This window comes from Prunus persica, chromosome G1, assembly GCF_000346465.2.
Source record: "Prunus persica cultivar Lovell chromosome G1, Prunus_persica_NCBIv2, whole genome shotgun sequence".
In the NCBI taxonomy this organism is placed as follows: Eukaryota; Viridiplantae; Streptophyta; class Magnoliopsida; order Rosales; family Rosaceae; genus Prunus; species Prunus persica.
The window spans coordinates 47,066,423-47,136,163 of NC_034009.1; the positions used below are offsets into that span (position 1 = coordinate 47,066,423).

Genomic DNA, 69,741 nt, shown 5'->3' on the forward strand with positions numbered 1-69,741 from the left:
ATTTATTTTGTTGAGGATTTAGATTTTGGATTTTAGATTTATAAAATTTGTTACCGCAAATGCCTAAACTACATAGCATACATTATCTAGAGATGAGTTATTATAATGTTTAGGCATATATATATATATATTATCTAGAGATCACATGCCAAGGACGATGCCCTCGGATTCCACAGGCTCGCAGCTGTCCTCCAACTTGCTGTCAAGTCAAACCAACGGCAAAGATACCCCATTTATCTTCATCTTCCAGAGGCTCAAGGACATGGAGCTCGTCATTAGAGAGCCCCACAGCAAACTGGGTTGCTTTATGTAAAGCGTATAGCCGCGCGGCTATAATATTTTCATTATTAAAAAATCCGAGTATAGCCGCACGGCTATACTATTTTTTAAAAAGCGGACCCGCCTTGCGCTAGCACCCATGTCACCAGGTGTGGCTATACTGTTTTTAAATAATAAAAATCGTGGTATAGCTGCCCAGCTATACTCTTTTTATTTTTTTTAAAAACGCTAAGTATAGCCGCACGACGATACTATTTATAATTTAAAAAAAGACCACTGCTGGCGCCCAGCGCCCGCTTTGTCACGTGTCCAAAATAGTATAGCCGCGCGGCTATACTTGTTTAAAAATTAATATAATAGGAGTATAGCCGCATGGCGATACTATTTATTAAATAAAAAAGAAAAGAAAATTACCCTTCAAGTTGCATTAGTTTATACTTTATAGATATTAATTTGCTAGTTTCGACATCTCCAAATCAAATATTGAAGAGAGAAATTTCACAATAAATCAATTTGAGAGTTCAATTTTTCCTTCTTTTTTTGTGGGAATGTTTGCCTTTAGCTTACCTTGTTCTCTCGAGTGCTACCTAGTATTCTGTGTTCTATTTTATCTGCTGCCATGCTCATAGGGTTTCTGTGTTCTGCCTTACCTATTGCCGTGCTCACAGGGTTTCTGTGTTCTGCCTTACCTACTGCCGTGCTCACAGGGTTTTTGTATTCTGCCTTATCTACTGTCGTGCTCACAAGGCTTTTGTGTTCTGCCTTATCTACTACCATGCTCACAGGGTTTCTGTGTTCTGCCTTATCTACTGCCGTGCTCACAGGGCTTCTGTGTTCTGCCTTATCTATTGCCGTACTCACAGAGTTTCTGTGTTCTGCCTTACCTATTGCCGTGCTCACAAGGTTTCTGTGTTCTGTTGTATGCCCTTTTTTTAGGGTTTGATCCTTTTTTAAGGGTTTGCTCTTGTGTTTCCGTTGCGAACTTTGTTTTAGTTTGTTAATTGTTTTCACTCATGGTTGACTAAAAGACCTTTTCTACAATTGGTACTTTTCAAGTATGGTGTTCTGTGACTCGCTTGTCAAGTTGGGCCTGTGAAATATTTTTGCCCAACTTGAGGGGGAATGTTGGCGAGTCCTTACTTAGTTAGGATTTTGGTTCCTTATTTCATTAGAATTTTGGTTACTTACCAATTATTATTTAGTCCTATTGTAATAGAGATTTACTTCTTATTGTAATTTAGATATATTTCCTATTTTATTTAGGATTAAGACATCTTTGTACTTGTATAAATACCTCCATATTGGAGAAGAATAATAATATGAGCGTATCTTAGCATAACTGAATATTTACCCTACTTTGTTTGACAAGGTCTGGCACTAGCAAGACAAGGCAGGGCAAACAATTGTGGCAGCAGCAACAACAGAAATAAATACTTCCATTATTGCATAGACAACTTCTCTTCACTCCTCCTCTCCTCCTCTCCCCCTAAAGAGAAGGGATAGTCGGAACCATAAGAAAAGTGGCACTTAAGAAACAGAACGCTCAGATGTAGAAGAATCAGCCATGGCAGATAGGTAGCTGAATTGCAGCGGAATAGATGAGCAATGGTGTCATCATATTCCTCATCAGAAGTGATGAGATGTGTACACATTGGGCTTCTTTGTGTACAAGACAATGCTGCAGATAGGCCAACCATGCTAGATGTAGTTTTCATGCTAAGTAGCAACACAGATCGTTGACAACCTAATCAGCCAATATTTACCTTCCAAAACCCAGTCTCTGATTCCCAACCAGAGTCTGAAATTATTTTCTCAGCAAATGAAGCTACCATAACAATGATCAAAGGACGATAAGAAATATCAAATTTTTGCATTACAAATGTAATGACCTTTGTCCAAAAATAAAATGTAATTACCTTTGGTTATTCTGAAGTGTTCCTTCTCTGTCAAGAAACTGATTTTCAATTCAATATTTAAGTTGGGTTGGGTTCTAATTGAAGGTCAATCTAATTGGATTTGAAATTTTGAAAAACCAATTCATATTGATATGGAATCAGATTGAGTTATAATATTCAATGGTTACAAACAACCAGGTGTTTAAATTAGTGCATTTCGTATTTCACAAGTCAATTTGCAAATCTTGGAACTTCAAAAATTCACAAACTAAAGCATCTTAAACACCAAGAAACACTAAAATTCACAACACAATTAGAGAAAGCAAGAGAGCAAGCTTTTCTCAATTATAAAATAGAATTAGTTAATTCAATATGAAGATCAACTACAAACATTAATAACTCAACAACCCAAGAATGTTATCGCATCTCCAAAGGACTGAAGCCTTGATCTATAGCGAGGAAGCACGTTGAAAAAAACAAAAACAAAAACAACAAAAAACCTCAAGCAGGTTAACTTTAAGGTTAACATTCTGGAAAATAAAACATAAAACATAAAATTGATGATGTGTTATATATTAAGTGGTTAGACTATTTGAGTGGCTGAGATTTCCTAAATGTAGAGGCTCGGGATCCACTGGTGGAGTAGATCTTTTTATTCGCCTAGCACACACGGAATTAGGTAAGTGATAAACTCTATTGCTTACACAACTCCAATCAGCAGTATTTTTCCTTTTCTGTCTCATACTTCTTGTAATAAAAATTCATTGTTTCGGCTGCCATAGTGTTCAGCTTGCAGAGACCGCGATCTAACCAAAAGAGTAAGAGAATGAGGTCATCAAAGGATAGAAGAGTTCAAGAATGAGATGCTGTCATTGTTAGTTTCAAGATAGAAGAGTTCAAGAAGAGTTCAAGATAATGGTCATCAAAGGACCGATACATTGTTACCTAGTGATGGCCAATTTTTTCAGTGTGAAGTGCAAGGGATTGGGTTGTATTAATGACATTACTGTTATATTTTGAATTCCAAATTCCAAGGCCAGGAGGAGCAGTGCTTGATTTGGGTCGACTCTTCAAGATTATTCAGGGTGTTGCTAGAGGGCTTCTTTATCTCCACCATGATTCCTGTTTGAAGGTAATACGTAGAGATTTGAAGGTCAGTAACATTCTCTTGGATGAGAACATGAACCCAAAACTTCCAGATTTTGGATTGGCACGTATCGTTTAAGGCACACAGAGTCTAGCAAATACTCACAAAGTTGTAGGAACAATGTAAGCATCATCTCTTTCTTTTCCAATTCTCGGAAATCTTCTTTAAAAGTGAAATCCTTGAACACAGTGTCACTCATATCTAAATAAATGGCCTAGGCGGGGTTGGAGGGGGATAGCGCCTAGAAGAAAGAAAAGGACATTTTGGAACTCCAAGGTCTGGGATGAGATGACGATGGTGCTATGAGGCGAGACAGAGAGAGACGACGATTGAAGAGGAAGAGAGGTTGCGTGTCATGTTTAGGGTTTAGAAAAGGGCCTGGGCGAGAGAGAAGGGCCTGGGCTTAAGAAAATACAACATTAAATGGATTTTGCATAATGAAATCACTAAAGTAACCACTAATAAGTAACAAATAACAAATAAATATAAATAATTTATCACTAAATATTTTTCTTGCACTCACATAGGCTCCGATTACTCCTCTAGGCGCTAGGCCCTTGCGTGCCGCCCCCTTATTGCATAGTGATTTTTCGAACATTGGGATTAACATGTTGGTAAATCAAGGTGTACCAGCACTTCAATTTACAACCCTGCAATTTTAACTAATTCCAATTCCCTTATGTTTATGTTCATAATTAACTAAAAATTAGTTACATTGTATGGCATTTAGATTTAACTTTTTTGGTATAATTTTTCTTAAGACTATAAACAAAGAAGCAATTTCGTCAATTCTCAATTGATTGTGCAGTGGCTATATGTCTCCAGAATATGCCATAGGCGGGATATTTTCTGAAAAATCCGATGGCTACAGCTTCGAGGTCTTGCAATTGGAGATTATTAGTGCCAAAAAGAATACCAGCTTCTATTGCAATGACCAACATATAGGCTTCCTAACTTATGTAAGCTCACACTCTGGGAAAGTGAAAACTCAAAAAGGTACAATAGAGACTCAGATATTGGCCTAATAGTAATAAATAATGTTCTAAACTATCGATAAACAAAAATCGAGGCAAGACCATTTAAAAAATTTATGAAACAAGTACAGCCGAGCGGCTATACTATTTATTTTTTATAAAAAAAAAAGAGGAAAAAAAAAAGTGACCCCATTAAAGCCGGTCGGCAATACTGTTTTTTTAAATCCCGAGTATTGCGGCACGGCTGTACTATTTGTTAGGAAAAAAAAAAAAAGAACGCCTAGCCCCAAAAAGGGTATAGTCGCCGGGCTATTCTAGTTTTTTATAATAAAAAAACCATAGCATTTATTTCAAAAAAAATTATATATAAATATAAATAAAAAAAGACACTTCTATTTGCATTAGTTTATACTTTATAGATAATTTGCTATTTTCGATATATATACTTTATAGGTTTAAATTTTTTTAATATATATTATCTTTATTCAATAGTATGTGAAAATTGTGTATATAATACGTGAATTTTATGTGTATTATTGAAAATTTTGTAAAAAATCAAGTGTTTTAAACATGAAAATGCTAAATTGTTTATACGGTTAATAATTCTGGAAAAGTAAAAACTGAAAAGGGTACAATAGAGACTCATGTAAAGGCCTAATAGTAATGGATAATACTCTAAACTATCAATAAAAAAAATAGGGGAAATTTTTTAATAGTATCCATGTAAAGAGTATAGCCGCGCAACTATACTATTTATAAAAAAATAATTAAAATTAAAAAGGACCCCAGTATAGCCGGTCGGCTATACTCGTTTTAATAATAAACAAATCCCGAGTACAGCCGCGCGGCTATACTATTTTTAGTAGAAGACTTAAAATCCGGCTCAAAACTAAGCACCACAAGATGCTAGAAGAAAAGACCATGAGATTTTAGAGGGGGATAACATATTAATGATAAAATAGGATGCTTATTTATATTTGAAGTATCAGTGTGACCTCAAACGACATTGTTTTAGACTATTAGTTAACAATATCTTCACATAAAAAATAAAACAAAGAATCTAAACTTCATAAGTATGCCAGGAAACTTGGAAAAGGCTTTTACTGTCACTTAACATCAACTGTAGGAGACTTAATGGAGCCAAAAGGATACATATCTCCAAGGACACCCAGACTGCTGCTGCCCATTTGTATTCATACTCACAGCAGATATTGCCGGGTTAGGGAAAACTTTGAAAGGGTGCCAAAGTTGCCACTTAACCTCAACTGTAGGAGTCTCCTTGGAGTCAGAAGGATCTACATATCTCCAAAAGAATGCCAGACTGCTTCCCATTATATTCATAATCACAGTAGACAATGTTGCGTGTAATGCAACCATCGGCGAGGTGAAATGAGAAGTGGCCAAAACCACACCCAAAGAAGAATTTTGCATACCAACCTGCGAGTGTCAAACATGTAAATGAAGGATTAGTGTTGCATGCCCACCAAAATTTATGAAAGTTTTGACATTTTCAATCTGAGTGTAAAACAATGAAGATCTTCTATGGACTTACAATAAAGTTTAAGAAGAGAATTTTTATATCTTTATTACCAATTTGACCAAAACCGAAACAAAACTGGAACACAAGGATTCACAGAAAGCACAGAAAGCCAGATCATGTCTTAAGGTTTACATTCTATTTGATTAATACCTCAATTGATATTGCTCGTCTTTGTGCTTCTCTAAACCCGCAAACAGCTGCTGATATATACCTGCAAATTAAGACTCTCCTTGATATAAAAAAATTAAATTTAAAATAAAAAATAAAAAATAACTCCTCAAGTTGCACATTTGCACCGCAAAAACTCCAAAACAAACTAAACAAACAGGCACAGCAGCACAACCTTAAAGAATATTTGTATGAGTGCAAACTCTGCCAACAATCCTCGTATACAAAACTAGCTTCTATCTTCATTGTGGTTCAAACAACACTAGTACTAGATCCACAACTAATTTCAAGTCTATATTAAAAAGAAATACAAAATTTCTTTTGGTAAGATTGCATTTCCAGTTTAGAATCACTTTTGTATTAAAAATAAAAACTAGAGAAGTTTGTTCAGAACATAAAGGTATTGTTCAAAGATTAACGTCTTTTTCTACTAATGGTGATTAACCAGTAAGGGAGTGACCACAAAGAAGCACAGAACTTTGAAAAGTTTTCATTCAGCAAAACAGGAAGGGGGAAGGCAAGGACTGATAAATATAATAAATAAGAAAACCCTAATGATGCAGAATGCACGTGATACGTTTGTTAAATCCTTTAAATCCTAACGAATGCAGAAAACCCCAATTCTAGGAAATCTTCTTTAAACGTTAAATCTTTGAACACACTGTCACTCATATTGTTAATATTACTGAATAAATGGCCTAGGCGGGCGCCAGGCGGGTCTAGGCGGTCTAGGCGGGCACTGGCGCCTAGAAGAAAAAAAGGGCCATTTTGGAACTCCAAGGACTGGGACGAGATGAGGATGGTGCTATGAGGCCAGAGAGAGAGAGAGAGAGAGAGAGAGAGAGAGAGGAGGATTGAAGAGGAAGAGATATTGCGAGTTATGTTTAGGGTTTAGAAAAGGGCATGGGTGAAAGAGAAGGGCCTGGGCTTCAGAAAATACAACATTAAATGAATTTTGCATTATGAAATTACTAAAGTAACCACTAATAAGTAACAAATAACAAATAAATATTTTAATATTTTAAATCAAAAATATATTATACTATTTGTTTAATATATAATCTATATATATATCTATATATATAAAGCAAAAGGCAGAGAATGGTGAAACATTCAAAATACCAGAAAATGCCCTTGGTTAATGCAAACATTAAGAATTAAAATTATTAATTAAATAAGGATAATATGGTAAATTCATAATTTTTCATATTAAAAAAATTAAAACTAAAAGAAAATTCAGATAATGGATCCTATTTTTATGGAACACAACTATCCATTATCTTTTTTAATTCTAAAATAAATTTAAATTTTTTTAAAAAAAACCTCTCGCAGGCACAGAAGCGCGTGCAGAGAGGCTAGTATATATAAAGCAAAAGGCAGAGAATGGTGAAACATTCAAAATACCAGAAAATGCCCTTGGTTAATGCAAACATTAAGAATTGAAATTATTAATTAAATGAGGATAATATGGTAAATTCACAATTTTTCGTATTAAAAAAATTAATATTAAAAGAAAATTCAGATAATGGGTCCTATTTTTATGGAATACAAATATCCATTATCTTTTTTAATTCTAAAATAAATTTAAATTTTTTTTAAAAAAAACCTCTCGCATGCGCAGAAGCGCGTGCAGAAAGGCTAGTTTATATAAAGCAAAAGGCAGAGAATGGTGAAACATTCAAAATACCAGAAAATGCCCTTGGTTAATGCAAATATTAAGAATTCAAATTATTAATTAAATGAGGATAATATGGTAAATTCACACTTTTTCATATTTAAAAAAATTAAAAGAAAAAGACAAAGCAGATAATGGATCCTATTTTTATGGAACACAACTACCCATTATCTTTTTTAATTCTAAAATAAATTTACTTATTTTTTTAAAAAAACCTCTCGCAAGTGCGAAAGCGCATGCAGAGAGGCTAGTATATAATTTATATCCTTGTATTCTTCATGATTTTGGTAAATTTATCATTTATATTAAAAAAAGCATAGGCACTCGCATAGGCCCTGATTACTCCTCTAGGCGCTAGGCCCTTGCGTGCCACACCCTTACTACATATATAGTGATTTTTTGAACATTGGGATTAACATGTTGATAATTTGAGGTGTACCAGCACTTCAATTTACAACCCTACAATGTTAACTAACTCCAATCCCCTTATGTTTGTGTTGATAATTAACTAAAAATTAGTTGCATTGCATGGCGTTTAGATTTACCTTTTCTGGTATAATTTTTCTCAAGACTATAAACAAAGAAGCAATTTTGTCAGTTCTCAATTGATTGTGCAGTGGCTATATGTCTTTGGAGTATGCCATGGGTGGGATGTTTTCTGAAAAATTTGATGGCTACAACTTCAAGGTCTTGCAATTGGAGATTATTAGTGCCAAAAAGAATACCAGCTTCTATTGCAGTGACCAACATATAGGCTTCCTAGCTTATGTAAGCTCACACTCTAAATCTTAATGCAAAATTGTATTTTCATACAACTTAAGCAACCTATATGAAGCTAAATGCAGCAGAGTTTAACAATTCTGGCCAACATACATGAAATTTTGTCAGGCATGGCACTCACATGGAATGAAGGCAGGGGTTTGGAGTTGGTTGATGAAGTATTGGCAGATTCATATTCACCTTAAGAATCTAATGGATTTCTATTTTTGAAACCCAAAGGCATTGTATATGCATGGGTCAAGTTTCAGATTGGCAAGCACATGGAATTGCATACAATTATACTGTATTTTGCCTCAGTTTAGGTGCACATTGATGTGCCCATTTTTTTCACAAACATGATCCAATTGGTATTTGGTATAACAAACACAAGCAACGTATACGAGTTTTGGCATGCAGCTAGCATACCAAATTCACAAAACGTAAGTGGGGATAAAGGGAACCAAGGTCCCAAAAAGGAGTTGTCCAAAAGATGTAACTCCCCACACAAAACTCTCATCTGGGGATTTGGGGGATTTCTATTTGTGAGGTAATAAAATACCTCTTGGTTAAGCCGGGCTACAAATGACCGAGCTGAGCTCGGGTCCAGGTGGTTGGGTTTAGCTCGATATCAATGGACAAGCTAGGCTTGAGCCTTGGGCAGGATGTCTCCAGAGTATGAGTGCATGATAACTTTTTTAGAGTTCCAATTGTTCACACATTTTTTTTAATAAAAAATTTCAGAGAAATATTTATCACAATGAGTCTAGCAGGCCAGGAGATTATATAAATTTCAGTTTGTGTTTAGGTTTAAAGTATTAATAGAACAACATGTCGAGGCAATATGGAGAATTGGAGAAAATTTCAAACCACACCATTTATAATATGATTCATATTCCTCCTCAAATAAAAATATAATCTATCATAAAACATATAATTTTTTCTTTTATTAAAAAAACATAAACTACATCTGACTGTGTATATAGCCAGTCAATGAATTGGTAATTGCGTAGGCAAGAACCTAAGGTATATAAACCCTAATATCCCCTCAACAAGAGCCTTGATTAACTAACCTAGGATAAAAGTATCCTAAACGTGAAGGGAATGGTAAAAGTGAAAGTTTATCGCTTTCATTCGACTCGTTGTTTACAGTTGCCTCATAATTGTCTTCCTGTTTTTTAGAATGAAGGGCATAAGGAGAATTGTTGATGTTCCTGCAAAAACATAAGTCAGGTGTAAAGCGCTATGTAAATTGATCAATTATAATTAAATATCTGATGTGTTTTGAAAAAAAAAAATCAAATATTTTGTGCCTTAAGAATAAAGAAATAGAAACCATGTTAATCTTAATTTTTTTTTAGGGCTACAATTTGTTGACCATCAATTATTTGTGCAGGTATAGTGAGCAAATTTATGGGTACCAACATCGTTTTCTCTATGAAAATAGATATGATCTTCTTGGCATGTATGGATTTTGTTTATAAAGTATGATTTTGGCACTGTAGTTTGGATGAAGTTCCAATTTGGTAAAGGTTTCTGTTCTCGCGATATAACACTGTAGTTTATGACAGTCTACGTACAAACATAGACGTCTTTACCTGTCACGGCGTTTTTCAAGAAAACACTGCAAGGAATATCTTCTTGCCATTGGAAGTCCTGAAATAGGTAAAGAAAAAATTAGTTAGGGAAGATCTGTTAAAGAAAAACTAGAGCAAATGTGATTAACATTCCTTTTGTGAATACTAAAGATCAACTAGTAGTCGTTTCGAAAAAACAAAAAAATCAACTAGTAGATTTTTTTAGGGAGATTCACTATTATACCCAATATGGGGGCCCAAATTATAAAAATATCCTATATAAAATGGACTTTAGAAACACACCCAAAGCCCATTTACAACATAACAAAAAAGCTTTTAACTTCTTATAAATTACAAAACTGCCATCAATTTCTTAAAACAAGCCCAACCCCAAAATCTCATAAAAATACCCAAAACACTCAATAGGGCATCAAAGTAATTTAATAATCAATATTAAATTCAATAAGGCCAGCTATCATTTTTTGGGTTTTTTTTGGGTTTGTTTATAGGAATTCAATTGTGTAGGGTTTATTTATAATATTAGTGCTAGAAATGGGTATATCACTAAATATCTCATTTTTTTATTTATACAAAACATATTGAGAGAGTTGGGAATCGAAGTTAGGACGATGGATGCAGGGGTAAATGCTCTTAACAACTTGAGTTACAAAGCCCTTACAACTGGTAGATATTCTAAATAAAGCAGTGTAGGGTGTTTTACAACTCACTCTTCACGTTGGGCATTGGAGATATTTACACACCAACTTGAGGAGGAGTGTTGGTATGTGATTAAGGGATTTGTTACTTTTTTGTATAATTGACCTATATTTTAGTGTAATTAGGTTTTAAGTAGCTTTTGTTAGGGCCGCCAATGCAATCCTATATATTTGCCTCTACAAGAAAGAGAATACGTATCATAGTTTTAACCTAACTTGAATATCTTATTGGTTTCCAAATTATAACCCTTAAGGACAAGGATGATTTTGCAGGGGCGGGTAAAGTTAGGAAACTGGGCTATTCATTGTAAATTGTTCTCTTTTAACCTTTTTTTTATGGCAAACCAAAAATCACCTGATATATGAGCAATGCTGAGTATTCAATACACAAAATTTCGGGTATATGGTGAATGCTCTTAAATAATTGAGTTACATGTCGAAATGAACTACTCATACCTGCTCTTATTTTGGAAACTGATAGTGATTTGGGTTTGAGAGGGGGTTTTTGCCTGTCTGTTTTAAAACTTTCTGCAACAAGAGGTTTGACCGATGAGTTTTCACTGGCAAGACGCATAATCGCTTGAGCCTACAATGACAATATCTATGGGAATCAATATAGCAGATAATTTTATATAATTATTCACAATTTGGTAAGATATAACATTATAATAAATTGTTTGAGAAAATTATTTTCAGGAAAAAGAAGTTGAACAGTCAAATATGGCATTCACAACATAGACTTCATGGATTTCAAGCTTTGGGCACATTATTATTTGCTGAAAATTAAAAATTTGTGTGCATGTCTTTAAACTATTCACCTTATCAGCAGGAATATTGTCATAGACATTGATAATCCCATCATAAAATATTGTAAGCTGTTCTGAAGTCCTGTTGGATTGATCATCACATCTGTGTATGTACACACAATAAAAATTGAAGAGGACTATTTCAAAAGGGAAAACTAATGTTATAACACAAGAAATAATTAGGGTAATGATTTTGGCACTCCTAGTTTAGCTTATAGAAATTCAATTTAATTCCTTTTAAATACTCTCAGTGGATGTTCCAGAAGCTTAAATAGAGAGTGCCAACATCGCTACCTGAACATAATAAGCATATATAACGACGAAAATAAGGAAAACATACCGCAATCCAGGAAGCAACTGTTGCTCTAGCAAAGATAGCCGGTGTCCTGGAAAATTATTACTACCAAGAAATTTAGGTGGTAAGGGGCGAGGTGATGAATGCCCCTTGATAATTTCTGATTCAAATTCAGCTTCCATGCTGGTTTTAGCCACGTTATTTTGACTTCTTGTAAGAAGATACTTTCTGAAGAACCAAACACTTTGAGACATATGATTCTCTTCATCCATTGATCTTAAGCTGATGTCTCTTTGCTGGTCATCTGGGGTTCTTGCGACTTTTTCAAAACCAGAACTACTTTTGTTTTTATCTTCTCCATACAGTTCTTGGTCTGTTTTCATGAAGAAGTCCTTTATTATAATTGGAGTGCTACAAGCCATGATATATGTTGCTCTCTCCCAACTTATTCCCAAGAAGTGAAGAGAAGTCTTCAAACCTATGTATATACACACATGAGAAAGAAAAACAAAATTGCTGAACATCAAGCCCATATAAAGGAAATGAAAATTTTATATATATAGCCAAATTCCCGTCATCTCATGACTAACACAAAACTGAAATGGTATATCAAACGGCCCTAAGATATGAAGAAAACAGTTCAAAAATGCATACCAAGAACATGCATATATGTTAAAAGAGAGCAGATGTGTACCTGAAGTGGTTAGGGCTGGTTTATGAGTATGTGCATATAAAGCAAGCTCAGTTGATGGAGATATATATATATATATGTATGTATACAGAGAGAGAGAGAGAGAGAGAGAGAGAGAGAGAGAGAGAGAGAGAGAGAGAGAGAGAGAGAGAGGCGTCTAACAATTGGGGGTTGATTGTGAATAACGCCTTGGTAGACTTTGTTAGTAATTTACAAATCAAGCAGGCTAGGCTTTCGATGTACACGAAATCAAATTTAACCCCCACACGTTTGGACACAAGTACTGGATATCCAAAATTTGAAGTTGCTGGCAAAAATGAGTGCATGCTTTTTCCATGCAACTCAGAAAGCTGCTGCCGACACAAAAGTTACCTATTTCATGTTCTTACATATTTATCTATATTTACCTATATGCTTCTTCTCTCCAAGAAAATTTACTGAAATTTTCCTATATCTAATGATGCCAATATGCAACGGAATTAGCTTCACCCAAAACATATAAAAAGTGGATTGTAACTAAAGTTATAAAAAGCATTTACTCTCTTGTTCGCTTGATATGTCTTGTGTTCGATTCTTCCATTCGCTTGATATCTTGTGTTTGATTCTCTCATTTGCTCCATATCGTGTTTGATTCTATTTCCTGTAATAGTGTTTTTATCAAGGAAAATACATGATACTAATATAGCTCTATTTTATGAAAACAGTGAGAAAATACATTTTCAAATTACATAAATTCATCTTATCTTAACGTTTTGCTCCAAAAGACACAACCTTCATGCATTTGCTGGTCATTGTAGCAATGTTCTTGTCATTTGGGCTACAACCCTTGCAAATGGAATCAAATGAGGTTGGAATTTCTTGTCAATTGTCACCATCCATAAAAAATAAAAAAGATAAAAACAAACATTCTAGCAATTTTTTTATAAAGCATACACGCACGTGTATTGTGATGTATACTCATGTGCTTTTCATGGCCCATAAAAAAATAGACCAACGAGAAAGACACCTTGAAATAGACCAATAGACAATTACAAGTATTAATATTATATAGTTATAAAATATCAGTTAAAAAGGAAACAACAAAATCTCTCTCTATGACCAAGATAAAAGCACAAGAAAATAATGCCGGGCATTGCAAGGCATGTCATTAATTTTATACCAATTTTTTTGACGACTGTTATTCACACTCTAAGAAAAACTCGGCATGCATGCTCTTCTGCAACTGCAATTTCTATATCTTGTCTTTTTATTGAAGTGGTCTTACTTTCTTTTTTTTTCCGAAATTTTACATTAATCTTTACCGCAAATCAGTCTAGTTTAGCATATCATAAATATCCCAGAAGATTGTATTTTAAGACTGGCATTGCTTTATTTTAGTCGTGTTTAGGTTTAAAGTACTTAGTTTATTAAGTTTAATCACTGAAGTCTCAAGTTATTATCTTTTTTTCTTTTTGCCACAGTTAGGAAGGAAGAGGGGTATATCGAACCGCATATCGCTAGCCTGCATGCCAACATCTCTACCATTGAGCTAAGACCCCACTGGCAAAGTCTCAAGTTCTTATCACAAGGCATAAAAAGAGAAATATGCTTTTGCCTGGCCACTGGAGAGAAACAACCAAAACGACAAGAATGGAAATCCAAATGGTGGTTGAATGTCGGCAAAAGCCATAGCCTGGCTATATTGATAAGATTGAGTTCCTAAAAGGGTTCAAGAGCCCTGGTTTCACACTATTTTCAGTAGAAAGTTCAAATATGGCTCAAAACTAAGCACCACAAGATGCTAGAGGAAAGACCATGAGATTCTAGAGGTACATAACATGTTAATGATAAAATAGGATGCTTAGTTATATTTGAAGCATCAGTGTGACATCAAACGACATTGTTTTACTTTATAGTTATTAATTTGCTAGTTTCGACATCTCCAAAGAAGATATTGAAGAGAGAAACATTTCATAGTAAATCAATTTGAGAGTTCAATTTTTTCATCATCTTTTTTTTTTGGAGAATGTTTACCTTTGGTCTACCTCGTTCTCTCTAGTGATACTAAAAAACTATTATTAAATTAATATCTAATTGCATTAGTTTATACTTTATAGATATTAATTTAAGTGTATTAAACGTGAAAAATATGTATGTACATGTCCAACATGAGTATTAAAGGTGAAAGTGCTAAATTCTTTATACGTGTAATAACTCTGGAAAACTAAAAACAGGACAATAAAGACTCGGGTAATAGCCTAATAATAATGGATAATACTCTAAACTATCGATAAACGAAAATCGGGGAAAAACAATTTTAAAAAAAAGATAACATAATCTATATAAAGCGTATAGCCGCACGGCTATACTCTTTATAAAAATATAAAAAGGATTCCAGTAAAGCCGCGAGTCTACTCTTTTTTGGGGGGAAAAAAAATCCATAGTATAGCCGCACGGCTGTACTATTCGTTTAAATACAAAAAGGACTCGCGTAGCTCCTAGCGCTCAAATAGCGATTCAATGCCACGTGTCAAGGCTATACTACGGTTTTTTGTACAGCCGGTCGGCTATACTGTTTGAGTATGTTATATTTAAAAAGCGTATAGCCGCACGGCTATACGATTTATAAAAAAAAATTTAAAAAAAGGCCCAGAATAGCCGCTCTTAAAAAATCCCGGGTATAGCCGCGCGGCTATACTGTTTTCAGTAGAAAAGTTCAAATCTCGCTCAAAACTAAGCACCACAAGATGCTAGAAGAAAAGACCATGAGATTCTGGAGGTACATAACATATTAATGATAAAATAGGATGCTTATTTATATTTGAAATATCAGTGTGACCTAAAACGACATTGTTTTAGACTATTAGTTAACAATATCTTCATATAAAAAATAAAACAAAGAATCTGAACTCCATAAGTGTGCCAGGAAACTTAGAAAAGGCTTTTACTGTCACCTAACATCAACTGTTGGAGACTTAATGGAGCCAAAAGGATACATTTCTCCAAGGACACCCAGGCTGCTGCTGCCCATTGTATTCATACTCACAGCAGATATTGCCGGGTTAGGGAAAACTTCGAAAGGGTGCTATAGTTGTCACTTAACCTTAACTGTAGGAGTCTCCTTGGAGTCAGAAGGATCTACATATCTCCAAAAGAATGCCAGACTGCTTCCCATTATATTCATAATCACAGCAGACAATGCGGCGGGTAATGCAACCATTGGCGAGGTGAAATGAGAAGTGGCCAAAACCACACCCAAAGAAGAATTTTGCATACCAACCTGCGAATGTCAAACATGTAAATGAAGGATTAGTATTGCATGCCCACCAAAATTTATGAAAGTTTCGACATTTTCAGTCTGAGTATAAAACAATGAAGATCTTCTATGGACTTACAATAAAGTTTAAGAAGAGAATTTTTATATCTTCATTACCAATTTGACCAAAGCCGAAACAAAACTGGAACACAAGGATTCACAGAAAGCCAGATCATGTCTTAAGGTTTACATTCTATTTGATTAATACCTCAATTGATATTGCTCGTCTTTGTGCTTCTCTAAACCCGCAAACAGCTGCTGATATATACCTGCAAATTAAGACTCTCCTTGATCAAAAAAGACTCCTCAAGTTGCACATTTGCACCGCAAAAACTCCAAAACAAACTAAACAAACAGGCCCAGCACCACAACCTCAAAGAATATTTGTATGAGTGCAAACTCTGCCAACAATGCTTGTATACAAAACTAGATTCTATCTTCATATGTCAAATTAAAATCCACATAGACAAAGAAGATTGAATATATACTTTCTTACTGCAATAGCTTTTATGGCTATGAAGTCATAATGACAGCAAACTATAGTTTCACAACTGTTGCTTACAAATTATGAGTACTTTGTTTTTTCAAAGTATAGTTAACTTCACTCTATAATTTATATATCAAACTTGACAGAAGCTAAATCAAACAGCAATAATACATTAATACAAGGCTACAACGTAATTTTTTTAGAATTTTTGAGCTAAAATTAGAGTGAATCTTTACATATACATACTGAAAAAATGTATACATTACCTTGAGCTTTTTCCACAACACACTTAACAATTAAAGTCACCAACAGTTAAAGGCAACTTACCCCACAAAGAAACCAGCAATATGTACTAACAGCACAGAAAGAATAACCACACCAACTTCTCCAGATAACATTGTCTGAGCACGAGCAATTAGAGACAGATCAGCCGGCAATGTTACAGCAACCATTGAAGCTTTGAGACGGACAACATTCTCAGAGAATACACTGGCCCACAAAATAAAATCTAGTAGTGTGAGAAAGAGAGCATATTTGGAAGAACCCACAGGCAAGACAATCATATTTTACATATAAGTAATTAAAAAGATATTTATATGCATAACAAATGTACCTGCATGCAAGCAGTGATGCAGCTAGAACAGCAAAAAGTGGTGCAAAAGGTATCACAATTTTAACCACTGCAGGAAATGCACTCTGCATATAAGAACCTAACAAAATTGGAGCAACAACGACCTACAGATGACAGAATAGAGACCATAAGCCCCAGCTGATGGATAATATAATATTACTGAAGTTTATTATATTTAACTTAACCTGCATGGTGCTGATTGACAGTTTGGCAGCATCCACAGGGACGTAAGTCCCTGCCAATATCTTTGTTAGTAGAGGAGTCAGGGCTACTGCCCCAAGAGTTGTGCATACCGTCATTACAATAGAGAGAGGAACATCCCCTTGAGCAATTAAGGTCACCTGAAAAGCTATCATAAAAAGCATTGAATGGAGTATCTCACAATTTGAAAATATTAAGGCATTGCATTCAAACAACACGAGATCCATAACTAATTTCAAGTCTATATTAAAAGGAAATACAAAGTTTCTTTTAGTAAGATTGCATTTCCAGTTAGAATCACTTTTGTATTAAAAATAATAACTAGAGAAGTTTGTTCAGAACATAAAGGTATTGTTCAAAGATTAATGTCTTTTTCTACTAATGGTCATTAACCAGTAAGGGAGCGACCACAAAGAAGCACAGAACTTTGAAAAGTTTTCATTCAGCAAAACAGGAAGGGGGAAAGCAAGGACTGAAAAATATAATAAATATGAAAACCCTAATGATGCAGAATGCATATGATTAGTTTTCCTAAATCTATTTGGATGAATTATTATTAGCTTTCTTTATTCCATTCAGATTAGTTATTACTTCAGTTAAGGATTCCTTGTTGTTGAAGGATCTCCTATTAGTTAATTTGCTTTCCTATTTCTTAAAGTTTACTTTTCCTTTTCCTAGAGTACAAAGGGTTGTGCCTCTCTAAATAGAGCAGTTTGTAATCTTTTAAGGCAGACTTGATTAATGATAAATTTCCTTACTTTAAACTCACTGATTCCTTCCCTTTCCCTTCGTCCCTCCGATCTCTGATTCTTCTCCTCGATCTCCCTTATCCTAGATGTTCTACATTACCTAAATTAGGAAAGAATTTGGGAAAACATAAAAACCTAACCTAATTGGCCACCTGGCATGCAGTCTGTCATACCACCAAACACATGATTTTAGGTAATAAATTTTTTTTTGCATAAACCAAGCACAGCCGAGACTATGATTTGTGACAATTGGTCGGTAATGGTGAATTAGAACGGAAGTTAATAAGTTAGAAACAGAAAGAGTGGAGGAAGAGATGGCAAAATCGAAAACGGTCAGCCTGATAATTTGACTATACAAAATGGTACTTCTAGGAGTACATCAGAAAAAAATGATGTCACCAGTTTGTCATCATTAGCAAAAATGGTGAGAATAAAGACCATCATCCATTGTGAGCAAAAAGATGGTACCTTAAGCATTAAAGCATGCCCAAGGTAGAGCAAAACAGGAAACAGGAATTAAGAATTGAATTGTACAGATTTCTGTGTCATTGAAAATGCTTCTTCTTCTTTTTTGGGTCCCTCTACACCATTTGGGGTAAGAATTCATTCATTATATCCAGAAAATGTCATGTACGTCTAATAATTATAGCATACGTACTCATATCATTTGACAGATTCAAATAATTAAGCCTACGTTGGTATAAGCGGTAGCAACTATCTCTAAATGTTACCAACCAACTGATCATTCTTTTGGCTTTAAGAATCCTTAACCTTGCTTCAGTAAATTGTAAGCATTCAAGTTCAGGAACAAATTAAGAGGAAAATAAACAGGTTCATTGCCCTCTAAAAAGAGAAGTGAAAATGCTAGAAAAGTTTATCCTGCTGGATATGCTCCTTAAAGACAGAAAATCATAATGAAAATAAATCTATTAAATGCAACCAAATACTTTTACATTCTGCACAAAAATAAGTGGCATCGTCACTAACTACATCAAATTAGAAAATTACTAATAGAGCTATATAATTGTCAATCAGAACATCAAGAACTCTGGAAAATGTGCTTTATATGAGTTAGGAATGGATGTAAGCTGAAGAAGAAACAAAACTAAACAAAACTTACCACATTGGAGGCAGTACCTCCAGGGCAGCAGCCAAGCAATATTAAACCAACTGAAAGAGACGGTGGAAGCCCAAATATTTTAGCAACAAGTGTTGCAAACACGGGCATAATAGTGTACTGAGCAACACATCCAAACAATATCTGAACAAAAGTGACAGATAAGAAATTATTAACAGGAGTACACATTTATATTAGCAGCTCTTTGTGGAGCAAAGATAGAGTTACACTTTCTTCATGGGCAACACTATTTATTTGACAAAAACCAATATTGGCAGACCCATCTTAACTAAAAAGTAATTAGTCACTTGAATACATAACTCACAATAAATATGTTAAAGCATCAATTGCAAACTGGGAAAAGTCAATTTGTTAACAAAGTTTCTAAACATAAAATTGAACTGTATCTGATTAAAAAGAGAAAACAAGGTACACATAAAATGCCAAAAGGTAAATGAAATGCAAACAAACTCTAATAGATCTTGCCACAAACACGTGTAACTTCCCCAGGTAAAGCATTCCCATTATCAAATCAATCTACCAAGAAACCCCAAATTAAAATGCAGTTCTGTTCAAGACAAGACTTACTGAAAGGGGCCTTTGGCGGAACAAGCCAAGCAAGTCCTTATACTCCAAAGTGAGACCCATTGACAACATTATCAACCCAAGAGACAAGGTATATGAAGCTGGGCTTCTCTCAACAAACCATGAAAAAGCAGAGGGTTTGAGGCAAGCAACAACACCCCCAGCAGTCACATAGAAAGGGTACAAGCTTGCTGCAGTGGACAGTATGTTTTCCCGTCTGGGTTTACCTGGAGACACAGCAAAGTGTTCAGAATTTTCTTGAACAGCTCTGATTGTTGGTAAAGTTGTGAGCTTTGGTGGTGGAAAATGTGAAGGCGTTTTGGGTCTAACAGAGATTCTTTGGTGGGTTAAGTTTGGAGGTGAAGTGAAGCAACTGAGTCTGAAAGCGAGGGACATGGTTAACTTAAGGTTATGGTTTATCTATCACTCAGTCTATAGACTAATTTTGGAAGAAAAGAAAGAACAATGCGGTTCTAGTCTTCTTCTAGATTTTGCATTCGGTGATTTTTGGTTGTAGTTCTTCAGAGTAATGATTTGTGGCACTCACAGAGTCAGCGGGACACGCAAAAAGGCTGCTTCCTGCTTCTGTCTTCCTGGTTATGGCCGTTAGTGGCTTTGTGGGCTCTCCTCTGTTTCTTATGCGTGTGATTTGGGTTCATTTGGGCTTTGTACATTAATTTCGGCTCGTCCGATAATTACTTCAATTTTAATTTTTAAGTTTTTTTATTTTATTTAAATAATGATATTCTTATCATATTTATATACTATATTTTCATACCATTTATGGCAGATGAGGTGGATAACCATATCAATTAAATTAATTTAACATTTTCTTTTCTTTTATGATTTATTTTTATTGATACTTTTTAATTAATGTGGTTGTCCACTTTATCTGCCACATAAGGTTGTATGAAAATGTAGTATACAAATATAATAAGAGTTGCATTACTCTTTTTTCTTCTTTTTTTCTTTTTTACTAGAGTATAGAGAAAAATGAAAGTGAAAATTGGAGTGACGATGAGAGGGGAGGATGGGAGGAACAAAAATGAAAATGATTTCAAATAGATTTCAGTTTTTAATTTTGGTTTTCACTTTGGTTACTACTTACTCCATCATTTCCTCTCATCTTCTCTCTCAATCTCATCTCCACTCTCATTTTTCTTCCTCTTTTTCATTTTAAAAAAAAATTTTAACTAAAAAATAAAATTGAAATGATAATCAAACGGACCCTATAATTTTTTGAAAGTCACACGTGTGTCATTCGTTCTTTATTTTTCTTTCTCAAAATTTTCTTCTATTTATTATTATTATTTACCATGGAGAAGAACTAGAGATCTTTTTTTTCTTTTTTCCTTTCGTAAAGGTCCGTCTTTTCCTACAATTAATTAAATTTTGTGCCCTTGAGGGTTGAAGTATAAGCCATTTTTACCAAGTATATAGGTCATTCTTTTACTTTGGTATATGTCTTTTCATCTCTAATTAATTACATTGTGTGCCATTAAGGCTTAAAAGTAGGGCTGGGCATTTGGACACGAAACCCGGCCAAACTGCCCAAACTAAATTAATGGGTTGGGTTGGGTTGGTTTTTTTTCAATTTTTTTTTTATTATTGGTTTGAACTCAAATCAAATCGAAATATATGGTTCGGTATATGGTTTGCAATATTCAAAACTACGGTTTAACCAAATCAAACCGAATATATTTAAAAATATTATATATAATATTATTATAAGAAATATATATATAATACATAGTTTCAATCTTTTCCTTTTCTTTTCTTTCAATCTCTTCGTTTGTCTTGTCTTCATCAGCCCCTCTCTTTTTTTTTTTCTCATTCTTCTTATATTTGTCTTGACTCCCTCTCCCCATCTCCCTCTTCTTTTTTCATTCTTCTTCTTCTTCTTCTTCTCTCTCTTTTCTTTTTCTCCTCTTCTTCTTCTCCATCTCTCCCTCTCTTTTTTTTTCTTCTTCTCCTCTCCATCGCTTTTATTTCTTCTTTCTCTATCTCTCTCTTTCTCTCTCTCTCTCTCTCTCTCTCTCTCTCTCTCTCTCTCTCTCTCTCTAAGAGCTAAAAAACCGAAATCGAACCAAACCAAACCACCAAGTCCGGTTAACCGAAGTGGTCGGTTTTCATCAATTATGGTTTGGTTTCGGTTTTCAAAATAGTCAAACTGAAACCTACGATTCGGTGTCGAGTTGAGTCCAAAACCGAACCAACCCAAACCGAGCTCAGGCCTACTTAAAAGTATACTTTATTTTGCACCCTTATTTTTAACTTTGGTACAAAGTCATTTCATATAATTAGTTATGTTTTCCACCCTTGAACCTGAGAATATTTCATTGTTCAACCCAACACTTGTGGGATATTGGAATGTTTCCCATCCTCAGTTTTTCGTTATATAATTTCGCTTGCAGGCAGATTGCAAATTTTATGCTGATGCAGGCAATAAATTTGCACCAAATGAAAAAAAAAAAAAAAAAAATTTAAATCATAATGAAAGGCCAACCATTCTTATCCATAAACTAACAAATATATATTCAGGAAGAAAAAAAAACACACACACACGATTTTGAAGAAGTTCTGAAAGTTACATTTGATAGATTCTTACCCAAAATAGAAAAAAAATTCAGTATTTGGTTTCTTCATTGTGGCAAGCATCCCTTTACTCACAGCATTTGTATGAATGTAATCATCATAATGTAACTTGTTCAAATGGCTAATTACATAGTCAATACCGACTTTGTCTGGAATGGTAGATAGCAATTATAATTTACCAAAAGTCATGCAACTTCTGAGAAGCCTTTAAAAGTTGACCCTTTTTTTTTCTTTGACCAACAACATACAGATGGCAAAAGGAAGCAGTTGCAATGGTCTTGAAGGAATCAAATCAAACTACACATGTCATTGGTTTATTCATGATCTGCCAAAAAGGACAATTGTACATGTTCCTTGCACTTTCAGCTAAACTTAATTAATAATTCAATTAAGAGAGATGTCAACAAAGATTAAACAACCCTTCCACGCAAAACAGAGGGGTAGACGTGATTAAAAAGATTAATTAATTTTAAGTTAAAACAACAAAACGAATGATAATTTATTTGCCAGATGTAAGAGGGTATCCAATGCCGTGTCTTTTGGTGGGGAAGACCACAAACAGCAAGCTGCAAATAAGCCCAATACCAACTGGAACAATGTCTAAAACCTCCTGAGTCTCACGCCCAGGCGTAGGGTAGAAGCACCCCACAACATTCTTGTCCCTCAAAGCCACAGCTCCAAACACAAACACGGACAAAACTGCATGAACCAAATCCATGAACCTTATCTTGTACTTGCTCAAATCAGGCAGACCTGAACCTGAGGCATCCGGGTAGTCAAACAAAAATAACCCCTTGGTCGTTGCCAGGCCGTAGTAAACTTGTCCATCAGAGGCCTTGACGCTGTCGGTGAGGGACGCGATGAAACATGAGAGGGCAAAGAGGAGGAGCAGGATGAGGGTCATGGGGCGCGTGGCGGAGTCACAAGAGCCGTTGCTGGTGAAGATTGGGGTGAGGAGTTGGAAGGCGAGGAGGGTGCCTGTTGGGAGGAGGTTGGCTAGGTTTGCTGTGCTTGTTAGGGTTTGGGAGATGGCACGTTGGGAGAGGGTGGGTTGTGGTAGTTGAGGGCTTTTCGGGGTGTCAGGTTCCGATTCGGAGCTGGTGGTGGAGGTTGGTGGGTTGGTAGTAATGGAAACTGCATCTGATATCGATGGTTGCTTGGTAGGTGTTGGTCTTGGTCTAAGAGACATGTTGGACTGTGGCGGCGGAGGTGGCGGAGGTGGCGGAGGTGGTGGTGTTGGCGGCGACGATTGTGGTGGCTTTGAGAATTGTTAGTATTTAGAGGAGAGAGACACTTTGGCGTATGGGGGGAGATTAATGGTTTTGGTGATGGTTAGGGAGAGATATATTATATATAGAGAGAGAACTCTGGTTAGGTGGATGGAAAATGATAAGAACGTTACGTTAGTTGTTGTTGCTTGTCTTGGAAGGTAGTTGCTTCCATGGAGTTTCCTGTTAGGTCAAGCTTTTGACATCTTCAATGTTCACGGGCTATATATTCTCACATGTTCATATGCGTGACGTTATGTATCTGAATGCATATGTGCAATACTAATTAACAATGTCATTTTAGTCATGTTCACCGATTTTGACAATTTATTTATACAATCTTGACATGTCATTTCCCATCTTTTAATTAAGCTAGCAAGGAATCTTCTGCTGTATATTATCTTAATATAAACTTCGTGGCCATTAATTTTTGTTTTATTTTTAAGGAAGAGGATACCACTTTATTACAACTCAGAAAAAGAAAATTCATATCATGGATTTGAGCTTGTTTCTTGCAGGATCTACTTCCATGTATAATTGTGCTTTCACTAATCTTAACTTAAGGAAGTATAATTAAAGGGAAAATTTTCAAAATGTCACCTAAACTTTTACACCAATTTTAATTTGTCACTTCAAAGAAAAATTTAAGACAAACATCACCTTAATTTTTCAAAATCCATGAAACATCATCTGACACTAACACACCATCCAATTTTTCATCCAAAATTTTGCTTGTGCGATGGGCCGGCATATTAAAATTTTCAAGATCCAAACCTTACTTCAAGCTCCTTATTCAAAAAAGAGGGTTGAAATTGGGGATTTAGGTTTAGCGATGCAATAGTGAACACATTTACCCTAGGGTGAAATGAGTAGACAGAAAGAAAGTAGTGACTAGTCTCACCTCGAATACCATTTTACGTGGATAGAAATGTCCAATCGCTTTGCATTTTGGATATTTTGAAGATGTAGACCTTAGGAACAAGTTTTACGAAGACATTTCAATAAAAGAGGAGTTGAAACTGCCATGCAAGGACAAATCCGTGCATAACACAGAACACAAGGTTGTGATGAACAACTTACACTTAAACTGCGTTTGAGGTAGCTATACTTCTTCGATTGGTATAATTTTTGGATATGTTCTATTAGTCCTGATGAACAAGTTTGAAGAAGGAAGGATTTTGTTTTGAATTGAGGAGAGTGGGGTTTTGAAGCAATCAAAAAGAATGACGTGAAGAAAGAGAGCTGGAGCTCTCAACTTGGAAGAGAATGAGAAAAGTGTTGTGTTGTGTTAGAGTTATCAATGGTAAAACTTAGGAATCATAAGGAACATATGATTTATTGACACTTTTTAATTGATGTGGTTGTCCACTCTATCTGCTACATTAGGTGGTATAAGAATATGATATACAAATGTGGTAATAGTAGCATTACTCTTTAAAAAGATGTATTATTAGAAGAGTCAACAACTTTCAATTCCTAATACAACACAAAAGAAAGTGACATTTCTTAATACTCATTTCCCAATATTCCAAACATAAGAATGAATATTTCCCATTTATATCTCGTGGGATTAGACATGTGTATTTTATTCTCAAGAAGTTTATTTTACGAACCAAACAGGCCTTTAAAGATGGGAGGATCAAATATAGGACATTAATCCATTAATAAACACTTAGTGCTTGTTTGACATTGCTTATTTTGGGTGATAAGTGAAAGTGAAAGTACTTTCTCTTTTATTAAACATTTTAACAGAAAAACAATTTCAACATAATGCCTTTCTTAGTCATTATACACAGCTCACCGCACTTTCATAAAAAAATTTACTAAACACTTAGAAACTGATTATTGTAACAACAACACTTTTAACAAACAGTTTACCAAATATCAAACTGCTTTCTCTTACAGCAAATATGACAACGGCTATTTTCACAGCACAACAATGTCAAACTAGGCCTTAAACACTACGATAAGCACTTCAATCTTTAATGACAATAATGTGGTTAGTTGGTTACAAAAAGTAACCATGGTTATTTGCCTTTGGTGGCCACTATGGTCGGGGCATTACAGTGGTCAAGGAAAATGCAAACTAGCATTTAGCAGCGGCATGTTCCTTTAGCACACACTTGGAGCCACGAGTCTGTGTTCTAGTCCCTGCAAACCAAAATCCCAGTGAAAAACAAAGTAATCAAAACCCTAATCCCCAAATGCCCAACTATTCCCAAGCCTGATCTCTACGATCCATTTGATTCAAGCAAAGGTAACTTTCTCTTGTCTCTCTCTCACTCTCACTCTCACTCTCACTCTACACACATGTGTCTTCGATCTTTTTGCTTCAGATAAAGGAAAATCGTTATATATCTATTTGTTTGTATATTTGTATGGGTGTGAAGTGAAACGGCTGCGGTTAAGCTTATATGCTGCTCCATTGTGACTAAGATAATAACTTTTTTGGTGACAAGAAGAGTTTTTTCTTTAATTATTTTTTCTGACTGATTTTCGTTCTCTTATTTGAACGAATTTAACAAACTTTGAAGCTTGTAAGCATATAATTACTGCTTATATTAAATATTGTAGTCTGTCTTACTTAGAGAGCTTTTCGAGTAACCCAGTTTGCTCTGACTGATTGGTTTTCTTTTTTAATTTGTGAAGTTTGTTAGTAGATCATGAGGCGCAAACAAGCATGCAGGGGAAGGGGAAGGCCACGGAAAAAACCCAATGTGGTCAGTGAGAGAGTGGTGAGTGAGAGAGTGGTGAGTGAGAAGGTGGTCAATGAGAAAGAAGGAGCATTCTTGAATTTTGTGAGTCAAAATATTGAAAGAAATGATATTGGGTGGAATCAATCTGATGACGAAGACCATAACGATGAGGAATTTAACCCAGAAATGGAGATTGATTCAGGCAATTCTTCTGCTTCTTCAATGGGGAGTGGCTGGTCGTACAGGGATCAAAATGTGAGCTCCGTGGATAGGACAGTGCAGAGGTTGATTAAGAAGTATGGTGAAGTGAATCTCCAGATGGAAAACTCATCCAAGAAGATTGATGTTGCACAAACTAAGCCATTGCAAGTCTTTGGTTCTTGGAGTAGATTCCAGCATGAGCTAGAGGCTCCTTCTCATGATCCTCGCTGTAACAAGACAGAATTGAGTGCTTCTTTGTCGGTATGATGGAAATTCTGTAATCGGTTTCTGTTGTGACATTTTAGTTATAGATTTAGGTTGTGTAGTCTTTTGTATATTCATAGGAAGGAACAAAATGTTTTCGGTTTTCGTAAACAATTGAAGTGCTTTTCTAACCAGACATTTTGTTGCGATAGCATTTCTGACCATATTATCCGTAATGTGATTGAACTTACCGCTGTTCTCGAATTATTTCACCTTTCAGGTTATTAAGAGGGTTATGAAAATGGATGCAGCTGTACCTTTCAACATTCCTGTGGATCCAATTGCTCTGAGATTACATGTGAGTGTGAAATATGCATATTTTCTAAATATTTTTCCTGAGTGATAACATGATATGGTAATCGTTATGATGCACCATGCTCCAGAATCTGTCTTATTGTTCTTTGTAAAAAGAGTAATAATCCCTTATTTCTTTTGCGGGCTTCTAAGAGGGGATTGTGGGTTCTAGCTTCAAGTTTATTGAGTTACAATGTCAAACTATTTCCTTTGGGGTACAAGCTTGACTAGTCACTAAGCTTGTAAATTTAGTGGAAAAATGACTTGGTTGAATTTAAACATCATTTTTTTGTTGTAATAATGCGAGTCTTCTGCAATGACCTGTTATATATATGTACATATTTTATTAACTTTTTAATAACATACTATAGTAGTAATTCCAAAATTTTAAGGTGCCTTCCATGTCCAGCAACTCCTACCATATATTTGGTATAGCTGTTTTATTTTGATGATCTTATTTTAAAATTCAATTCTCTTTAAATCCATAGCTTTCAAGCTATATCTATATGTTTGTTGGGTTTGCTATATATCTATATGTTTGTTGGGTTTGCTATATCTGTTTGCACTACGATGAGTATGCTATTTTGCAATTTGCAGTACACCTTGGATTTTAGAGAGAACAAAACCTTTTATTTTCATTCACACACACACACACATGACTTCATTTGAAAAGCTGGTCAAAAACCTGTTTTGTTTTCATTTAAGTATATATACACATCACTTTTGATTATATATGTAATTGTATATACATATATTATTCTACCTTGTCTATGTTGCAAAATATAAATAATACCTACTGCATAGGACAAAGGTTACAAAGTCAGGATCAAAAGTACCAAAAATGACCCTGCATTAAATGCCTGAAACGCACTTAATTCTTGGCGCAGATGCAATAGTGTGTTCATGGAAGATTTGGATATTCTATAAGGATTGTACGTCTCTGTTTTTCATGTACATATATATCTGCAAGTTAATGCACATTTGGGTTCATATCATGTTCTGGACATATCATGTATTTGAAAAGGAGAAATATGTTAACTGCAAGGTTTTATTATGTTTCCTGAAACAATAAGTTGGAAATATTGAATTTCTTAGGGATGGTTTTAATTCTTCAGCTGATCTAATTAGACAGTTCCACAATGCAGCATTGCTGTCATAGATGTCTTATCTATTCTGAAATGCATTGCTATGTTCCTTTCATAATTCTTCTCTCCCTTACTATCTTCTACTTTCTTTGTATTTTTTCCTTTCTGGGGTGTGTTGATGGTTGGAACCAGGATTACTTTGATGTCATAGATACACCAATGGATTTTGGAACAATTTGCAACCATCTTGAAAATGGTACTAAGTATACGAACTCGGAGGATGTATTCAAGGATGTCCAATACATTTGGAAGAACTGCTGCAACTATTACAATGAGGGTAACTTTGTTTTGGACCTTATGAAAAGGGTGAAGGAGAAGTTCATGACATATTGGACAGCTGCTGGTTTGTGCAGTAAAGAACCAGGGACAAGTAGTGGTAAGGGTTTAACATTACTTTTGTTTTGTTACTTCAATTTGATAGTTGTTGTGCTAAACTTGTTGGTGATAAATTTTCACTTGGGAGGCAGTTAGCATAGATAAACTTGATGGATGTCATTTATGCATCCAATACATGCCTACTTGCCAACATATCAAGATTTTGGCCACCAATATAGATAGAGGGGGTGAAACCATTTCTTTCCTGTTCCCAGATATCTCGCCACTGATATTTGGACAGAATCAGTGACAATTTGCTGAAACTGAAAGAAGAACAGATAAAATTCCACTCTAATCCGTGTAAAAAATGCTAATTAAGTCAAATCATTTCCGTCATATACAAGAGTAACCCTCGATAACGGTATATGTAGTTCAAGTTTTATTTTCATATACATATCATTTACTTATCATAGGAATGGTATACTATGATAAAGGAGCCAATAGGGAAACCATATCGTGTTGGATTAATTCTTCTTTACACTGCCCTTAAGATTGCAGTATCTTCATAAATCCTTTGAACTTTTGTATGTATCATGATTCAACTCTTTCATAATGTTGTTCTGTTAAGATGATAGTGTCTATGATGAAAAAAATTTATATTTGAGTTTATTTTATTTGTTAATAATAATTATTATTATTTAATCATTTTTTTCTGAATCAGTATCTTCAATGCATTTGAATATTTTTAGGGAACTAGAGGTTTTTTTGTGTGTATTTTCTTGTAATGATTTATTAATAATTCATATATGCTTATATGTGTCTCACTCATTTTCAAGACAAAGTAGAGGAGTTTCCATATACTGGTGTATGAATGGTGAGTATGTATACCTCGAAACTCAAATTGACAACAAATTTTTAATTTTCCATTATGATAGTTCCTTAGGATGAGGCCTGCATATTATATTTTTCATCATTAGTGTAGGTTACTTCTGGTTTCAATTTCCTTGAGTTTTGGTTTTTTTCTTTTTTAGTTTTAACAAGCTCTAACATGGGGAAAAGGAGAACACGAGGGCCCACCCGTAACCTTAAACTAGCCCAAATTCCAATTGGGGAAAGATTTGAAATCAGCTGGAGGAACCGGAGAGCTGTAGGTGAAAGCTCCACGTTTTTCAAAGCAGAGTGTACAGCCCTTGTTAGGCAAACCCAGGACCTACCCCTTCAGGTCAAGTCATGGAAGGAAATCCCATTTGATATTAAAAAGAAGGCATTTGAACATATGTTGGTTAGTACAACAAAAGATTGTGAAGGAAGTAGTTCCCTTAAATCCTCATTTTCGCATGTTTATTTTGTAATATTTCTTCATACATGTTCTCAGAAGCGTTTCAAAGTCGAAGATCACATGACATGGGTATTGGATCAGATTCATAGATCCTACCACAATTATCGGCATCACCTCAAGAAGATGTGGTATGAAACGTGTGAGACAACTGAGGAAGCACGGAAAAAAGTACCACCAAATGTTGCGGACGATGATTGGCAGTATCTTATAAACCTGTGGAGCTCACCTGAATGGCAGGTACCACAAAATGTTGCATATGAAAGAAAATATTGAGGACGAAAGAAACTTTACATTTTTTCCAATTTTCCAATTTTCCTTTCAGTTATCTCTACTCTGTTTTCTCCTTAGATTTTTATATATTCATGGTCTTCCTTGAATGCAGTCAATGAGTATGAAAAACAAGGAGAATGGTTCCAAAAATAACATAATCCACACATCTGGCTCCAAGAGTTTCTCGCAAATCCGCGAGGAAGAGGTATGACTATTCACTTCTTGAGTAATTTTTTATTGTGTTTCTCATCATTCTTAGTTTTTTTATGTTTGTCCCATGGTAGAGAAAGAAAACTGGAAATGACCCTGGACGTACCCTCCTATGGGAACTCACCCATGTGCGGCCTGATGGACTAGCTGCAAATCCAGCTTCACAGGAGGCATTGGTATATATTGATCCCGAAATTAAATTGAATATGCAAGCACACCTAATTTTCAGTTAATTTAATAGTATGCTTCTCTTAAAAATATATATAGTTTTGGTTCTCTCTCTCTCTCTCTCTCTCTTAAGTTTTTTTTTTTTTGCCTCCATTGTACCTATTGGTTCCATTTTCTGAATGCAGTCAAAGCTCAAGAAACTTTATACTCAAATATCTGCGGAGAACTCACAGATGACTGAAGATGAGATTTTTGTAAAGGTTTTTGGACCTGAGCGTTCGAGTCGGGTGCGTGGTTACGGGGATGGTGTAACCCCCAAAGAGTTATGGGGCCCATCATCGTCATCATCATCTACTGTTAATGAACTCAGAAGGCAACTTGAGGAATCAAAGCAGCGACAAGAGGAGTCTGAACAAAGAAGTGCTGCTGAGGTACAGGGCTTGAAAGAGCAACTTGGTCGGGTTGAGGGTTTGCTATCAGCTCAAATGAATCGCTTTGAAGGTTTACTATTACAGTTGACGAGTCATATGCACTCCCCGCCCCAGATTGAGAGGCGTACTGAAATTTCACCCTCCCGAAATGGTATGCATCTTTGATTACTTACTTTATAAAGAATTCTCATATAGGGTTTTTGGAAAAATGGAATTACAATCTTTGAACAATTTATATTGAAGTGTGACTCATTTGAATTGAGAATTCTGCGTTTGTCTTGTTTGGTAAAAGTAGGGAAGAAGAATATGAGTCAGGCACCACAATATTTCGACTGTTTCATAATTCTTCATTGAGAAAGAAGTATACCCAATGCTGGGGCCTCAATGAAGGTTGAGTTTATGTGTGTTGTTTTGTTCAATGATCTCTTTATGCGGAGAAAAAAGCCTTTCGAGTTGCAACATATTGTGTTTTTTGTCCGTCATAACTTTTGGCATATATGTACTAATAGCTATTGGTCCATGAATAACTCACCCTCCTAGAATCAGTGAGAGCAGTGATAGGAGGTGTAATTGTCATCATTTTCCATTGTTTGCTTCCTCTTGTGTAATGAAAAATGGAAAATTTTCAGTTTCTGATTTGGTTTAACACCATGTGATGTTACTGCACATGGTTTGCAAGATCCCAAATACATTGTGCTACATCTCCCTATAGAAAATTTGGCGTTTTGTATACTGTCGTTATCACTGTGCTGTGTCGAAACTGCTTGAAGATTTGCCCCTTACTGTCTCCATATATTGTGAAATCAAATGGAAGCAAGTATGCCACTAGCTTCTTCTTGATTCACCCTCAAATTAGTTTCATGTTATTTCACTTGGATCAGGATTGAAGATATGGTAATTCTAATAATGTCCTATTCGTTGTTTGGAGGTGTCTGAATTGGTATTACTAATCTTTTAATACAAAATAGGTATTATTTGATCATGTGGGTATTTCAAATTCCTGCTGATTTCCCTCAAAAGGCATTTGATTATGTGGAAAATTGAACTATAAATATCAATGTTATTGCTTCTTTTGGTCCAATTCCTTTAGTGTTGGATGTGGTAACTATTATTCTTTTTGTTCGTTTTTCAGGCCGCCCACGAACGACCCGACCTAGAAGATGAAGTACATATCAGCTATGTTTATGTTTTGTTTTTCGGCAAGAAGTTGATATTTGGCTGGTAGTATCATATTACATTTGATGCATCAAATGTGTTGTGTGAATGAATTACATGGACATATGTTCCACTAGTAACTTATAAACTCAAGGGATAAAAGAGCATCGGAGCTTCTCCATTACGGAGTCCATCAATGCGAATTGGTTACAGAATTCTATTTTTGACCGTGGGATGATTTTAATACTTCGGATTGGATATCTATTCTTCTTCTTTCTTCTTTCTTCCTCTCCCTGAGTTCACTCCTCTTTTTCCTTTTTCTTTTTTATTTCCTTTCCTTCTCTCTTTTTTTTTCTTCTTCTTTCTCCCCGCCAGTTTTCTTCTTCCTCTTGTCATGGGGTGATTTTTTTCTTCTGAAAACTGGGCGTTCCACACCACCACAAACCCACCACCCCCCCCACCCCCCCCCCCCCCTCTCTCTGTGTGAGAACGATTTGGCTACAGGGGGTTGGGGAAAATTTTCATGGCATCGGCTTCTATTGGCCTCTTCTTCTACCTTCGTTCACTTTTTATTTTTATTTTGGAAAAAATTGAAGAAAAAGAGAACGAAAAAACCCAGATACAGACCCATTCGCTCCCCCCATCCCCTCTGTTATTTTCCCCCATGGCCTGAAGAAAAAAGAGAACAAAAAACCCCACTGTAATAATGTATTTGTCCTCCTTTGTAACAGTCTGGGGTCTCGGGTGTTTTTTGGGGGTCAGAGAGATTGTTGTGTTGCAGAGCAAGGAAGGTAAGAGAATGCGAGTGAAACTATCCGGGACAGAACCAGAAAATGAATTGTAGCTCAGATTGAGCCTGTAAAGCGTTATAGAGTTTGTAAGACTATCTCGGATTTTGTCAGTGAGAGAGTTGTTGCTAAGATCAAGGGTCTGAACTAAAACCCAATGAGGGATAGAACCAGAGAGCCTGTTGTTGAATAGTTGAACTCCTCTGAGGCTTGGAAGGAAGCCCAACGACTGAGGGATCGGACCCACAATCTGGTTGTCGTGGAGGCTGAGCTCTCGAAGCACCTGAATTTGGCCTATTTTCTCTGAGATTCTGCCAACTAATCCCTTCAATCTCAGATTTCGCTTCCGACTGGCCGCGCGGCTATAATAAGGTACCTTTTTTAATTTTTAAAAATAAATAGTATCGCCGGACGGCTATACTTAAAAAAAATTATATTTAAAGAGTATAGCCGGACGGCTATACTTTGGTCCCTTTTAATTTTTAAATAAATAGTATAGCCGCACGGCTATACGTAAAAAAATATTTAAAGAGTATATACTGCGGCCCCTTTTAATTTTCAAATAAATAGTATAGCCGCGCGGCTATACTCGGGGCCCGTTTCATTTTTTAAATAAATAGTATAGCCGCGCGGCTATACGCGGGGCCCGTTTCATATTTATAGCCGCTCGGCGATACTGCGGTCCCGTTTAAATTTGTTGTTTTGTAAATAGTATAGCCGCTCGGCTATACGGCGGTTCCTTTTTTTAATTTTTTAAATATCTAGTCGCGCACACTTCGCGCGTGTTATGCGTTACCGAGTATATATATAATAATAAAATTCTTGGGATAATCAGCCAAATTCTAGCCCAATTAGAAGAAGGCCCAGCAGCAGCAAGCAACATTATACTTCTCATTGCAATAATCTCACCGCCTCTCTCTCTCTCTCTCTCTCTCTCTCTCTCTCTCTCTCGCTCAGACACCAAAAAGACTCGCGTTCGCGCTACACTCGTTTTTTAAATGTTTCTCCGAAACGTTACCTTCAATCAGTGGTACGTACCTCTCTTGCTTGTCTAAAGTTTAGTTTTTTTTTTTCGTTTTCTGTATTCATGGCTAACCGATTGCGATTGTATTCGATTTCCGACGGACCATTCGGTTCTCGCTTAGCAAGATATACCACTAATACTTTCTTTGTATAAATTAATTCCTTGGTGTTGATCAATCTAGGGTTTTCTACTGTTGTTTGTTTGCTTTTTCAATGAAGTTTTGTTCTTTCTTTTACTTCTTGTTAGGGCTTAGTAAATTGCTGAAAAAAGAATAATTTTGTTCTTCTTAAATCATTGAAATTCTTGAAAATTTTGAGTAAAATTAAGAATTTGTTTATATCGCAGACCTTTTACATTTTTATTGTTTTTTTTTATTTGATCAAATTGTTGGGAACTTTGGTCATTTTGTTTTCTTCAGTTGTAATTTAATTTATGGGGGTTCGGTTTGTCAGTGTATGGAAACGGAGACTCGGTTGTTTATTAGTTTTTTGTTAGGACGAAATGTCCCACATTGGAAAAATAGCATATCTTGGGATGGTTTAAAAGACACCCGTCTCTTACTCAACCTTTGAGGCAGCTTCACTCATCCACGAGTATTTTAATGACTCAATAATATGCCCATAGATAATACTGATCATCTTTACCCAGGTTACCCCTCTCGCAGAGTTTGACCCAGTTGCATGGCAATGCTCTGATACCAATTGATAAGAGCCCATTTGTAGAACCTGCCCCTAAAAACTGGCTTGTAAAGTAAGAGTGCTCTTAAACCATCATGAGATATGCTATTTTTCCAATGTGGGATATTGGGTCATAAAATTTATGTTTGTTTGTTGCTTTTAATTTTTTATTTTTCATATGAAAATATTTCATGACCTTTATTTTCTTTCTTGGAATGAATTGGAATGCAAATTTAAGTAATTCAGCTTACTTTTGTGGTTACAGGCAGTGTGAGGTGTTCAGAGTTTAATTTTAGGTTAGAAAATGAAGCGGAAGCGAAAGAACAAGAAGGGAAAGCCTAAAGGGTCTGTGGCTGGTGGAAATGAGGCACTTTCAAGTGGGGTTATTGTAAATTTGGAGGATGATGCAAATTTGGATGAAGATGGTAATTACGAGAATAGATCCGAGTCTGCAATGGAGGTTGATACCCCTTCTTCAACTGGGACTGATCAACATTGCAATCTTGCCAATATTAATCCTGATGGTTCGATTGATAGGGGGGTCGGGAAATCCATGGGTAGAGTTAAAGTGAAGCTTAGGACTTCGAGAACAATGGAATCTCAGCCTACTTCTTCTGATGCATATACACAAAGTGATACAGATAAGAGTAGCCAACAAATTGGTTTGGGAAAACAAGGTGTGGTTTCTGAGAAAATGGAGGATAGTGCCAATTCATTGGCCGAAGTAAAAATTGTTGCTTCTGGGAATGTGTCAAAGAAAGTTGGGAGTATAAAGATTAAATCATCGAAGGCGTTGGGGTCTAGTGTTAACCATGGTATTGATCCTGTACCTGCACGGAGTGAGAGTCCGTACGAGAGAGAACCAAAGATGTCTGATCAAGATTCTCGATATAATAAGGAAGAATTAGATACCGCACTGATGGTATGTTGAGAATTTTGAAATGCATCTTTGTGATTATTTTGGGTCATGTAAATCTTTAATCTAGTGTCATGGGTTTCTGTTCAAAGTGTGCTTAAATGCCTCCGTACTTATATTTATCTTCATTTATCACTTCACAGATAATAAAGAAGGTAATGAAAATGGATGCTGCTGAACCCTTCAATGTCCCTGTGAATCCTGAAGCTTTGGGAATACCGGTAAGTACAAATTTAGCACGTGCATGCATGATTTTTGGTGCAAAAAATATGTTATGCTATCATTGTCTTTCCAAATAAAAAAACAAATTTTCTTTTCCTATTTTTGAACAGAGAAAGAATACAAAGTAAAGAAAGTGAGACCAATAGCCCATCCTAGGGTAACAGAACAATAGGAATGAAAACGATGTGATGCCACACATTAAGGAAAAGTAAAAACAGTAACAACACTCTTCCAATTCCCAAAAGGGAACTAAAAATTCCTTCATAACCAGTTGGGATTGAAGATCATAACAAAGCCAAATTGATGCAGGACGCGTAGGACCTAAATTTATTAGTTTCCTAGATTCTCTAGTTTTCCAAATTCTAGCAGGATTTATACTTTTCCAGATTTCTAGTTTTAAGTTTCCTATTGTATTTGGGTTAGGATTTCTGTTTAAGCAAGGGATTTTTATCCTATTATGTCTAGGTTTTAGTTTGCTAGAACACCCTGATTTCTGCCCTTTCTTTCGTCCCTTCGATCTCTGATATTCTTCTTGTTCTACTGTTCTGCCCTTTTTTTTGTCTTTTCGATCTATATTTCCGTCTCCTAGATTTCTTATATTCTTCTCTGTTCTATTGTTTAAGTGCTTAATCTAATACATATGGGCTGTACTACATCAATTGGTACATCCAAATACATAATTCTCCTTCAAAGTATTTCTAAATCTTCTTTATTTTGTTCAAAATTCAATTAATTTTCAGTCCACGCGACCCATAACAATGCTTGCACTGCACTTTCCATAAAATTGAACCCCTCTTGGTCTTTCCAAAACCTCCAAAATCCATGCTGAAAATATGGGAAGCTGATTGAGATAAAACCCATTAGCGAAACCGCATCCCCATGTTTCTTACAAAGTATGGACCAATGGAGAGATAAAAGATGTTTTGCCTTCAACAAATCTTATGTCAATTTCCTTTTCAAAAGGTTCCAATTTGCTTCAACGCTCTATGCTTTTCAATCTCTTTGCTTTTTTCATACCTTTTTTTTTTCCATGAAGTAGGCTTTGTAAGTTTTTTTTTCCTTTTCTTTGTTTATAATTTTTGTGATGTCAACGGCTCTTTCGAGGGTTGTGGCACTAGATGCTGTTGTCTTGGCTGGAAGACAACTTCTATTGTGCTATGACTGAGGCTTAATTCATTTCATTGGGTCATTACTGGAATGTGATTACAAGTGGGCATGATGGGTTGGTTTCTGGAGCTCCAACTAAGAAATGATTTTATATTTGATATTGTCAAAAAAAAAAAAAAACCATGCCTCCCTAATATACAAAGCATATGTATACCAAAAACTCAGTTGAATTGATTGGTCTCTGCCCTCAGTGCTTCCTAGACTTTATGAGACTCAATTATATGTTTGTGATATCCAATATACTATACAGATGATCACAGGACTCCTAAAAGTTCATGCTGATACCCAAGTGCTTCATTAATTTTTTTTTTGTTAAGAGTATTGGGAATTGATTGTTTATGTTCATTGCATGTGACTCTTGTCACACACGCATTGAACAAAGATGTGAGCTTGAACGGTGCCTCTTCTTTTCTTTTTTTATGTTTGTTGCATGCTTTACTTCGTCTCGTTGAGGATTTATATCTGTATGTTATGCTATAAATGTTGCATCATGTCTATTTTGTTTGTCTAATGTTTTGATTCATTACATGGTTTGTCTGGAGTCAGGATTATTTTGATGTGATAGATACACCAATGGATTTTGGAACAATATGCAGCAATCTTGAACAGGGTGTTAAGTATTTAAGTTCTGAGGATGTATTCAAAGATGTTCAGTACATTTGGGACAACTGTTATAAGTACAACAATAAGGGTGACTACATCTTGGATCTTATGAGGCGTGTGAAGAAAAATTTTACAAAATATTGGACAGCAGCTGGGTTGTATAGTGGACAACCAAGAGGAACTAGTGGTGAGGGCTTTATAACTTTGCCTTTTTTCCTTAGTCATACGTTTTAATAGTCTTTTCTATCCTGAATTTGACAACCAATCTCCTGATTTTATATGAATACTGTAGCCTTCTTTGGGAATTTACCCATTACCTGCACATGTATTATTACAAGATTTCCTAGAGTGAATGACCGATCGGTAATTGAAAGAACTACAAGATGCACTTACGACAGTGGTTGTGTTACCTTATTGGAAGAAGGAGACGGAAATAGTGAGCATCCCTTGATGGGACACTAACTATAGGTTGATGTTTAGAACCACATTTTTTGAAAAATATATTGTTTGAGTTGAGCATAAGGGATGCTTAATGTTGAAGTGTTTTACGCTGACTCTAAAAATTTATTAAAAATTAAAGCAAATCATTTACCCTGGAAGTTTATACATAGTTGGTTGTTTCCTCTGCTTGTGTTAAGCAAAGATATGCTAAGTGGTGCACTCTGATTCGGATGGTTTCTTTTCCGAAAATGCTGGTTAAACCAGATTATCACCTGAACTTGAGTACTTATGCAGCTTGTTCAGTGGTTTATTATGGCTTATCATGCTCTCCCTTGCTGTTTTGGACTTTGGAGATGCTAGTGTCCATGTTTATAACAGCAATCTAAGCATTGTATCTTCTTCATGCTAGGTGTTGAAAGCACTCAAGATACTGTGGAACCATCTGATCAGGGAAAAGTACATCTTAAAGGTAGCCAATTAAAGCAGAAAACACGAAAGGGTCATGGGTATGTTTTCGCATATTAGTCTGTATCGATTTGCTGTTTGAACTCTTAATCCATGTAGTTTGGAAATTGTTTTGAGTTTCTTTTCATTCCATAGACTCCCGTGTTACGAATTTTAGAGCACAGTATGTTTGTAATTCCTAAAATAGAAACGTTAATCAGGAGAAGAAAAGGGATTTTGCTCATATTATTCAATCAAATTACAAGTGAATATTGAATGGCTTTTATACGAGCAGGCAACCACCATTATAGTTGTTGGCCAGTAGGTTTCCAGACCTTATTTACTGGTATCTTTATATTATAGTATAACAAATTAGCTATGAGCCTCTTCTTGTCTGAGAATTAGGTAAGGCTTCAAACCCTTCCTTCAGCTAGTAAATGACTTCCCCTTGTTAAGTTGGGTTAACCAAGTATTGTGGAAGGGGAAGTTTTTTATTTCCTGATGATGATGACATTTGCTTTCTCATTAACTTCATAACTTATTTCCTTGTTTCATTTTCTTTTCATCTACAAACAATGATTTCTCTGTGCATTCGTGCACTCAAGTTAATGGTTAATGTCATGCTGATGAGCTTACATATTTGTATAATTTTTTGACTGCATTGTTAGTCTGCAAAAATACCATGACGTTTTTATTAATTTCTTTGTGTTTTAAGGCAGAGGGATTTGTATGTTTGAGAATTGATAAGGTGTATTTTCACCCCAAAAAAAAAAAAAAAGAATTTATAAGGTGTATTCCTGAGTGGAGACATGCCATATGATGAAAGTGCCCAGAAAGTTGATCGAAACTGTTGTAATTGCTTTTTCTTCTCTCTTGTACATCTGGCTAGATAGTGTATGTAGGTACTGTATTCATCAATGTTCTATATTACAAGAATTGTATTTTTTTTCTCTGTTGTTTTTTGTTTGAATGTTGACCTTCAGAAGCGAACATCATATCCTGTACTTCTTCCCCATGCAATCAGCACAAACACAGATAAATTGCATGTAATGTTACAACTTCAAAATTACAAATGTATATCATTTCTTCGTGCCTAGAATTTTTGGAAGTTTTTGTGCCTGATGCCTCATGTTTGTTGAAACATGACAGAAGTATGTGTTCCACAACACACATCTTTTCATTTTTGGATTAGTTTCTCCTCGAAAGCATTTAATCTAGATAGCTTTCGCTTTTCTAGTGTTATAGTAGAAAACTTGTTCTTATCTTTGGGGTTTCTTCAATTTGCAGAAGGCGTCATAAATCCGATTGTTTATGTGCTATTTGTGTTCTAAAGCGCCGTAGAAGGGAGCGTGAGGAGAATGCTCGAATTGCAAAGAGCCAGCACGGAGCTAGTGACAATAACCTTACTCATGAGTTAAAGCAAGAGGTAAATTGGAAGTTTTATCCAATGACTCTATTTGATCCATTTGGAAAATGATTATTAAAGTAGGTTTTCACTTTGAATTCCTGCAATCAGATGCATTGCTCAGCAACTTATTAACTAAATTATAAAGACATAAAGACGATGAGAGAAATTTTAGGAGATCGCATGAACTAGTAAAATCTTTTGTTAATTCACCGTGAGCTCTTTATATAACATTTAAATTTTAAAATGCAATTTTCTTTTAGAGTTAAACTGATAGGTCTTATGTGAAAAAGACTGCCTTAAACAGTGGCTTTTACTTGTGAAAAAGGCCTTTAACAGTTAAATTTGCATGCTTGGTTAACCTATTTATTATTACTATCGTTATTTTTGTTGCTGTTACTGTTCTTATTGTTGCTCGGGAATCTTCTTTTGATGAATAAAAGTGTTCTCTCTTAAGGAAGCTTCACTTGGGGAAAGCCCATCTGGTGAGAATTCCTCTTCCGATATGGATGGATCATTGGACCCCAATCCTGATGCTGAGGTAGAAGACAAAGGAGAAGAGGTGAAAATGGGGGTATCCAAACAGCAGTATGGCCCTTCAGGGGAGAAGCACGAGGAAGAGGATGATGGTGATGAGGGGGATGAGGAGGAAGACAGTGACACAGAGATGAAAGATGAAGGTAATAGTGAAGCACTAGAGAAGTTTGACAAATCAAGAGAGGAGCCTAATAGACAATCACAACCAATAACAGCGGAGAAGGTTGCTGCTGGAGACCAAACTAATAGAAATGAAGAGAATGTGGTGATCCAGCATGAGGAAGAAACTGTAGCAGATAAACCTAAGGTATAACATTTTATTTTCTTTGGCATCAACCATGTGTTTTTTTTTGGGGGGTGGGGGATAACAATGGTATTTTGCTATAATTAGGTGTCACATCTTGCATAGTCCTGATGTAGGGTGGCCTTGGTTATAACTTATAACTCATCAAACTTTTTAAATTTTACCATATATACAAGAGAAACTAGTGTGCCCAAAATTAAAATAGAATAAAAAATTATTCAATTTCAAAGAAAAATCTTTACATAATAGTAGATAGTATAAGAATATCATAGAACGTTTTCATACAAAGTATATATTCATAAAAATCAGAAACTTTAAATTAGCTTATTTTTTTTTGTATAAATAAATTTTAATTTTTGCTTTAGTACTTTAGTAGCAAATCAAATATAGGATGTAAGGGTTGGTTTAGTCGTTGAATTTCGAACTAACCAAAATGCAACAGAACTTTCTTTCAATTAAAATAATTGAGCTCACAGTTTAGTTTATTTCTTTTAACAATCTAACTGTGCAGTTTAACAAATTTCCTACTCTAAAAGGTGCACGTTTGACATTTCATATTTTTATGAGGTTTCAGATGTGTATGTGAAACTTTACTAAATTGCCTAATTTAGTCGCAGGAATCACAAGAGAGGCATAAGAAAGTTAAAGCCTATGAACACTTGCAATTTGAAAATCCCATGCTTTTGGATCTATGTGGGACTCTCTTCCCTAACAATAGTAAGTCTATCTGGAGTGGTCCCCATTCACTGGTTCAGCATCGCAGCTCTCATACCAGTTCCATTCACGCAGCTATTAACATGCTCATGAAGTAGTTCCCATCCTAAGTGCCTGCTCATGAGGTAACTTAATATGTCTTTAATCTTTTTATTACGCAAGGACCAATTTGGTGTTTTTATTTTTGTGTTAGAAATAAAAGGGAATTACATGGGAGAAATGAGGGATGAAGAGTAAGTATGGTTTGAGGGATGTAGAAGAAATGTATATGGGATGGTACACAATGAAAATTAAAAACCGAAAACTGAACTATTCAAAGTTTTTTTGTTTCATACATCATTTCTTCCTCCATCCCTCCTTTCCCCCCATATACGTTCATTGAATCTCTAGCATAAAAAATGAACAAGGAGTTTGAATTTTGATTTTCTTCTGTACCAAAACTACCTTACGAAACACATAATAGGTTTTTGCAAATTCTTATACACATGCATGATGCATGCTCGTGCACAATTGCAGTGTTTAATCATTACCTATGTGTAATCTCAATCGAGCAACGGATGGAACTCAGCTTTATGGACAAATTGCCTATATTGCAATCTTCCATTTCCGGTGATTCTCTACTTCTGTTCTGGTTGTGTTTTGGGGAGTAAAGAGATTTTACCATTGTATATTTTGGTCAGTTCTTTGTCAACAGAAAGGGAAGGGTTTATGGTTCTTTCCCATAAAGGGTGACAAAAAGCAAGCCATAGAACTTGTACTTTATTTAGATATGTAGTAGCAAGTTACTTCAAGGAGTATCTGGAAATCCCCGTTTCCTTTGTATATGTATATTTATTTGACATCGTTTGGCTCTCCATCCAGTGGTTCTAATAAAGCAAATTAAGTGGAATCAGAATGTAGACATTGTTTGTTTGTATGTTTGTGGTTTTTTTTTCTCTGTAGGGAGCAGGAATCTTCCAACTTTCTATCACATCCAAACAATCCAGAGAGAAATACCACTTAACCAATAGCTACTTGGTAAAATCAGTTACATAGCTTCAGTTCCGTTTTCATAATACTTTTATTTTTGGTTACAAGTGATAAAGAATCTTCATTTGCGTCCTTCAGTTTTCAAATCAGTCAATGTAAATCTTTCATCGCATTTCGTCAAAATCTTCATTGAGATTATAATGGATTTTAAAGTAGTTAGTATGGATTTTATTTGCCTTTCTTGAACTCCATTAAATTTCAGAAGAATTTTGATGAAGGTTGTTGGAATCTTATTAGAGTTTGATACAACTACTTTCTTTCGACACTTGAGCAGTAATCTTGCAAATTTTCAACTTGTAGTAGTAGACCTCGAACGATCGCGTACCTTACTAGGATCCTTGTAGGAGTAGATTTCCCCTCCTTAATCGGATTAGTTTATGGTCACCTTACTTTTGCGGGCTAAAACAGCTGACTTGGATTGAGTCAACACTCTTATTATTGAGCTGATTTGGACCTTTCCCGGAATTAAATGAGGGCAAACTAGTATTTTCACTCTTTTTTTGTTGACGCAGTGGCAACCAATTGTTTATCCTCCCACATAAAACATGTCATGTTCCACAAATATCTCAAATTTTGTAGGGTTTAACAAGCAGCTGGGCTGCAACAGAATCAATAGGTAAATGACATAGGAATTTTTTTACTTTATCTCTCTACAACAAGATACAAAAGGTAGGTGAATGTTGTGGCCAAGTAAGGCAAGCTAACGATGCTGCACATTACTAATAGTGGTTGAGTGCTGGAGTAGCAACTATAATTTGTCTTTTTTCTTTTTTGAATTTGTATTGCTTTGTTTATTTGCTTGTTGATCGAAGCTTTATTTTATTCACAAAAAGGTGATTGGTACATGGGAAGCAGATTTTCTGGCATTGTTGTAGGTGAAAGCAGGCCAGAGTCCATTTGGGTGCCATTATGAATTAATCATGAACCCCGACTATACCTTGAGGTCATGTCCCTGAAGAACACAACGATTTAGCACGATGAAAGGCTCACAACGCTTTCACGAGATAAATGTGGAATGGTTGAAAATTGTATTTTCTCATTGGTGGAAGATGAAAAGTTCTAAAACCTTATTTAAGTTACTTCACCTGTGGTTTTTTAGTACAAAAGTGTACAAGATGATCTTAACACAAAGTTTACATGCAACCGAAATACAAAACAGGCAGCAAGTTTCTTTATTGCACCGACGCTGATAGTATTAGCAATGGCAATCCATACTTTTGGGACATAAAACATACTTTACATGCAATCGTTCACAAATTTCTAACCATTAAATTGACATCTACTGCTTACAAATGCTTCCGGTGTTTACAAACTCAGTTGAGAAATTTGAATCACCAATGTCTACTGTAGGCTGTGAAGAATCGGCACAGGGGTATAACCCTTGAAATTTGGATCAACAATATCTACTGTCGGCTTTGAAGAATTGGAACAAGTGTCCGTCCCAAGAATAGTGGAACTGGTTCAAAGATAGAATGTTTACCCTGAACACAAGCCCTGATCACACGTCTTCTTTAAGATTCCGCAGAAGTCCATCGTAAACATCTGACAGAGTTACAGTTTTACTCTCAGGGCAAATCGTATTTTACATGTCCAAGATATAGACCACAAGCAGGCGCCATGGGACTAGCAGCAGTCACTGTCTTTGCATTCAAGATCCTCTCAACTGAAAATTCCATTTTTATCAGGAAAGCAAAAACTGTTAGTTCATTCATTACAAGAAAACAATCAAAATACAAAGAAAATTTTTAAAATAATAATAATAATTTTATGCACCCCACCATCAGGTACTTTTAAATCTCCAGTCCCAACAGCTTTCAGTACACCAACAAGCAGTCTAACCTGCATAAATCTCAACAATCTCAGTAAACAGGTCTGGAACGACTTGAACTGAGGGTAGGACGACGGACTACAATAAGACTCCAAGATGAATTTCCAATACTTTGAGCTACAACTCTGAATTTCAGTTCGCATCAGTTGGAAAAAAAACCTTGGCCCAAAAATAATTGAACCGTTGAAGCTAATTTAGATGTTTCTGTAGAATTCATACCACAGTGCCAAATGGGGCACAAATACCCCAGAGACCAACTATCAATGCTCAAAGTTGCATAGGCATTTACAACAACAAAAACTAGAGAACTCAGAAATGAGAAAAGGATAATGTTTAAGCCAAAGTAAACAAACTTCTATTTAGATGTATACTGCAATTGAAACCCTGTTAATTATGTCTATTCATAAGTCACCTAATGAAAAATTTGTAGGTTATTTTACGGGGTACAGTGTTAGGGGACCTGAACACTATAAGAAGCTATAAAGTATAAACTCAAAAGTAACCAAAAACAAAACAAACTCAAAAAACATGACCGTCACCCTAAGGGTGGAAATCTAGAGAACATACTGCAGGCCATTAAAATAATCATTAAAATTTTGATGTTTAGAAAGCAGAACCTCGACCTGGTGGTATAGAAAAGCGCGTGCTCGTGCTGTTACCACAAAGCAACGGTGTTTTTTTCTCAAGCCAAATCCTAGATCAGCCCCTCCATTGAAACTAGGGGGTGGGTCAGTCTCAGATTTGTTCGTGCCAGCATGAGGATCTTCTCCTAAATTGTTTTGTTTCCTCTCCATTATTGATGGAAAGCAAGGAGTTGACACTACCTCAGACACATTAAGTTCATCTAATGTTCTGATTGGTGATTTGGCCTGTAAATAACGTAGTTTTAAAACATTACAATAGTCTTTTCCTTAAAAAAAAGCATATTTAGAGAACGTCCAACAGACAGGCAATAAAACCACAGAATATGCAAGACAAGCTAGATTGAGTATGCTATGGTATAATGTCAAAAGAAAGGCAGCCAAAATGCGTTTAGATATATAGAAACATGTCAACTCATAGAATAACATCACCAACAAGAACAAGAGCAAGGCAGCCAACATGCATTTACCAACAATTAGGAGGTTAGGAACAACCTGACAACCTGCTGCCCTAAAGGAACTAAAATCATGATGTCCAACCAGAACCTTGCATGCTTCCTGCATAAATGCAATTGCATTGGACATGATAATCTAATGACCAGATATATTTGAAGCAAGCATAATATTTTGAAAACTGTTAATGAACCTGCATAGCTCGAAGATTCAGCTCTTCTGGTACATGCCATGCCCGGTCTTTTTCAAAGGTTGACAAAGGCTCTGCCCCAGACAGCAAGCGGTAGAAGTACCTGAAGAAAATTTGAACAAAGCAAATCAAACAATTTTCCTATATGGTTCATTAAATATGATCATACATAAAGCAGGCCCAACTACATCAATATTACTGTCATGTTAAATATTTTTACAGTAATAGCTTACTGTAACTCAACCATTGGAAGGTTATGATTCATTCTACAGCATTTTCTCTGGTGGATACCACCATGCTGTGTGAAATGGCACCTAGCTGCAACCTAGTTTACATTTACCAGACTAACTTCAAAGTTATACACTCAAGTCAAATGTGCATAGAAAAATCTGCATGGGTACCATTAATAACACAGATATGAGTCCCAGGACGTTAGATTGTATATTATTTTTACATAATTTTAGATTCATGAGTACCTACGTGCGCTCTTGGGCTTTATATCGAGCATGAAAATTAGCTGGGACACTGCGAACATCAATCACCATTACGTCACCTTCATTCTTCTGATGTAACAAAACAAAGTGTCAGATCTCATCAATAAAGCAAAACTTCAAGTATCAATTGGCTGTGGTTTCAGATCCGCAATTCCAGATATATAGTCAAACTGAGTTTCCAATCTGATATTTTTGTGTTTCAACAAATCAAAACAAACCACACCTGTAAGAAATGATTCACAGCTCTTTTGACTACTGCAGGTTCATGGGGTTCTAACTGCACTTCAACAGAAATAAAAGTAACTTTTACAGCAACCAGAAGTGTTCAAATACGACATCTTCATAATTCTTCTACCTTATCCGGCAGACACAAACTACAAAGAAAATTTAAATTTTTAAAAAGTGACCTGAAATAGAACCATTGATTATTGGGTATTATTACAAAGCCCAAATTACTTAAAAGAAGAATGTTTAGCAAAACTAAACTCAAATCAACTTAAAAACGAATACAACAAAAAAATTTCAAAATGCTTTGAGATTTCCATGTGGATGCATGTAAATTCATACAAACTATCATATCAAAATACAAAACCGTTGGTAAAGTGATTCAGGCAATGGCATAAGGGGAGTGACACACACTAGGACACTTCAACAATCTTATATCATAGCCACAGAGCCAAGAGAAACTAGAGAAGAAATGCTTCAAAACTTTACGTTAACTTGCTAAAAACTTGGAAATCTGACTATAATAATGTCAATTATGTAAAGTGTTGTTGACTTAATCAAGGTTTTTTTGGAGGATGAAGAAAGCCTGCAAGAAATCTGGGTAAAAGTCCCACATAGGAAAGAGAATAAAGATGGATGAATTTATAAAGTGACACCTCATACATGTGGTACTCATGAAATTTTGTGTGCAGTCAATTATAAATATTTGATGTTATCACCATGTGACTGCATGATAATGCAGGATCGATATTGTGATCATCAATTGGACTAACCCTTGTGGCAAATTGGACAAAGACAACAGACTGTGATCATGAAGATGATCTGGTGCTTGAGATCAAATCAAGTTGGGATTTGATGAAGGATATATTTTTAACAGGAGATTAACTAACGATCTGACTGCCAATCATCTTGAATTTCGAGACTCAAACTTTAAATGATAACCACAGTAACTAGCTACATATTCAGTCGTGAAATAGTTTGTAGTAGAATGTTGCAGTGAACTAACTGAAGGACTCAAATCAAAGCTAGATCTACCAATCAAGATTCAAATGAGATTTGAAAACCAAAATAAATAGGAGTGATGTTGTTCAAACATGGAATCAATTGCATGAGGAATTGTAGTGTTAAAGTACACATAACCCTGTTTAACAGGTACCAAAAGTCTATATGCCCGTAGAACTCCCCATTGCAACACATCCCCAATCAATTCTCACTCTCTAGTTCATAGAATGAAAGTCAAAGGCTCTCCTAAACTACAAAAAAATGCTCGAAAGAAAGGTTCCCTCTGGTCCAAAAGACACGATATGCAAAATGCATCTAAACTACCCCATTGGGACCTGCACATACTCAAAAAAACAACTATTGTTCCTTTCTTTCCTTTCCTTTACACAAGGGAGCTGTAAGCCAACAATATCTAAACTCCCTACTAACTTTGTAAACCCTGTAGGACCATGAGAAGTCTCTTGTTGATCTAGGAATGACCCACCACACCAAAAAAGGCAAGGAAAGAATCCCACAATTCTATGGTAACCTGGCAGTGTAACATGAAGTGGTGAACTGATTCCTCTGAATTTTACCAGATGCAACAAAATGATCCTCCCCTTCTCCAGGTTATCAGAGGCAATAATTCTACCCCAAGCCGAATACCAAAATAGGGATATTAAAAGACAAAAACTATCATGTACACATTTTCTTCAACTAAGAAGTCTTTGAAATTTATGTGCAATTCAAAAGTATGCTGCTTCTGTAACAGATTGATCAGACAACATCAAATTTAACTGTGACCTCAATGGAATGAGACAGCTTCACCACGAAGTGATTATATCACAGACCTTCAAATCAAAACCACCATATGAATCTTGAAGGTAAAAATAAGAAAGAAATGGGACTTCTCAAATTGGTTAACTCAATTTTTATTTTTATTTATTTGTTAAGAAGAGGAGTTTTACTATTTCCTCACTAACCGCATAAATCTGAGAAAAATAAAAACAAAATTTGAGTTAAAACTTCATTTGTCCTATCCATTATATGCAGTGCATAGATAATATAATATACTAGCTTTAAAAATGACATACCACTTCACCAGGCTTCCTTTTGCTTATGCGCTCAACATCTACATGACAAACATTCGACAAGGCATGGACTCCTGCATCCTACAACAACAAAAAACAGAATGCATCCACCTCATTTCCCACCAAATGTAATGCATGCTAGAAAACAACTGCGACAAAGTGGCACTTAATACTAGTAATCCTATATACTTTAATAAGATTAGAAGGAGAAGAAAACAGTGGTAATGAACCCCAAATACAAGAAAGTCACCAGTAAATACAAAACAGACTTACAGTTCGACTTGAACAGAACATTGAAACCGGCTGGCCAATAAATTTGTGAAAAGCCTCCTACACAAATAAAAGAACCACTTGATTTGGAATAAAAATAGCAATTTGAATAAAGCATAAACCGCAGCTCAAGGATCCCATTAGTTGCAGAGACGAGGAAGGAAATGAAAGGACAATAGAACTCAAAAGTAACGAAATTTCCACTAGTAACCAAAAACATAATATTTATAAATGTAGTTCTCTAATTTATTTTTTTCGTATTTTCTATCAACACCCAGACGGAGAAAACAAAGTATCATAAATATTAAATACCTATGTGTTTAACTTCCTCCATTTTCTCACCAACCAAACAGAAATCAGAGCACAGTATTATTTCATGAACTTTCGTCCATTGATTTTCCTTATGCAAACGAAGATAATAAAAGTCAAACTTTGATCAAAGGCTAAAACGACAATGAATGAATCACCTCAAGAACGCCAACTACTGTACGGCAATTGGACTGTTGCTGAGACCCCGAGAAGCGAGTCCCAATGTACTCTATTGCGAGTAGATACCGTTGAATTCCAGGGCGTTGGCTCATCGATTCTGGTTGTTGTTGTTGTTGTTGTTGTTGTTCGTCGTCGCTGAGATCGTCGGTGGTTTTGGAAATCTTTGAAGGCCTATGCGGAGAATGGGAGCTACTAATACTATCTAGTGAGTGCTTCAAATTTTCTGTCATTGATTTTCGAGCAATTTCTCAGGCCCCGAACAGTAAATTGGAGTCTGCTAGGGTTTTGCGAGTGTGAAGTTTCGAACGTTAGGAAAACAGGGTTTAAGGGCTTAAGCTGCTGTTTGGATGCAGGACTATATCAAACCAAAACCAGGATTGACAGTAAATAAGCAAATGCATCTGTACTAATTTACTTTTTTCTTCAATTGCAATTTGCATGTATTGCGTTAGAGTGGAGATGATAATACTAAACCAATCCAAATGTGTTCGGTGCTCGAATCACACAATTTGAGAGAGTCCAATACTTGTTATATTTTTTTAGACTATGTTTAATGGCGTTGTACTTGACTTCTTTCTCCGGTACCGATATAGTTTAGGCTTTCTAGCTAAACACAAATCATTCTGGAATTGGAGTAACGTGAGCTTTTTGATTCAAGAAAGATAAGGTCACGGTGAGAGAAGCCGTTTAGGATGTCAAGCGGAAGCGCACTGATCTTAACTAAGTTTACCATGTGATTGTTATTAAACTCAAATGGTTGTGATTTATAGACATCCATTAATTATGATTTATAAAGTTTCTTTCTTTCAATTTTCTGGATTTACGAGTTATGTTTCTTTGTTTCGCTAGTGCAATGATTTTCTCACAAAAACGCAAGACTGTTCAATTAATAATCAATCTGTTATAAGAGTGGGGAAAAAAGGACAATTATTTCCCAAACTCTAATTGTTCACCAGAAATTCAACTTGAATCACTACTACTCACCATCTAACTGACCCAAGAAACTAAAAAATAAAAATAAAAATAAAAACTAAACACGCACACCAGCTAGATAGAAAACCAGGATAGAAAACTATAACATAGACTGAAAAACAAAAACAAAAAAGAGAACCAAGGAAGAAACAAAATCTCTAGACCTAAGGTGCTTTGACTAACTCACAAAATGCCTAAAGTGCAGACAAGGAATGTATATGCAGTCCTTAACCCATTCCTCATATCCATCATGGGCAACCATTGAGGGAAAGATTTTTGGTGAGTGAAATGAGAGATGCTCGATCGGAAGCCATCCTTATTCCAGCTGATTCATCATCAACGTTTCTCCCTCCTGAATTTATATGTTTCTGCAAAATGCGGCAATGAAGTTCGAAATTCAAACTCTACTTTAACAGCTATTTAGATGACAAAGAAAAGTAGGAACATTTAAGCATTAACCAAAAAAAGTGAACAATAGAACATTTCATTTCCACTATTTTTTGTCCAAGTGGAATCTCCAAAACATCATTCAACTTTAGAGGAAAAATATCTCAAAGTGAAAACGCGCTATTGTTCTATTGTTCACTATTTTTTGCAGATGAAGATTTCATCACTAACCACAACCAACCGAACAAGCCCACCCCTTAAAAACATCAGCAAAATACCCTTCAACCCTAATCTACCTTTTTTCTATATCATTTTATTTAATTTTTTATTGATGAATGGTAACTTAAACCTTAATCTACAATATAATTGGAACAGCCTAATATATGCCAATAAAATACAAATCAACCAAATAATAGTCATGCGGCGCATAAGCATAAGCAGTGTTTATAGTGTCCCGGCTTTAGTGCATTGCTTGCTAATAAGAGAATCAAATGAAGGATGTAGATGTAGTACCCAATATTAAACCAGGAAAAACAGAACTTACAGTAATATCATTATTGTCATAAGTTTCCATCTTCAAAGTTGCAGGCTTACTGCTCCTCTTGGCTTTCAGAGACTTTTCTCGATCCTCATAGAAAATAAAATCATCTAACAATGATGTTTTAGCTGTGTAGCTTTTAAATATGTTCAGCATTTCCAAACCTTGCTTCAGTCCAATCTGAAAATTATAAAACACAAAAGAACAGTCTAAATTACAAACACAACAAAAACAATGGAGCAGAGAACAATCTGAACATCCAAAGGCAAGACCTGAACGAAACATAATTTACACATCATGCGTATAGCACAACCTCAACTTAAGGACAAAATATGCTTAATAATTTAACAGACTTGTCATCAATGCGAATTATGTTTCAGTGTTTCAATGCACAAATTAAAAAGAAATTAACAAATCTAACCAAAGCAAGACCTAGCAAACTTTCATTAGTTTATAAAATAAAGTTATTTAAAAGACAATGTAACCAATGGAAAACAAAAAACAAAGTAGTACCTCTTGAGTGTCCCGGGTAAAAGTTACAGGTCTGTTATCATTATTTTCGAGGATAATATGCCGCAATTGAGTGTTAGGTATGTCCTTTATTACATGCCATTTTACTGGGAAGAAACCACTCCACTTGTCAACTTGCCAGAAATCCATATCTTTATTGAAATCCACCTGGCCAGCCATCTCAGCTAGGCCGATAAACTGTCCACTTCCATTTACCTGAGAATGAGAATAAGAGTTCAATCTCATTGTATTACCGAGCATGCCACATAACAAAAAACTCAATAACCCAAAAACTCTAGAGATATTAATGTGAAAATGTGTGACATGGATCCCACATCCTACCATGTCAATTCATATCAATTATTGCATAAATCAAACTCACCGAGAAGAAGAGGAAGATGGGACACTGTGTGCCTGTCTCCCTAGATTTTGATTCAGCATCACGAAATGACGCATCTAGTTTTTTATTGCCGTTTGGAGTGCTGGCCCAAACATCATATTTAATGGACTTATGGACGTCATCCTCACTGTAAGACTTGATGACATAAAACTTCGCTTTTTCATAATCAGTCTGAAAATCTGGTAGATTATATTGATCTCTATGGACTGTAAACGATAGTTCTTCCTTCTCAATTGCTGAATCTAAAGGAGCACTCTTGTTTCGGGACCTTGGACCACGTGTCAGCTCAGTTGAGGATTCAAAATCTTCATTCCTGTTATAGTTTTCCCTGGACTTAAATCTATCATTTCCATTCAAAATTCTCGCATTAGATTTGTAGTTCATGTGACCATTTGGAGGAAAAAGACCATACTTCTGATTAGCAAATGATGAGAACCTTCCAGCTGGGTTGTACCCCTTCAAAAGACCCGCTGAGAAATCATTGCCCAAATGCGATACCTGTAGAATAAAATTCAAAAGTTCTATATCAACATTTCGAACACTATTCATGTCAAGCAAATACAATACAACACATAACATCCTATTAATGGTCTAAAGCAAATGCAGGAATCTTCTCTAACACTTAAGCAGCAAAGCCACCCACTACAGTAACAAATAAAGTGAAGCTATAAGTTGAGTGCTAACGTGAAAAATTATCAAAACCATAATGTTACCAAATCAAAGTTGCACAGAAAAATTATGCAAACTGCAAACCTTGTTTAATGATTTGAAGGGTTGTGTATGAGGGAGAGACTTGGAAAATCTGCTATGAAGATTGCCATTGGTTTTAGTCGAAATAAAGCCACCCGACTTAGACAAAGCAGCAGAACCTGGACCGACCTTTACATTTCCAAAACCAGAATTCGCTGCAGTAGAGACGTCTCCAACAAATGTTGTATCCCATGAATAACATGGCGCAGCTTCTGAACCATAGGAAACAGGAGGTTGCATATATCCTGAGGAAGGAAAATACTGCTGTTGACCAACACCTTGGCCGTCAATTCCCATAAGAGTTCCCGGGGCATATGGGTTATAGCCCGGAAGATAATAGACCATTGAACCATTGTCAGACTGCACACCCTGGATCAGCATAAAGGTGATAAGAATAAAATGATTTTATGTTCAACCAGTAAGGACAGATTCATGATAAAATTTGATTTTCCAAAACCTGATTGACAAATAGAAAGAGGAAGAACATACCGTATGCTGATTATTAGCGTGTAAATAACCATGATCATCCATCTGTGTAAACGATCCATTATAACCTGCTAAATATACAAGAGTTTCATATTTTTATACAATGAAGAATTCATAGGTAGTTTAACTAAAAGTACAAATTTAACAAACAAAATTGCACTAGATGCACTCTTCTTAAATGCTTTCAAGTTTTTTATGCATACACTTCCAAAAAAAAGGTTTTCATGTTTTTTACTGCATATACTTCTAATAAAGGATTTCATGTTTCTAATGATATATACGACTTGAGAGTTTCAACAAACAAGAACTGTATTACATACACCATTTATAAAGGGTTTCATGTTTCTTCTGTATATTTCAATCTCAAACTGATAGCCTTGTTACACTAGTCCAGACCAGACTAGTAACAGCCAATTCACCCCTTATCACACCCAACCCCAAGGGTGGGGGAAAATCTGTCTGAGCATCCCAAACTGTCCAAATACAAATATTCAAAAAAGCACGCCCAATTGACCTACTTATATTTACCACCCTGTCTAAGACAAAGTTTACTCTTCTGCCAAGAGTAGATATAGAGGGATAACAAAACACCACGATTTTTAGTAAGGTAGTATAGTGTTCCACTAAAGGAACATATTTTAGTATAGCAAGAAAAAGATCATTTCGTTTGTATGCCATAACTACAAAGCTCTTTCCATTTATTGACTTGAGGTTCAATTAGACACTAAATATTTCTTTTTTCAAAGGAAATATACAAAATCTCGAGGCCAACTAGAACTATATACCATTATAAAAATCAGATTAAATACAAAAAATCATTTTCACATCTAACCTGGGTAATAATAATTGTAACAGCTAGTAGGTTGATAGTAAACACCATGCTCTCCAACTGAATCTTGATCAGTCTCACCTTTGATGCTAGAGTTGGAATCCAATAAAGAAGACATGGAGGGGATTGGATCAGATGGTATTCCGTCTTTTCCAGATACCTGCAAGAGAAATACAAGAAGAACAATGGCAAAGAAAAAAATTATAGTTGAGCAAAAGTCCACACATTAACTTAAACTTGAGCTCTCACCGACAAAAGTAAAAACAAATATATATATATATAACAAGAAAAAAACCTATCTTTTTGAATGAGATAGAACAATCCAAAAGAAAAATCAATACACAAACCCAAGTCAGGTCAGTTGTATTCAGACCCAGACCATAAAGTATCCAAGAAAATACAAATCAAAAAAACTCAATCTGTTTGGGTTCATACAGGTCTTCAGGTACAAAAGATTAAGAATCCCAGCTGGTAGCTTATAATCATTTAGACCAACAACTATACTTCCAACAACCAAAATTAAACTCTTCCCTCTAAAGCTCTACCCTTCTCTATAACACACAGAAGAGAACAAATTTTCAGCACCATAGGTATAAACATCCCGACTTACAGTCTGAAAATTTCATACTTTAAGCATGTGAAACACGCTTCATGCACATCAATGACTGCATTCTTAGCTAAGTTGGTACTAATGGACAACAACATCAAATAAATTTACAAAACAGCAAGCACAGATAGATTTAACGGGATAAGAGGGAGGGGACACACATGATCAGACAGAGAAAGAGAGAGTGAGAGAGAGAGAAGGTGAAAGTTAAAACACTAAGAACAGGAATATTTGACATACCACTTCTTGCTGACTCAATCCGGTAACAGAATCTGCCGTCAGTACAGTGGATATAGGCTCTCCTGAAAACAGACAGTCAAGAAAACAACACAACTATAAAAATAGAAAACTTATTGCATCCAAAGGAATATTTCTATCAAGTACGCAGAAATTGAAATCAATTGGTCCATCATACTGAACAAAATTTCAAGCCAATCATCACATTGCATAACTCTGGAAAATCCAACACCTGATATTTTAGTACAGAAATCATACGAAAGAGACATTCAAGTGTTAGCATCACTGCACCAGAAGATTGCAAGATGATAAACAAAAATTGCAGCCTTGCAACTGAGGGAGAAAAACAACGGTTTTTTTTTTCAGCAGTACCAATTAAATACAACTGTAGTAACAAAAGAGAGTTCTGCTGCAATACAAACAACCCATGAACTTTTTTTCGTGAAAGCTCATATCTACAGCTTTGAAAATTATTTGCAGCAAACACTTCATTGAATAAATTAAAAGAACCCAGGAAATTCTTTCAACCTAAAAACTATGCAAATATGACTCTCTACCAAAAGTTCAAACAAATTGCACTAAGGACTTGGTGAATAATTAACTAAAAGAACAAATTAAATACCTTTCTCAATTTTCTTTTCGCCAGCCATTACCAATCCTTAAACACAATTCAAACCTAGAACCGAACAACAGGGGGAAAAAAAAACAAGGGTTAGTAACAAGGGAAAGCACTATTCTCTCCTCCTAGTGCTTAAAGAAGCCCAGCTGTGTTGCCCTAACTGATTAAACTTTCCAATTAAAAAAATATAATTATTGTAATTATAAATTCACTATGAACTTAACCCTTAAGTTTTCTTTATTTAAATTTTGACCAAAAAATAATATATTTCAAAAGAGATTTAAAAAATAAGAGGGGCAACTTATGCAAGAGGCGCACAGTAGCAAAACCAAGAAATATCCGATTCTGCCTTGGAAAACATTAGATTCCCCTTTTCCTTCAGATAACGACATGTGGATCGTCTTCCTTTATTTTTTTTTTCTTTTAAACAAAATTAGAAGTTTTACCAAAAAAAATCTCAGCGGAAAATTACGAGGACAACATAATTAGATTTTTAAACGAGATATCTCAAAGTGAAGATATTTTTCAGAGAAAGTCGGAATTCTTGTTTTCCAAGATTTGCTAAAATCAATACAAAAAAGGAAAAAAAAATTCAATTTTTAAATTTTTCTTTCCTTCTTTCCCAAGAAAAATTGTTTGGTTTCGACGATACTACAAGCAGAAAAGCCAAAAAAAAAAAAACACTAAATAAAGATATATCATGTATCAAGAAAAGCACCCAAAAAAGAAGCGAAAATTATTTATGACAATAAATTTTCGTGAAAAAAAAAAAAGAGATGTGCAGTGGAATTTAGAGGCTTCCTTCATCAGTTGAAACGAAAACTGAAACTAGTTTCGAATTTCATAGAGAAACAGACGCTTATATGATTTAGAACGGCAAGCGTTTTGAAGAACCAAAAATCCTTAAAAGGAACTAAAAGAAACGAAGTGAGAGAAGAAACGAACCTAAGAAACGCGGATCGAAACAGCAGAAGCCGATCTGCGATGAAGGAAGAACCGCTTTTGCGATTGAGAAAAGCGCGGCGGTTTTCCCACAGAGAGTGAATTGAGTGAAAGGACTGTGTTTGTGTAGAAGAAGAAGTGGGAAAGGAACCGGCACTGACGCACTGTGTGTTGTAAGCCCTTAAGAAATAAAGGAAAGATCTGACGGTCACGATTAGTTCCTAGTTTTTTGAAGAACGCTTTTGGACCGTCGGATTAGCGAGGTCAAAGAAGCGGGTGCCGACGTTTTGGGAATTGGGCCTTCTCATTAATTTCCCGTTTGTTGTTTGGAGGGATTTGAAAATTTGTTATTTCGGGTCTCCATTTTTAGCAAGGCTTGCCTTTTGAACCCAAAACTTTGATGTCATCTTTTAACTTAAATTTGTTGTCAATAAAAATTCTCAAATTTATCCTGGAGACAATATTTTTTCGGTCAAATCCTGGAGACAATTTCTTCATAACAAAAATGTAAAAATTCACCAAACCAATTACCATCTTCACAACAGTAAGCACTCACTATTCACCGCGCACTTTTATTACCAACACTCGACAATTTTACACAGAACTTTTTATATGTGCTATTTTACTTTGAACTGCATTATATTCAATTACCAATCGTATACTAAACTCACATACATTACACGTATGTTAGGATTCGAACCCAGAACCTTACCTGAATGAGCCAATTTACCTTTTCGATATGAATACATTTAAGATACTACGTAATAAGTGTTTTTGCAATTTAACACTAAATTTTATTTATTTATAAAAAGACTTCACTATTTGTCAAATCTTTCTTTACTCGTATACTTTAGAGAGTCTCACTTTACCCCATATACTTTTTACTTTGTGTCTTAGTTTACACCATTTCGATAACTATGTCAATGAAACTGTTAACTTCTTGTTGTGCCGTGAACATTTTGGTAATTATAGTCACTGAAAAAATAATTAAATTAAACTCATTTGGTATTAACTTACGTAATATTATTTCATCATGCATATTATAAACTTAAGCACTTATATTAAATCAGTTTGAATAAGATCTAAAGTATATTCGGTGAAATTTCATTAAGTATGCAACAACTTATGCATAAAAATGTGTGTGATCGCAAAACTGTACTTTAATTATATTGTTGCTAATTATTTTTTAAAAACAAAATAGCATAATGAAGATAATTTAATAATATCCATGAAGTTTGATACAAAATTCCATATTTTTCTTATGATTTCCGTCTTGTGTTTTGATACAATAATGTTGAGTTTCGTTATTTTGGACCCTCAATATTTTATACCTTACTCTTAGTTTAGCTTCTTTTTTTCTTTTTGCAATGATAAGTTAATATGTGTCATCCAAGGATCTCGAGCCTTTATATTTAGCATCAGTGAATTTATACGCATTTAAAGGAATCTTAACCATTTGATTAATCTTATGGCTAAGATTAAGCCACATCAACAAAATTGTATTAAGTTAAAAACTCACCTTATGTATTGCATCAATCACTCGTTCATCAAGATCGTCCAGCAAGCATATACTTCTGTATAATCTGAATATAGTGATTCTGATTAAGTGCCTAACACAGCACGGCTCAGTATCTTTGGACGAGCCAGGACAAGGTAATTTGACTTAATATGCCGGGTCGGTCCGAGGCCCGTCATGGGTTGTGCCGCCCTAAAGCCCAACGAGCCAGCCCATTATTAAATTATATTTGTTTTAGAAAAAAAAATATATTACATAGTATTATTATATTTATATCTTAAATTCAAGTCTATTTGTTTTTTACGTTTCCATTTTTAAAGCCCAAACAATAATTTAGCCATAATCTATTTAAATGTACTTCAAATAATGTTATTGACCTATTTTTCCAACAAATAATAAATATTGTTAGTATATACAAAAAAAATATTTAAATGAAGTTGTACAAAAATTACCAAAAAAAAAAAAGAACGAAAAAAGAAGCAATACATTCAAATTTGGTGTGGACCCATATCGGCCCATTTAGTAGCCCAACACGAGCCTAGCCATATTCCATATGGGTTAGAGCTGTCATCTCAGGCGGGGATTGATGATTTTCATAAATAGATTATCCTAGTACGACTAATTTATTAAAGAGTTAACTCTCAAGGTGTCGGCCCAGCCCGACATGACTGGTGTAACACCTCTAGTGTCGAGTGCACCGTTGTGAATCTATAGAAACTTTCGAATTAGAGATAGGAGGTCATGAGCCCCACATGCCCAGTATACCTAGAAGGTGGGCCACATTGGCTCGGTCAATACCAAATGGTTATGAGGTGTTTCTGAGTGGCTTTGGTTTCTAAAGGGTTTTAATGAATTCTTTTGCTCATTACTACTTGAGTTGGTTGAGGATTTGATGAAATTAGATTTCTAATAAACGTGTTATTCGTTCCATGTGAAAGTTTTTGAGATGTTATTTTTGGTTTTCATACTTATGTCTTAGTTCGGGATTTGATTTTGAATTACTTATGAAGATTTTTCGATTTTATTTGATTAAGTTACCTATGTATACTTATAATTTATATTGAAAGTTGGAGAAATGATTGGTTTCAATCTTTAATACGTTTAAGAGAAATGAATGGTTTTGCTCTTCATTTGCGTACATGAGCTTTATGTGAGTTTTGAAGGAAAGATTAAAAGTGTTTTATAAGCTTGTTTGTTTTTATATATAATTTACGCAAGTAAAATATAAGTTGACTTATGGATTTGAGGAAATTCCTTGAGTAGCCTATTTATTTGCAAGTATGAACTGCTTTGAGAGTTGGGAAATTTGGAAAGCATTGCTTTAGAGTTTGTGAATATTATTGAGCATATCACTAACACGAGAACTTGGATTGATTTGCAAATTACATTGAAAAATAATAATTGATAAAGATATACAAGTGCAAATTAAAAAAGAGAAAGAACATTGAAAACTAGTTTTAGTAAGAATAATTTATGTTTTCAAATGTCATGCTAAAAGAAGTTTAGCTTTTTGTGGAGAGAATGAGAAAATTTACAAAGATAATAATGGTAACTTTTGGGGCTGCTTGAATTGATTGTAGAATTTGATGAGGTAATGCAAGAGCATTTTAGACGTATTCAAAATAATGAGATTCATTATCACTATCTTAGTTATAAAACTCAAAAATAAGTTTATTGGTATGTTAGGCTCTAAAGTTAAAAGTGCTATAACTGAAAAATCAAATAGGAAAACTATTTTTCTGTAATACTTTATTGTACTCCAGATGCAAGTCACCATGAGTAAATGCCTTTAAAAATTCGATGTCTAGATATGTCAAATGCTCCAATAAAGTCAGAAGGGTTGTTTTAGAGTTCTTGAAAGTGGATGATACATTTGGATTTGGGCTTTTTAATGAGTTACAAGTTGTATTAAAGTATCTTAAACTTGATATTGATAATGTAAGGGGCTTCTTTCAAGATCATGTCCATGGATTAACTCTTAAACCATTGTCAACAACAATATGGAAAAATCATATTAATAGTGTTAGAGCCATAATAACCCAAACTGATGATATAAGACAAGCTTTGTTTTAATTGTCTAGAAGTTAGTGAAGACGTCAAAACAATGATTGAAGTTAAATCTTTAGCAACATATGAACTAGAAAGTTTTGAATTTTTGTAGGGCATGACTATATGGCATAACATTTTGAAAACAATTTGACTTGGTTAGCCAAAAATTGCAATATAGGATATACCAATTGATGTTGCAATGAAAAATTTGAAGGGCATTGTTTCTTATTTTGTAGACTATAGGAAAAATGGATTCATATCTGCCTTACTTTATGCCAAAGAGATAGCACCTAAGATGGAAATTGACCCTGTATTTCCTAAAAAATGTCAAATTTGTAGGAAAAAAACAAATTGATGCATATGATCATGAAGAGACTTTTAAATCAGCTGAAGAATCTTTTAGGGTTAATTATTTTCTTGTTATAGTTGATATTGTTATTTCTTCATTGAGGAGTAGATTTGAACAATTAGAAATATTTTTGAAGGTTTTTTGTTTGATCTTAAAAAGTTATTAAAAATGAATTATAATAGATTGCATGAATGTTGAGCTAATCTTAAAGCTGCTTTAACACATGGCAATGAATCTGATATTAATGCTGCTTATTTGTTTTATGAATTGGAAGTGTTACAAATGTATTTACCAAAAGCGACAAAGACAACCATTCAAGTTCTCGAGTTTGTCAAAGTTGTGGATTGTTTTCCAAATGTCTTAGTTGCTTATAGAAGTATATTGACTGTGGCATCTACATAAAGAAGTTTTTCAAAATTAAAATTAATATAATCTTACTTGCGTTCTACTATGTCACAAGAAATATTGAATGGATTGGCAATCTTATGCATTGAAAAGAATATGTTAGAAAAGCTTGATTTTGAAGACGTTATTGATGATTTTGCTTCTCAATACTCTAGAAGATTAAAAAAAAAAGAAAAAAAAGAAGGTGATTATTTGTACTTTTTAATATTATTGTTTATGTTTTTTTGGTTTGTATATGGTGCAAAGGAATTCAAAGCAGATATTTGTGTGCAATTGTGCATTGAAGAGCAACTGAGCCACGTGAGAACTTCTATCAAAGAATATGTTGTTTTGTTGACATGTTATAAGCTATTTGGCTATGAACCTAAATATGGTTTTTGTTGTTTATCGTTCATGTACTTTTATTTTGTTAGTTGAATGAAATTGTTATGTTTAAACTAAAAAGAATGAATGAGAAAAAAAAAATATTTATTTTCTTATTGCCTCATTTAATTTATCGCCTTAGGCCACCCAAAAGTAAGAAAAGGACCTCATTTAATTTGTCGCCCAAGACTTAGGCTACCCAAAGGTCAGGGCCGGTCCTGACGAAAATAAGAGATTGTTTAATAATCTAATTGTAAGAAAACAAATGGGCGATTGCATTATGCCTGATAAAATGTTGAAAATATTGTGATGATAGTGAAATGACTAATGATTTCTGTTCATAATTCAATTGTGTGGTGGACCTAAAAGAGTGATTAGGGTGGAAAAAAGTGAAATAATACTCGTATATGCACATATACACTTCATACAAATTAAAAAGTGTAACTAAAAAAAATCTTTAATGAGTGAAATAAAAAGCGATCATATTAATCATATGTAAATACTATATATTATGATACAAAGAGACTGATATGGCTCCATTAAGCATGCATGCGCCTTTCTCAAAGTGCATACCCCTTGAAAAGAAGTGCATCCTTTAATTATTCTCCTACATTTGTTAATTGACCAGCGCTCCATTCCTAAATGTAAACAAAATAATTAAACCCAAAAAAAAAAAAAAAAAAAAATTCTAGTTTCCACATAGCACGGCCACAACAAAATCGAGCCGCTTTAAGACACCATATATTAATTAAACTCTAAAAATTATGTAGAAAAAAAATAAAAATTTCATGTTTGCTTCATATTAAACCAAAATATCTTGTTTGAACTTGGCACATTTTGTGTCTTTCTCAGTATTCTTGGGTTGTTGGGAAGTGGCTAAGGATGAGGAGGACTGGAAGTAGTCCGGGGAGTGGCGAGGAAACTCCGATAGCATTTGAACAACTTCTCTCATTGTTGGCCTCTCCACACTGTGTTCTTGGATGCAAAGCATTGCAATGAAGAACAAGTGCATTGCTTCATCTTTGGGTACAGATATTGCTAGCCTTGGATCAACAATGCTTGTAACATCTTCTTTTCGACAATTCGTGGCTTTCTTCGACCACTGCACTATGTCGACGCCTTCCCCGAACTCTCCCACTGGACGACGACCCGTTAGAAGTTCTAACAGAACAACCCCAAAGCTATATACATCGCTCTTCTCATCCACCTTCAGTGTATATGCGTACTCTGCAACACATGCATAATAAACATCAATTAATATGACACACTGCAAGAGAAGGCCAAGGTCCAAACTAGTTTTTGAGCCAGCTAAGTGAAGCCCAAACTAGACAAAACGAGCCATAAAAAGGCGATAGGTTTAGGGATGCAAGTTGCAAGGAAGGAACCAGAAAAAAAGAAAAGCAGAGCAGCTGAAAAAAGAGACAGGGAGGTGTGTCTCTTTCCACGTAATACCAAACCCACTTTGTTGCTCTAAAACAAAAGCCAAAAAAGATTGCAGTGGTGCTGGTGGGCATGTCGGGTTAGCTTTCACGACACTCAACGCCCGTTGTGTTAGACATCACTGTCAGACTGTTGTGTTTTGTGCGTCAGATTGACCTCTCATATTTCTGATATCAGAATTGTACATACAGCATACAATAAATTATTAAATCAAAAGTTTTGAAAAAATGGACCCCCACAATAAGCTGAGGATCGAGAGGTCCTCCAGGCACAGAATTTAGAGGCAGTTTGTGTGTTTTGTGGTTAGCAAGAAAATTCCATGCATCATCATCTTCTTTGCTTCTCTCTCTCTCTCTCTCTCTGGCTCAAATCATGGTGGTTTTTTTTTGTTGGCATGTCATTTTAGCAATTGGGTTTTGTGCAGAGAAAATCTTGGTGCATGGCTTATGGTTATGGAGTTCAAGAGATTGTGCAGTGCAGGGGTTTGTTTGTGATATATATATATTACACATTTCCCAAAAAAAGATAGATATTAGGGAATCACAACTCAAAAATCAATGTGTCAATGGAACCAATACACGAATCAATCAATAAGATTTTGTTTTGCTTTCCAAAATTCTTTCTGTATGTACTATATTTTATGTGGAGAGAGAGAGAGAGAGATAAACATGTAGTAATAATTTATAAGCATAAACAAATAGTAAAACCATTTTGTTAGATTATAATTTTTTTGGAGATTAAAAATACTCAAGGCCAGGCACCTCAGTGGACCCATATACTTATTCAAATGATTAGACAGATATGCATATTTCTTATAGAAATGATGAAGCCACATAAAAAGAAATCATATTCAAAGGAATTTTTTTAAAATTATTCTATAGAAAATAGAAGACTAGTACTAGGCATGATAGTATTTACTAGCCAGAGTTTATAAACACAAAATTTATAACATGAACCCGAAAACTAATTATGTTTTGATTTTTTTTAATGAAATTCTTAAGTTTTTTTTTTGTCAGCAATTCTTAAGTTTATGTATGGCCATTTTATGGTTTTTCTTTTTTTGGTTGTTGTTACAATGACTAATTTCATCACCCTTTTTTTTTGGGAGCTTGATTGACAGCATCAGGCTACTTCGTTCCTCGGATCGATAATCTGAAACATAAGAACTGAAAACTGACGGGTATGATTGTCTAATGTCATGACCCCAAAAGTACCAGAAATTCACAGATTAACTAACTTAACTACCATACCAACTAACTTTTGACTCTACACAACCTACACCAAAAAGCTTGGAAAAAAAAATTCACAAATTGGTAAAATTTATAGAGAGGAAGAAATAATGTACGTACCAGGTGCAATGTAGCCATAAGAGCCTGCAATTGCAGACATACACTCAGATGTTCCACCATCAATCAAGAACTTAGCGAGCCCGAAATCAGCAACGTGCGCTTCAAAGCTCGAATCGAGCAAAATGTTGTTTGATTTTACATCCCTGTGAAGTATCAATGGAGAACAATCATGGTGAAGGTAGCACAGGCCTTTGGCAGCTTCAATGGCAATTTTGTACCTCAAATTCCACCCCAAGAATCCTCCCTTTTTCCCATGCAATGCCTCCCCCAAGCTTCCATTTCTCATGTACTCGTAAACAAGCAGATTCGTTTCTTTGTTTGAGCAAAATGCCAGCAATCTCACAATGTTTCTGTGCCGAATGTTGCCTAAGGTTTGAATTTCTGCTCTGAAGCCGTGATCATGGCTATTTGGTCCAAAACCAAGGAGTTTTTTGACAGCAATTTCAACCCCATTTGGCATTTTTCCATGGTAAACAATCCCTGCTCCTCCTCTTCCAATCACATTCCCATCTTTCACGCATTCGAGGATGTCGAAGATTGTGAATTCCAGCTTCTGGAAGGAAGTCATTTTCCATGAATCCGGGCCATTTCTTTTGAACGATTTGGCCTTGATTATAGCAGCAGCAGCAAACACCAGTGAGCATATTAGCAGGCCTAATGCGAAGATCAGCTTGAAATCCGCGGGGGGTTTTCGCGGTGTGTTTGTGATTGCGGTGAAGTTGCAAGGATTGTTTAGGAGTGAACCGCAAAGATGGGGATTGCCCGCGAAAGCAGAGGCATTAAAGAAGGCAAACTGCCCTGATTCGGGTAGCTTTCCTGAGAAATCATTGAAGGAAAAATCAGCAATTGTGAGGCTCTTCATGGTGCCTATTGATCTGGGAATGTTTTGGTTCAAGTGATTTCTTGATATGTTCAAGTAATTCAGGATGTGAATGCTGGAAATTTCTCGTGGGATTGAGCCAGAGAGGTTGTTCTGGCTCATGTCAAGGTAGGTGAGATGGAAACAGTTTCCAATTTCTGGTGGGATTTCACCAGAGAGTGAATTTCTGCTAAGATCAAGTTTTAGTACTTGATGTAGTTGGCCTATTGAAGGTGGGATTGGACCAGAGAATTGATTTCCACCAAGTAGGAGGATTTGGAGGGAAGAGAAATTCGAAAGCGAGTGGGGTAAAGGACCGGATAGGAGGTTGTCTGCCAGATTAAGCTGGCCTAATTTGGCCGGCTCCAATGAGCCATTAGAATTCTCTAGCAACATTCCAGATAGGTAATTGTTTTGCAACTCTGCTAAGCTCAGCAGAGGCAAGTAAATTAAGCCATTTGGTATGCTACCATTTAAGTAATTCTGCCCCAGCCTTACTCTAGTGAGACTAGAACATGCCCCTAAGGCTTCAGGGATTGGACCAAGGAGAAAGTTTTTCAAGAGAATTAGTATTCTCAGCTGATTTGATGAACACAAGTTTGGTGGGATTTTACCGGTGAGCTTATTCGATGACAAATCGAGCAGTTGAAGCTTCCCATTCTGGCCAAGCTTCTGTGGAATTATGCCAGTGAAGTTGTTCATCCACAGCCCCAGAGTTTCCAAGTTAGGCAAATCCGCGACGTAGTCTGGGATTGAGCCATGCAATCTGTTCATGAAGAGGTTGAAAAGCTTGAGCTGTTTGAGACTGGCAAACTCAAATGGGATTTCACCAGTCAGTGCATTGTTGGAGAGGTCAAGATTGACCAAGTTTGTCAAGTTGCCTAGCTGCCTTGGGATTGAGCCTGAGAGCAGATTGATGTGCAAGTAAAGCGTGTCGAGCGCCTTCAAATTCCCCAGCTCCCGGGGAATTGGCCCGTCTAATTCACAGCTTGAGAGATCCATGTGAACCAGATTGACCAATTTCCCAAACTCCTTTGGAATCCCACCTTCAAAAACGTTGTAGTAGCCCAAGTAAATCTCTCTCAGGTTAGTGAGATTGCCCAAGTCACCTGGAATTTCTCCATTAAGATCATTGCCTGCAATTGACAAGTACTCCAAGCTGGCCAAATTCCCATATGATGCTGGGATTTTTCCATTGAAAAAATTGCCTCCAAGATCCAAGTACCTGAGCTTCTTCAAGCTCAAAATCCCAAGTGGAAGAGAAGCGGTGAAGTTGTTGTTATAAGCATCAAACACTTCCAAGTTGGCAATGCTTGAGTAGTTCCAATCCAAGCTCCCACTGAATTGGTTGTTGGATATGTTGAGGAACTGAAGGTTTGTGAAGTTGGCAATGGCAATGCTGCCTGCAAAGTTGTTTCCTGCAAGAGAGAGGTCGGTGAGCCGGTCGAGGCCTGAAATCAGAGGAGATACAGAGCCAAAAAGATTGAAATCTGTTAAGTCCACTGCAACAACTCTTCCTCTATAGCATCGAATTCCAGCCCATGAACAAACTGATCTTGGAGATGAAGAATTCCAAGTGCTTAAAGCCAGTTCGGAGAATTGGAAGCCGTGCTTGAGTGTGACCAAGACATGAAAATCACTGACCAAAGAAGAAGCAAAGCAAGAGGTGCCAAGAAGAGAGAAAAATGTCAAGACAATGAAAGGAAGGACCATGATGGTTTTTTTCTTTCCTGCTTTTTTTCTTGGGAAAAATATTCAAGACAATTGGGTTTGGAAGTATTGAAAGAGAAGATGAAGGGATTTAAGCATTTGGGTAGTTGTGGATTTTCCGGAAAAGGAAGGAAAAGTAAGAGGAATCTGAGAAACTTCAAGTGAGTATGGGGTTGAGGAATCAAACATCTTCACAAAGAAAGAGTCTTCAAATACAAGGAAGAAACTATGCCTCTGCTTTTCTCCTTTTTCTCTCTTTCTTTTCTTTTCTGTTCTGTTCTTTTCTTTTCTTTCTCTCTGAGAGAAGAGAGGAAGATTGAAATTCTGCTGGGACTGGACTGGTGTGTGTGTGTGAGCTCCCTTTCTATATTTCTCTAAGTTATTAGCCTTCTTCTTTAGACAAAGCTGAGATGGAAAAAGTGGAAGAAGGTTTGTTGAAAACATTATTAAAAATAAAAATAAAAATTTGACAATAAGATGGAAAATAAGAAGGCCGTTGGATAACAGAAATTTAAAGTTAAGATTTGGGGAGGAAAAGTAAAGTTGATGATGCTCTCTCTTTCTTTATTCATATGACAAAATTGCCCTTTAGCTTTAATCAAAGAATGGTCTTTATTGCTTTGAATGAGATGAGTGGCAATGGAGCTGCACTTTCAATCATTGAAAATGTTTCCATTGTCTTGAAGATTTTGGTGACTATCAGCTGGTAACCTCATTTTCCAAGCACCATGATGTACTTGTGAGGGGAAAATGAAAGGTGAGGAAAGCATTTAATGCCTACCAATACTACAAATGTTGTTTTTTATTGCCTCAAAGCTGCAATATGATTGAAATTTGACGCTATACTTATTGCCTTGTTGGTTTATTTGGACCAGAAAATAATCAAAATCTTTGGTATTGAGATTTCTCACTCCTATAATATAAATCAAGATACAATCCGAATAGAAGAATAACTATATATATATATATGCTGTGCTCGGCTTGTTAAAACCTCACGGACTATAATTTTTTGCATATCACTTTTGCCAACATATAAAATAAAAGATTACCAAATTGCTGTCAGGATGTTTTAAGAATATAGAAAAACTGTTTGGATAATTTCCAGAAAGCAAAAATAGTACAGCTAGGTAGCATCTTTTGTTGTTCATCTTGTTATAAAATTCATATGTGCCATGCATATAAACACTTGGGCCATGCATAAAGATTAAAGAACCCATCAAATCAAATAGTTATAATACAAATACAATGTATCAGATATATAGCAGTCCTGCTTGCCTCATCATGTCATGACAATCTGTAAGCATCAAAGTGTGCTTCATCAATCAGTCAAAACCCAAAATCGGATTTAAAAGCTGCAGAATACCATTGTGGATTTGTCATGTGTAATTTCTTATCCTAAAAACAAAAAGAAGGGGTAATTCCCCATGTAGACAGATTATCTTGAGGTTGGAAACATGTGCCTGCAAGATGTACAGTGGTTGTAAGAAGTAAAAGATGAGTGATTATTAATATATCATTACCGTGTTGTTGTTGAATGATCAATATATAATTATGTTGCATGGAATATGGAACCACTGGAAGCTTTTTTGTGCAGCTTTATTCCTTCTCCTTCTTTGCCCTACAGTACAGAGGCTGCCTGGGACCAACTCTCTATGTTAGATGGTTTTTAAGGGCTTTATTAGAAGATGGAATAGTCTTAAAGAGAGGGCTGAAAAGTAAAAGCAGAGATGTATAATCTGCTTTTGATCTTCCACTTCAAAAGAAAAGCAAATTAAAGAAGAGAAAAGAAAGAAAGAAAAAATAATCCATGACACCCCCTCCCTCCTTCTCCTCCTCCAAATTCACATGGAAAAGAGTGCTCTTGTATTAACTTGAAGAACTCATAATCTCTCTCTCTCTCTCTCTCTCTCTCTCTCTCTCTCTCTCAAAAAAGAAAGAAAGAAAGAAAGAAAAATCCATGGCCCCTCACGCATGGGAAAGAGCGCTCTTGTATGAGCATGAACTCTCTCTCTCATGTGGGCTTTGTCATACAAATTACAATACAATAGTGGCTGTCTTGGCTTCATGGCAAGGAGGGGGCTGATTGGGTGGAAGAAAGAAGAGTGTGTGCTCTTTTTGAGGTGTCTTAATCTGTCTTATTGACGGGCAGGCCTGCCCTTTTGAAGGGTCACTATCTTGTGGCCTTGGCTTTACAATAAACCCTAATGTGGTCACTCAAATGCGTAGCTTGGTAATGGCATAATTGGAAGTCTCATGTTTTGTAGTTAAATTCCAAGAGGGAACATCTCAGCTCAGTACTTTGCTTTTGTCTATAACCTTTAAATTTAGAGACAATAATACTAAGATCCAACAGAGGGATTTGATTGGTAATCAAAGATTTGCACAATATTGAGATACTTTTTTGTGTGTGATAAATTCAGTGCCTACCATAGATTGGAAGACTATGGGTCCATTGGTGTGCATCACATTTCTTTAATTTTGTCAATATCTAGACGGAGTTACATTTATCAAATATTTTTTTTTTGTATCTGACCGATTAAGAAAATAAATAATGTGAATTTAACACATTTTATAACATTAAAAAAAGTATTTAAAAAGTTGTGTAACGATTTATTCGAATAGTTAGATGTTATAATTTTGGTGAATTAATAATATAATATAGCAGTGCTACCTTCATATATATAAAAGTATCTCAATGATTGTTTGTGGAATAACAATATAGAGTACTTATAATAGATAGAACAGCTGCTATATAGCAATAATAACTGAGAAGAAAACGTGCGACTGCAAATTTTCTGATAATTGACTTTCGGTGGCACTACCAAATTGCCCAAAAGAAAGAATCATGTTCTCTTCTTTCCTTTGGGGAAATTTAGTAGCTTTGTTCATCTCATTATCAAGCTGAAAGAATGTATCTTTGGTCTCTCATTTAATTAATGTTTTTTTTAACAAATCTAAGTTATAGTTGATCAAGGTACTGTATCTGCTCATTTGCACTCAAGTTTTGAATTCCTTATGACATACATTATAATAGTTTAGAGTGGTTTAGACTATCATATATATAAAACATAAAAAGCTAGATGTTATGTGCTTGGGACAACGCTCGTGTGATTGGGCGATTAGGTATAGGAACTTGGTATGTAGTTTTCTTCTTACGGCCACCTATGGCTGCAGCAATATTTAGAAGGCTCAGTTGGGATAACAATTAGACGATAAGGGTTGCTTCGAGGGAACCCAAAACCTCCAAGTTAGACAAGCTAACAATAAGGGATAATATCTGATATCTCATTAATGAAAAGCCACTGAAATTTATACAAACAAGGACTCTAACTGAAAGCTTAGAAAGGGGGAAACTTCTCCCATGACGCCCACTATAAAAGTGGATAACATGACTCCTAAAACTACTCAACAACTAAAGACATGCAAACTCCTACAATTATGCAACAACTAATAACCATGTAACTATCTCCACTCACTCATGAGAGAGCACGTGACACTAGACTAGATATCCTTGGCTATATTCTAAAACCCCAGCCCCCTTTCTCCCAAAAAATAC

General features: G+C 35.4%; 8 protein-coding genes across 15 annotated transcripts; 2 read left to right on the forward strand and 6 right to left on the reverse strand.

Annotated features, from left to right (window-relative positions):
- LOC109950039 (protein TIFY 4B-like) lies at nucleotides 9,294-12,599 on the reverse strand. The gene is made up of 6 exons (XM_020567546.1): nucleotides 12,523-12,599; nucleotides 11,874-12,306; nucleotides 11,546-11,636; nucleotides 11,184-11,313; nucleotides 10,033-10,090; nucleotides 9,294-9,648 (listed from the first exon to the last, which is right to left on the reverse strand). The coding sequence occupies exons 2-6, from the start codon at nucleotides 12,248-12,250 to the stop codon at nucleotides 9,483-9,485; spliced, it is 822 nt and encodes a 273-aa protein (XP_020423135.1). The 5' UTR covers nucleotides 12,251-12,306; nucleotides 12,523-12,599; the 3' UTR covers nucleotides 9,294-9,482.
- On the reverse strand, nucleotides 15,288-20,581 carry LOC18792456 (probable sodium/metabolite cotransporter BASS2, chloroplastic). The gene is made up of 7 exons (XM_020559463.1): nucleotides 19,588-20,581; nucleotides 19,003-19,143; nucleotides 17,118-17,273; nucleotides 16,915-17,036; nucleotides 16,629-16,790; nucleotides 16,023-16,083; nucleotides 15,288-15,778 (listed from the first exon to the last, which is right to left on the reverse strand). Exons 1-7 carry the CDS (start codon nucleotides 19,978-19,980, stop codon nucleotides 15,593-15,595), a joined length of 1,221 nt encoding a protein of 406 aa, XP_020415052.1. The 5' UTR covers nucleotides 19,981-20,581; the 3' UTR covers nucleotides 15,288-15,592.
- LOC18788581 lies at nucleotides 22,458-23,813 on the reverse strand. The gene has a single exon (XM_007226045.2). It carries the CDS (start codon nucleotides 23,366-23,368, stop codon nucleotides 22,679-22,681), a length of 690 nt encoding a protein of 229 aa, XP_007226107.1. The 5' UTR covers nucleotides 23,369-23,813; the 3' UTR covers nucleotides 22,458-22,678.
- On the forward strand, nucleotides 25,478-32,181 carry LOC109946884. 2 transcript variants are annotated; one of them, XM_020556036.1, is made up of 10 exons: nucleotides 25,478-25,704; nucleotides 26,097-26,605; nucleotides 26,829-26,906; nucleotides 28,180-28,423; nucleotides 29,394-29,644; nucleotides 29,738-29,938; nucleotides 30,084-30,176; nucleotides 30,256-30,357; nucleotides 30,535-30,931; nucleotides 31,913-32,181. In XM_020556036.1, the coding sequence occupies exons 2-10, from the start codon at nucleotides 26,111-26,113 to the stop codon at nucleotides 31,942-31,944; spliced, it is 1,893 nt and encodes a 630-aa protein (XP_020411625.1). In that variant the 5' UTR covers nucleotides 25,478-25,704; nucleotides 26,097-26,110; the 3' UTR covers nucleotides 31,945-32,181. The 2 variants fall into 2 exon arrangements, with proteins under 2 accessions (XP_020411625.1, XP_020411626.1); XM_020556037.1 differs by having other exon boundaries at nucleotides 25,522-25,704; nucleotides 29,394-29,584.
- LOC18788600 (bromodomain testis-specific protein) lies at nucleotides 33,531-42,093 on the forward strand. 2 transcript variants are annotated; one of them, XM_020556038.1, is made up of 9 exons: nucleotides 33,531-33,753; nucleotides 34,690-35,346; nucleotides 35,484-35,561; nucleotides 37,276-37,519; nucleotides 38,183-38,279; nucleotides 39,505-39,643; nucleotides 40,080-40,466; nucleotides 41,075-41,302; nucleotides 41,694-42,093. In XM_020556038.1, the coding sequence occupies exons 2-8, from the start codon at nucleotides 34,729-34,731 to the stop codon at nucleotides 41,273-41,275; spliced, it is 1,764 nt and encodes a 587-aa protein (XP_020411627.1). In that variant the 5' UTR covers nucleotides 33,531-33,753; nucleotides 34,690-34,728; the 3' UTR covers nucleotides 41,276-41,302; nucleotides 41,694-42,093. The 2 variants fall into 2 exon arrangements, with proteins under 2 accessions (XP_020411627.1, XP_020411628.1); XM_020556039.1 differs by having other exon boundaries at nucleotides 33,590-33,753; nucleotides 41,081-41,302.
- On the reverse strand, nucleotides 43,257-49,629 carry LOC18791940 (tRNA pseudouridine synthase A). Its single transcript, XM_007222024.2, has 10 exons — nucleotides 48,847-49,629; nucleotides 48,383-48,439; nucleotides 48,113-48,190; nucleotides 46,036-46,089; nucleotides 45,799-45,881; nucleotides 45,322-45,421; nucleotides 45,171-45,233; nucleotides 44,658-44,903; nucleotides 43,985-44,045; nucleotides 43,257-43,869 (listed from the first exon to the last, which is right to left on the reverse strand). Exons 1-10 carry the CDS (start codon nucleotides 49,096-49,098, stop codon nucleotides 43,772-43,774), a joined length of 1,092 nt encoding a protein of 363 aa, XP_007222086.2. The 5' UTR covers nucleotides 49,099-49,629; the 3' UTR covers nucleotides 43,257-43,771.
- On the reverse strand, nucleotides 49,726-56,348 carry LOC18791072. 6 transcript variants are annotated; one of them, XM_020556043.1, is made up of 11 exons: nucleotides 56,149-56,276; nucleotides 55,207-55,260; nucleotides 54,588-54,649; nucleotides 53,744-53,900; nucleotides 52,915-52,982; nucleotides 52,429-52,794; nucleotides 52,112-52,173; nucleotides 51,658-52,015; nucleotides 51,279-51,491; nucleotides 50,772-50,945; nucleotides 49,726-50,208 (listed from the first exon to the last, which is right to left on the reverse strand). In XM_020556043.1, exons 2-11 carry the CDS (start codon nucleotides 55,232-55,234, stop codon nucleotides 50,089-50,091), a joined length of 1,608 nt encoding a protein of 535 aa, XP_020411632.1. In that variant the 5' UTR covers nucleotides 55,235-55,260; nucleotides 56,149-56,276; the 3' UTR covers nucleotides 49,726-50,088. The 6 variants fall into 6 exon arrangements, with proteins under 6 accessions (XP_020411632.1, XP_020411629.1, XP_007222796.1 ...); XM_020556040.1 differs by having other exon boundaries at nucleotides 51,658-52,173; XM_007222734.2 differs by having other exon boundaries at nucleotides 49,730-50,208; nucleotides 51,658-52,173; nucleotides 52,915-52,979; nucleotides 56,149-56,348.
- LOC18789509 (leucine-rich repeat receptor-like serine/threonine-protein kinase BAM3) lies at nucleotides 61,289-66,715 on the reverse strand. Its single transcript, XM_007224605.2, has 2 exons — nucleotides 63,617-66,715; nucleotides 61,289-62,054 (listed from the first exon to the last, which is right to left on the reverse strand). The coding sequence occupies exons 1-2, from the start codon at nucleotides 66,186-66,188 to the stop codon at nucleotides 61,630-61,632; spliced, it is 2,997 nt and encodes a 998-aa protein (XP_007224667.1). The 5' UTR covers nucleotides 66,189-66,715; the 3' UTR covers nucleotides 61,289-61,629.

Coding starts and splice junctions, on each gene's coding strand:
- LOC109950039 (XM_020567546.1), bottom strand. CDS start 12,250: ATGGCTTGTAGCACTCCAATTATAATAAAGGACTTCTTCATGAAAACA. Junction 11,637..11,873: donor CAGTTGCTTCCTGGATTGCG/GTATGTTTTCCT, acceptor GTACATACACAG/ATGTGATGATCAATCCAACA. Junction 11,314..11,545: donor ACAATATTCCTGCTGATAAG/GTGAATAGTTTA, acceptor TTGTCATTGTAG/GCTCAAGCGATTATGCGTCT.
- LOC18792456 (XM_020559463.1), bottom strand. CDS start 19,980: ATGTCCCTCGCTTTCAGACTCAGTTGCTTCACTTCACCTCCAAACTTA. Junction 16,084..16,628: donor ATTGCTGGTTTCTTTGTGGG/GTAAGTTGCCTT, acceptor CTTAATTTGCAG/GTATATATCAGCAGCTGTTT. Junction 15,779..16,022: donor GACGAGCAATATCAATTGAG/GTATTAATCAAA, acceptor TGACATTCGCAG/GTTGGTATGCAAAATTCTTC.
- LOC18788581 (XM_007226045.2), bottom strand. CDS start 23,368: ATGTCTCTTAGACCAAGACCAACACCTACCAAGCAACCATCGATATCA.
- LOC109946884 (XM_020556036.1), top strand. CDS start 26,111: ATGAGGCGCAAACAAGCATGCAGGGGAAGGGGAAGGCCACGGAAAAAA. Junction 26,606..26,828: donor AATTGAGTGCTTCTTTGTCG/GTATGATGGAAA, acceptor TTCACCTTTCAG/GTTATTAAGAGGGTTATGAA. Junction 29,939..30,083: donor GGAGCTCACCTGAATGGCAG/GTACCACAAAAT, acceptor CCTTGAATGCAG/TCAATGAGTATGAAAAACAA.
- LOC18788600 (XM_020556038.1), top strand. CDS start 34,729: ATGAAGCGGAAGCGAAAGAACAAGAAGGGAAAGCCTAAAGGGTCTGTG. Junction 38,280..39,504: donor AAAACACGAAAGGGTCATGG/GTATGTTTTCGC, acceptor TTCAATTTGCAG/AAGGCGTCATAAATCCGATT. Junction 39,644..40,079: donor CTCATGAGTTAAAGCAAGAG/GTAAATTGGAAG, acceptor TTCTCTCTTAAG/GAAGCTTCACTTGGGGAAAG.
- LOC18791940 (XM_007222024.2), bottom strand. CDS start 49,098: ATGACAGAAAATTTGAAGCACTCACTAGATAGTATTAGTAGCTCCCAT. Junction 46,090..48,112: donor AAAGGAAGCCTGGTGAAGTG/GTATGTCATTTT, acceptor GTTGAAGTGCAG/TTAGAACCCCATGAACCTGC. Junction 45,234..45,321: donor TGAATCTTCGAGCTATGCAG/GTTCATTAACAG, acceptor GCATTTATGCAG/GAAGCATGCAAGGTTCTGGT.
- LOC18791072 (XM_020556040.1), bottom strand. CDS start 55,234: ATGGCTGGCGAAAAGAAAATTGAGAAAG. Junction 53,901..54,587: donor GATTGAGTCAGCAAGAAGTG/GTATGTCAAATA, acceptor TTTCTCTTGCAG/GTATCTGGAAAAGACGGAAT. Junction 50,209..50,771: donor ATGACAATAATGATATTACT/GTAAGTTCTGTT, acceptor CGCATTTTGCAG/AAACATATAAATTCAGGAGG.
- LOC18789509 (XM_007224605.2), bottom strand. CDS start 66,188: ATGGTCCTTCCTTTCATTGTCTTGACATTTTTCTCTCTTCTTGGCACC. Junction 62,055..63,616: donor TTATGGCTACATTGCACCTG/GTACGTACATTA, acceptor CATGTGTTGCAG/AGTACGCATATACACTGAAG.